This window comes from Perna viridis, chromosome 1 (assembly GCF_037379345.1).
Source record: "Perna viridis isolate PV_CMFRI_1.1 ecotype Kerala chromosome 1, ASM3737934v1, whole genome shotgun sequence".
In the NCBI taxonomy this organism is placed as follows: domain Eukaryota; kingdom Metazoa; phylum Mollusca; class Bivalvia; order Mytilida; family Mytilidae; genus Perna; species Perna viridis.
Window position 1 is genome coordinate 62,897,349 of NC_142445.1, and position 72,089 is coordinate 62,969,437.

Genomic DNA, 72,089 nt, shown 5'->3' on the forward strand with positions numbered 1-72,089 from the left:
AATTATGCAAATCATATGCAAATATGAAGTACTGATGTTACGAGTGCAAGAAGTCGCTAACAATATTAGGGACTTAAAAAGATGTTTTTAACAAACCGTGTACTTGTGAGGTGTAAACAATTTTAAATCTATAGGGAAAGTGTTTCATTAACTCGATGTGTGTGCAATTTGGTTTGGTTTGGAAGGGAATACAAGATCTATACTTACTTTGAAGTCTTTTTTGCTAGACATGGAAAATAGTAGAAATAGATACTTTTCTGTCCATACCAATTAATAAATACAATAACTCTAGGATTTAGACAATTGTTAAACATCAGTATCCGTCGTCATAACAGTAACAATAACATTCTTTGATATGTAGTGTTATGTAGTATTAGTACAATTGTATGTACAGACTTCATGGAATTTCTACATCATGTACCGGGTACTTCTTTTATTCTAATACGGAACTTATTATATAAGATCGCCAAAATATAAAACGCAGAATTTGAAGAAAAAAAAAAAACAAAAACAAACAAACAAACAAACAAACAACAACAAAAACAAAAACACATATTTTCATAACATGTTTCTTTAATAAATAGATATATCAAAACAATAATATGTGAAGATATTCAACGAGACGTCAGTAGATTGGTACTAGAAACACTGGTAAGACGCAAAAGAACCTTCCTTGATCCTGTTTTTTGTTTCACCGTAAACTCATATTTTTGGTTATTATTGGTCATCTTGAAAAAGCAAAAATCTTCACCGTTTTCTTCACAAAATCATGAACATGATAACAATGTGCAATAAAACAAGTGCTTTTTCGTTCATTTTGTGTCCAGTAGCACTACATAAGAAACACCTTCAAATTACAATTCTATAATTCTATTTACACAAAATGCACTTTGGTATGCTGATATCATTTCGATATGGCACAAAAGTAAATATCACACACAAATAATACAAAAACAAGTCATCAACATTTAACATCATTTCAAAGGCTCGATTTCACTTCTTCGTGTTTTAAAAAAGTCTTGTTTCTAAAAAACAAGGATTAAAGAATGTCACATCATATCTATTTCAGTCAAAGAAAAAATGCATATCTTGATAAGCACCATAATTTGCGTAGAACCCTAAATTGTTTTTATCTTTCTTTCTAAACACGATTTTGCAGGAAGTTGATCTTTCAGGCAATAAACCTGAAAATAACCTGGTTTAGACTTTACAGATAAATCGTCCACTTTTGGTTGCTTGAAATCTTTAGAAGATGGGTTAGCATTTGTTCATGTAAACCGATAGCCACATAAATATACACCAAAAAACATATAAAAAATAAACTAAAAGTATGAATGTTGTACTATTCCATTAAGGAGTGTGTCAAAAAAACCTTGGAAGTAAATTACAAAAAAATACCACTCGGGTTTGCTTTTCTTAATACGAAAGACATTGATGTTAAAAGTACAGTATTTTCTACTTCAGTCCAGGAGGGGAGCCATTTCTAGGGGCTGGTGTGTCTTCCAGTAAACCGGGTAATCTAAAAGAACAATTATGAGTATTTAATGCAGAGGTATTTATACCATTTCATCTAATGGATACAACTAACTGCAAGTCCTTTTCCTTAACTCCTTGAATACTCAACATGTATTTATTTAAGAGAAAAAAACCATAACCAGAAACATATTTCTATTTTTGTCATCCACTAAAACAGATAAATTCTAAAACATTTGAAATTGATATTATTTGAGAAGTATAGAAAATCTTAACATTCTTTTTTTGTTTATGAGAAATATACAGAGCTAAAATTCAAGTTACATTTGAGTGAAATGTATGTCATGTGCATTTTTGAGAAGACTATTGGATAAAAAAAACAGTTCTTTCCTACATACTTGTTGTACTTGTTAAGCAACTCTACTTGTTCCTTCTTTAGATCTTCTTTACTAATTCTGCCTTCAACCAGATCCTTTGCTCGTTGTTTCAGCATGTAATTAGAAGTTCTTTTCAGTGGCTGACCTAACGGGTTAATATCTCTCTGTCTCAAAGCTCCAGATGGCTTCCTCATCATTGCATCATATTTGTTATCAGACATATCAAGTGGATTTTCACATATATTATCGTGCATTGACAAGAACAAAGGAACGTAGACTAGATAATCTAGAAACGAAACCTGAAAAAGTAACAGACCATGAAAAAACGTAACATTTAATTTGCATGTGTTATGTAGTTTATACACAAATTTGATTCGGAGACTTTAACACAGAAAGTTTTCACCTAGTAGTGACATATATCATTCTCGGACAAAATTATTTCAAATTACTAATTTTTTATCTGATTCCGTACAGTACAACAACAATACAAATAATACGTGTCAACAATATCCTTTGGTGTAAAGCTGATGACCTTAATGGTCGTTAGGGTTATTTCAAGAGGGGGAATCCGGGTACAAATTATTTTCCTTCAAAAAGTAAATCATTCAAAATATTGAACGAAATAAATATGATACATAGTTGGCAATTTCTAGCTTAGAATTTGAAACGGTAATCATATGTATGATAAATGAGAAATTCCAAGATAAAATATCTACAAGAGGACTGTAACGAAGTTAATATCCATTTTTATAGTACGTAGGGGTGGAATTCACGACTCTGTTTTTAAAATGCACAGATGACATTAACAATTACTTAATTTGATTTGCTATTTCTTCCTTTTTTTTTTTAAACATGTGGCCTGTTTTCCACAATTTCTTACTTTTGCAGAAATTACTAAAGACTAATTTTATTCGCTACTATTTTAATGCTCAACTCAAATTATTAATTGCTAGGATAATTGGATATTTTTTAAAGCCACTACACGTGCTACTCTTACACTACATGTAAGTTCATCAAAGAAAATAATGATAGAAAAAAAGTACAGACCATATATAAACGTACAAGAATTGAAGATGCTCAAATCATAAAGAGTCAGAAATAGTCGAATCTAGCTATTACTGTGGTGTTCGCAAACTATCAAAGTTGCTTTAAATATATTTCCTCTCTTCTGAATTTATATGTTCCTAATTTAAATTGTTATTATAATTCAAATAATTACTTTTGTGAAAACATTGGTTAGGACAAGACTTTACTTTGGGCAAACAAAAAGAAGTGTATGTATGTATGGATTCTTTTTTTAAGGATTTGTTTTTTTTTAACCAGTACCATGATCTCCAATGAAGGTATAGATTTAGATTATAAAAACCATTTATTGTAATATAGGTTCCACTATTAAACATATTTTCAGAGCATATAAACTATTTTTAGTTTTCAAAGACTGAAAAAAAAAATCAAATTAGCATGCATATCAACTTAAAAAAGACCACGTTTTTGTATCTGAAAGTTACGGACATCTTTTGTCGAATTTAACAGTTATCCTTTGAAAAAGACGATTCTTCTTTACGGACATCTCATCGATATTTATATCTTTCAATTTCACATTAATCATACATTTTGCACCAATACTTTCCACTTAAAATACTAAGCCACTTTTTGTTACACTTATTTTGTTAAATATCTTGAATAAACAACTTTACGAAAGAAAAAAATATTCTTACTCAAACTTTACTCCACCATCTTGAGATGATCGTAACACTTATTACGATAATCAGCAAATTAAGGAGTGTTTATAAATAAAGTTATCAGGCAACAAATATACTCTCCTTAAGGTAGGAGTGGTTTTAAATATTTCTCTGCTCGAAAAGTATTTTTTAATGTTTAAAACGAAGACATGGCTGCAGGAAAATCACAAAAAAGCCAGGCAGACAACAAGTATTAAAATTGTTAAAAATGTAGAGTACCTCAAAAAATGCATTTGGTTGTAATCTTTCCATTATGAATTCTTGCTGTTTCCAGTTCAGGCCTCCAGCTATGAGTTCAATTCGAAGCGAGTCTGCTTTAATAAAGTTATTGTCTCTTTCAGATTCCACATTGCAATAAAACATTGCTTTGTAAAGGTCCATTTTTCGTTCTATATCCATTAGATTGACTATCTCCAATAAGTGTTTACTTAGCGGACTGAAATTTAAATAAATGCATAAAAAATATATGCAGTTTAATTATTGAAAGAAACGAATTAAAATCATAATAATAAAATTATGAAATGAGACATCTTGGAGTCTTTTGAAAAATATCAGTACGGAAAAGAAATGCAGAATTACATATTTTATTATGTAGAACAAAGACTTATAATTTAGGTATATACATGGTGAATAATTCAGGAGAAAAAAGACTTAAAGAAATGATATATCATATATCCAATGATGTGGTATTTTAATCAACTACAATAAAGGAAATGAGACAATTGCCCAAAAATCAAACAACTGAAAATTAACAGAAGTATTTCTTCCTCCGACGAACGCAAGGAGCAAGTATATACTTGAATTTAACTTTCAATTCTTACAGTATTGCCTCTATTCTATACAAATCGTAAGAAAAGAACGCTAAAATCCTTTCTTATTAATGGACAAATCAATTTTGATTTCATTATAACCAAATACCTACTCCATCATGGTGACTCTCTCACATAGAGCTGATATCACAGCAAACATGCGGAACGTTACTCTGGACGCGTCGTTCAAATTCAAAACCTGAAATCAAGATAACTTATGTGAAATAGGGCCATCAAGAACGACCTTAAGTCAAGTTAGTTACAGAAGTTTGGTTTGCACTTTGAAACAATATACGTTACATGTAGAAGTTATTCAATTCTAAATATATTATTACAAATATAGAATTCACAACTTCGCATTTCTGAAAAGCCTGGTTGCTATTGACTACTCCAAGAGGCAAAATATCTCACATTGTGCAAAATAATAAAATATTTTATCCTTTTGGATTAACATATTCTTGTTTTTTTTCCTTTATACATTAATCAATAGGGGTCGGTTAAAATGGGTACACTGTTCTTGTAGTTAAAAGCCGACAAATTATCACGATAGTATTGTTAAAACACCTACACTAAGAACATAATCAAGTTGTTTATTTGTCATTTGTTGTACACTGGGCACGCCATCAAGAGCGACGTTAGTTTCCTGCAAAAAAAACAAGCTTGAAATTATTATACAAAATAAACTCATTTTTCCCTTCATGATCAATTTAGTTTTCGATTTAAAAAAAACCCACTTTAAATAAATGTTTGATGTCTTTCCAATCACTCACGGATTAAATATATCAACTATGTTATGAAAAGAGAACAGATACTCGTTTTAATTTGTTTTATTCAAACAAACCTTAAAAGAAAGAACAGTATCTAAATCGTCGTCTTCTACAACAAATGCTTTGGCATACGATTCTAATTTGTTAGGATCCACTAGGCGATAATGTGTCACGAAATCTATATCTCCTGAAACAGAATTAATGTATGTCGCATTAGGAAGTAACAATAACTGTATTAATCACAGTAATTATGAGTCAATACCTAGCTATAGTTTACTTTCAACTTTATCATATTTCGGTTTTTTTTTTTACAGAAGAACACAATACACATTTAATAATTATTATTCCATACCTCTCTCGTCCAAATTTTTATTAATTTCTTCTCGTAAACTAGACTGGGTTATGATTTTTTTCATCTGGTCTATCAATGCCTGTCCACCACGTTTTAGTTTCACGTTAACCCTTTTATTCCCCACCACTGAAATGGATATTTGTAAAACATTATAGAGCTTACTTCTTTTTGAATAATCGAAACAAAAATACTAAGAGAATAACAGCCTTCTATAAAAGATTTATAAAACTGAAGATAATTGGTTATTCTTGTATCTCAAGTATTTTGAAGAAAGTTTGAAAAAAAGATTTATTCATATATATTGTGTACAAAAGTTATCAATGGAACCAGGAGGGAAAAAGACATGACATGGAAAACAGACACGCACAACAAAGAACATAAAACCAAAATAATACAAAGAAACAAAAGAAAGCAATTTCGAATACGAGATTATGTTTCATATGTCATTGACAATCATACAAAAAATAACACGAAACTTCAGTTACTTACATGTTGAAACATCCAAGTCGCTGTCATTTGCTAAGTCATCTGTATTGGCATCACTTCCATAGTCATCAGCGTGTTTTGTTCCAATTTTCTTCTTACCAGCGGTGATATCGATGTCATCCCCGAACTTTTCCTAGCAAAGTAAGAGAAGTGCATTAAAAACCTGCCAGAAACAAGAAAGTTGGACGAAGAATGAGATTTAAGCAAAACAAATTGACCAAAAAATGTAATTATATGTATTATGTATTTTGTTACATCTTTATCGCTAACGCCATGCAATCCTTTCGTTATATATAGTTTTTTTTCTATTTGTGAAACATTTTTTCTTTGTCGACATTTTTCGACAACCTTAAGTTATTTTTGGGTTGATTGCTTTAGACTATTTTTATATTGAAAACATAAAATAACCTAGGACAACTATTGAAAAACCACGTCTTTTTGCAATATATATTAGTCGTTTAAATTTAACTAGATAAATTTTAATATACTTTCTTTTAAAAGAAAAGACACAAAAATTTAATTGTTGAAAACAGTACAATTTGTATTTACCTTCAATCGTCTAGCTATCTCAGCCTTAGAGAGAGTAGGATCAATTCCAAGTCTCCTCAAGTCATCATCTGTGAGTTTATCCAGATCAATCTTCTTTTTTCCAGGTTTGAGTCTAATCTTACCATCCGCACCAACTTCAAATTGTGAGTCATCAGAATCATCACCTGCAAGATGTAAAGTATTCAATGTTTTAAGTACTCTTTCACGTATTTTGAATAATATTTCATTTTTTCATTTCGATTCTGAAATCTTCCCCTTCTACAAAATAGAGAGGGTTTTATCAGCTTCTTGACTGCAGTCTCTTTTCAACAGTTAGCTTTCGTCCACCAAAAAAATGTAATAGTATTATTTAAAAAACGTATTTAAACAAGGTGCCTGAATTGCTCACCTGGTTGATTTTTTTCCTTTCAAGGGCGGTAAATTTAACAAGAAGTTGTCCGACAATTTTGACTCAAGAAGACTTTGGTAGCACTTATCATTTCACTAATTGAAAGTTTCTTTCTATCATACTTTCCAAAATTTTAGCTGAAAACTGTAAAAAAAAAAAGGTCATTCTTCCCCTTTCAAGGGCAATAACTCTTCCAATGAGTCGTCTGACAACTTTTATCCTTTTATCATATTCTAGGCTTTATAATAAGGATCAATTCAGCAATTGAAAGAATTTCACTGAACATAACTCTTTTGGAGATGTATGCGAAGAACTACTCCTATGTTCTATTTTAATAACGGCGGTCATGTTTTTGGATGAATAAAAAATCCCCACATCAGTTCTATGCAGAATACCCCAAGGAACATTCATACCTAGTTTTTTACCACTTGATCAAGTAGTGTCAGAGAACACGTTTTGTAAAGAAATAACATTAAAAACAGCAAAAAATAAATGTCAAAAAGGCAATAACTCCAACATGGCTTAATGAATTAAAATGAAAATTGGACCACAGATAGATCTTATCATGCTAAACGCTTCTACTGGTGGTCCGAAATTGGCTGAACCTAACGCTTTTGGAGATATATGCGAAGAACTACTGTCTGACTCCTATGTTCTATTTTTAGTAACGGCGGTCATGTTTTTGGATCGATCAAAAATCCCCACATCTGTTCTATGCAGAATACCCTAAGAAATATTCATACTAAGTTTGGTTCCAATTGGTTAAGTAGTGTCAGAGGAGAAGAGTTTTGAAAAATTGTTAACGAAGGACGACGACGGACGCCAAGTAATGGCAATAGCTCACATGGCCTTTGGCCAGATGATCTAAAACTTGATAAAATATCAATATTTTTCATACTTTAAGAGTAATCAAGGGAACCAAGGTTATAGCGGTAATCAAAAGAATGTAATCCAGGGACAAAGACCAGACATGGAAAACAGACATACACAACAAAGAACATAAAGTAACTAAAATCATACATACAAAGTAACAAAAGTAAATGAGCAACTCGGACTCCACTAAAAACTGGGAGCATGGACCATGTGCACCGGTAGGGTAAGCGTCATCTGCTTTTCTAGAAACACCCGCCGAGTTGCTCATAAAAAGTCAAGTCCGGGGTAGATAAACGAGGAAAGGAAAACTATGACCCGTTGAATAAATCAGTTTTCATGGTGCTGATGTATACACCATAACGATCCATGAGTTCATGATGACGACCATAAAACTTCTGTAGTGATGACTTCAATCTTGTAGCAACATAACCCTGTTCCAGAAGCCTATTTGTTAGAGTTCTAACGCGATACAAAAAGTCTGCGTCGTTTCGGCAAGCTCTGAAATGACCAATCTTCATTATTACACACCTTTTTCTCTCTTTTTTTCAACGAATTCGAAATTGTAATACATGTAGATATAAATTAATGTTTATTTACCTTTCTTTCCTCCTTTTGTTTTTTTCACCTTCACGTTGCCATCTTCATCTAAAATGTTAAAATATTACATATTTAGAATTAAACCCCACCTATACATTTTGACCTAGTATTACCAATCTAAAGCATCTAAGTCATTGACTCGAATTATATCTCATTTGTCTAATTAACAACTCGCATAGATACTACTTTCCTTGATTTTTTTTTAGATAAAGAAACCAAGGTTAGAGAAATATCTGTAAGACTAAACATTTATTAACTATTGATGATATATTACTATCAAATAGTACCTACCGTAGTCATATTCATATTCCGAGCCTTCTTCACCTGGCTAAAAATGGAAATAAAAATTGCCGAGTCTATCTACATACTTTGACAATGTCTGTTTAAAGAATAAAACTTAAGCGTTAAGTAACAAATAAAAATAGTTAACAAACTTTTAAGTATCTTTGATTTACAATGTTTTCACTATCACCAATACAAAGGGAAATTTTAAGTGCCGACATTAGTTCATTTTATGATGCATTTTGAAAGATGTAGTAATTTAAACGATATACACATTCTTTCATGAAAAAAATATACAATTTTCAAGTTGTTTTTATCCCAATGCTTAACAGAATGAGACATTACTATGATCAAGTCAGTAATGAATTTTTATCAAGATGTAAAAGAAAAGAAAGTGGAAATCTATTTTACAGCCGAACACAATCGTCTGTATGGAGAAAAGTCACAAACAATTTTATTCTTGACAATTTACGACTTCGCAGGAAAATCTATTCCTGTCACTGGTATAAAATAAACGTCGTTTTATTTAATTTACATATAAATATATATAAAACAATCATAAGTTTTGACTAAATTAAACTGTATTTTTTGTTGAAATAGTTGTTTTATAGAAGGTATTGGCTGTAAGAAGTTAGACATACAACCAAGAACTGCTTCACTCTGCTGACAAGTAATTCAAAATGTCGATTTAAACAGTTTGTTTAGTTCAAAGGTATTCACATTAAAAACTACTTTACATGAAGGTAGCAAAAAAAAAAGGTGCTGATCACAACAATTTATAAAAAGTACTACCTTTGCATTAATTCTTGTTTTCCGTATAATTCTTCCTTGTTCATCATATTCCTACGAAAATTTAAAATAAAAATCTTCAATCTAAATTAATGAAAAACAAACATGAATACAAATCACACAATAAAAATACTAACTGAATGGTTAAAATTGTCGAGCCTCCTGAGAAAATTATTCATAGATAACGTTTCGTTCTTAACTACTAAAACAAATTTGAACTGTAAGTTTGGTTTAGGGATCATTGTTGTTTTTCTTTCAATATGGAAAGATTCGCTTACGTATTTATATTTTGGTTCTTCATCCTTATCTTTCTGTTTTGGTCTTCGTTTTATTTCTCCAGTAACAGGGTCAACATATTCTGAAAATGAAAATTACAGAAAAAATAGTTTTATTTCTACCGAATTGATTTAACTTGACAAATTATAATTAAAAAGGACAAATACAAAACGAAACGAAACGAAACAAAAAACGAAACGAGTCCTTACAAAATCCAGAGTTCTTTATAACTTGTTTATTCAACTTAGTCAAGTTTTTTTTAAAGCGAATTTAAAGAGAATCATAAAAAATATTCTTTTGATTAAACCAATGAATGAAAATTTATTATATATATTTATCATTTATGTGTGATAAAGTAATACATTCTGGGAGAAAAATCGTGCTTTCAAGCCAATCGTGTGATTAAATAAAGTACCTTTGTCTGTGGGTGCTATTTTCGGTGAGTTGGTCTTTGGACAAATTATCAACAAATTTAAATTCCCAAATTATTTCATATTTTCAGTTGAAAACATGAATGTTCAAAAGACATCGTAAAATTAGAATTTTACCAAAGCACAAAGGCTGATACCCACGACTTAAGTACTTATGCTTTAATCATATACTTCAACATGATATAGGTGTGAGGTTTCAAGATACAATGCATATCAAATATGTGCTCAATTAAACATGTAACTTTTTCTAAAGTTCTTTTCTGAAGATATGGAATGATCCAAACATGTTTGAAACAACGTGTAGTTTATACGGTAAGAATCAGATATTTGTCATATAAAAACAAACTCAAAAAATTGTTAATAGGTTAATAAACTGAGTAGAAAGCGGTTAGTAAAACAATCTTAATCAGAGGGTGGTATCAAACTCAACGCTAGTGATAAATAGGATTGAATTCAATTACCTTTTCAAATTGATTTTACTCTTTTGAAGATAAAATTCCAACAATCCAATCCAAAAATATACGAATCACAGGCAATAAAATGCAAAACAAGCGAAAAATCCTTGTACCGAAAATAACATATTTTTATCTGGTTTGTTGTTAATAATTAAGTTACCGACGCCGAGGAAAATTTGTGTTTTAAGAGTGTATACCTGATGAACCTACGGCCAAGCTATAAAGTGGTCCGCTAAGAATGCAAAACAGTATTTATGCGAACGTAATTTTATCTCATAATGTCCCATCCAGTATCATTCCACATGAATAAAATATAGTACCAAGATTAATCAAATAAGATAACTTTACAAGCCACAATACAATGGTTATATTGATGGACAATAACAATAAAATTAACGACCAGAATCATAAACTGGAAATACATTATTAATTGTCAGAATTATAGAGAAACAACACAATAACTGAATGTTCAAAGATGGGCTGTTTAATATTGTACAAATAACCTACCAGAAATGAAGTGTGATTGATGAATTGATAATGGTAAATTAAGTAAACAGAGTTTTTTAATGAATGTATATATGTCTTGCCATTTTTTCTTTTGAGTAGCATATAAAGTTATGTGTTGAAACATAATGGTCTATATTCCAGTTTATTTGATAAATTTAACATAATTATCCTTTTTTCCTGCAAACAATAAACCAAACACTAAAATGTCACCATTGGTAGCTGCATGTAAGTAAATGCGTTATAAGCACATAAAATACAATATAGTGAGAGACAAAGCAATTTCCCTTTAAAAATAACACCAACCTTCTTCACTTTCATCATCAGCTTCGTTGCCATCTTTACCCTTGCCCTTGCCTTTACCGCCTTTGCCCCCTTTTCCGGCGTCAGGAGGACGCTTGCCTTGCCTAAAAGAAAACATTATTTTTACCCTCATTTTCAAACCAGAGATTAATATGGCTACATTTACTTATAGCTATGTCACAATCAAATTATTTATGTAAGTTTACAATGCATTGTTATGAATTCTGTAATCAACAGGGTAGTATACAGTGATGCGGATGTCAACTTACTATTTCGACTTTTAATCTGTGTGAATTTCATAAGCGTAACATGGTCTAAGACATTCTCTCAGAGATGTTGAAAGCGGTACAAATTCTTTACACACCACTTGTTTAATTATAACTAAAACATAGATTAAGCCAACTGTGTACGGTTTCTATTTTTATTTTTATCCAAATGACGTTGTGTTTTCCTTAAACTTTGCTTTGACTTTGCCATTGTTTTATATGAGGTCCCTGTCCTGTATCTGAGAGTAATTTATCATTCAAGTCATGTTCTTGCGATAATCATACAAATATTGTGATAAAATATGCTTTAAAAAGAGTTTATATTTTAATTTCTGGACTAAATTTATTTAGAAAGTACTAGTATTTGTAGATGCATGACAATGAAAATAACCTTCTTTGAAGTGGGGTTATAGTTATTATAGTTAATTCACTAAACTTAATCGAGTCACTGTTTTTGTTGGTTTTGAATTGTTTGAAGCAATCTTACTTGATAAGATCCGAACGTCTGGCTGGCTCCCCGTCAGAATCTAAGGTCCAGTCTGATGAAGGACTGATTAATCCTCTATCTCGTAACTCTTGCAGTTTGGCTTTCTTCTTCTTCTCTTTTATCTCTGCTCTATAAGAAAGTTGTAATATGGGAAAAACATTGCCAGGCCTGGCTTCAACGAACCCTTCTCCCCCAAGGAGCAGAAAAGCGTTAAAGCTATTAAAAACGAGCTTAAAATTTGTAATGCATTTTTAAAGTCAGGAAATTATGTGCGAATAACCCCTCTCTAAAGTCTGACTATGGGCCTGTGAATATTACTGTAATAAAACTATGGAAAGTTAATACATACCGTATAGCGAGTTATTTTCGTGGGGTGCTAATTTTGGCGTATTTTAGTTGCCCAGCTAAAAACGCAAACATAAATTCCGCAAAATATTTACCCATGACTTAGAACTAAGTGCATGTCTTTTCATCCGCCAAAAGGGGTCATTCACCAACACTAGTTTCAGGCCTACTATTTTGCCGGTTTCAACTTACTATTTGAAATTTTCAAATTGTCTATAAAGCTAAAATACTATTGAATACTAATATACAGAAAATACAAGTAGTTGTGTCATAATTTAGTCACAATGAGGGCACAAAACTCTACTTCTACACAGTTTTCAAAGAATTTTCACAAAAATGAGAAGATTAGGTTTTGTTTTTCAGTCCAAAAATATAGAGCGCAAGCTATGAACAAGTTATTTTTTGTCAAAAGTTGTGATGGTACAAAAGGCTGTTTTTTGTATAAACATCAAAAGTTCAACAAATGTGCTCTTTATTTTCTACATAAAAATGCCTCATAAAATAAGCTATTTTAAGACAATTCGGCAATATTTTTTTCAATTTTGCTTTATTTGTATCTATAATAACTTGAATGTAACACTCGCATTAACATCAATGAAACTTTGCTTTTACCGGAGGCACATATTCAACTAGTGAATTACGCAGTTTTCAAATTTATTTTAAACACTTTAGTTTCAGGGCTGATTTTGAACATTCTCCCTAGAAACGCAAAAAATATACTCAAACGTATAATTTTTGGCACAAATTCGCCGAATTTTACACCTGCCAAAATAAACCGCTTTACAGTAAATGTTAAACAACTTTCTTAACAATATCTTTTCTCATAAAGTTGTAGGTTCTATTTCTATTTAATTTAGTTTGCAATTATGTATGTGACCTTACATAATTGGAAGTCAAATAACAAACATAAGCAAAAGAAAGAATATATACTTTTGTGCCTTTCTAAGAGGTTCCCCTGTGTCTGAATCGATAGTCCAATCAGAAGACGGACTGATTAAACCTTTCTCTCTGAGCTCTTGTAACTTAGCCTTTTTGAATTCCTCTTTGGCTTTTTTCTTTGCTTCTTTCTCTTTTTGTAACTTTTCTTTTTTCTTTTCCTCGGCTTTTTGTTCTTTATACCTGTAATTATATTTTCATTTGACAATATCTTACAAAGAGTAACTCGATTACGCATTTAATTGAATAATACATATCAAAGCGACTCTACTCATATATTATTAATATAACAATTTATGCATGTACCTGTGAAATAAATTTATCGTGTCTTCAGAGATCAACATTTTGAACTTTATTAAACATGTTCTTGTCAATCTCCGAAATAATATTCAGTAATCTTACTCTGATTAAAATGTTATATGAAGTAAAAATATTATTTGAAACGTGTGCTATACAAGTCTTTTCTATTACCGTATTTTAAAATCCTTTGTATTTTTTACTGAAATTATCTTTTAGATTTATAAAATTGAATTGGATAAAGTATACCAAAATTTAGATACTATTTTTGTTTTCTATTATGAACCATTTGCGTATTATAAAAAAGTGACAAGTCTAGTTTGAAGTAGAAATCTTGTTTAGTAATTCAGTCCAATAACCAAGCAAGAAAGAAAGCAACAATTCTTTTTAATGACCTTGCAGAATATCGGGCAATTCCTTCTATCAGACTGAATATTTAATGCAACCTTATAAAATTTAGTTGAACAAAATTGAGTCATTGAATTTATTGAAAAAAAAATAACAAACGAAAAAATATGTATGAATCCACTGAAAAAAGCTGTTGCTAAAATTGAGTTAAACACAAGACTTTGAAAATTGTTGCAAAAACTATTACGTCAGTGAATTATTCCAAACGTGAAAAAAAATACTAGAATTTTCTGAAAGCTAGGTATTATATGGTTCTTCATTATACCGTGCAATCCAGTAACAACACCAGATATTCAAGCTACAATAATAAGCAGATGTAAAAAAAATGCCATTAAATAAGCAGTCTCTGATGAGAATTCAGTGTTAAAGAAGCATGCATATTCTTTAAATTAGTACATGCTAGTATTCCAAAAAAGACGTCTCTAGTGATGTTAGTCAATAGCAATCCTAAAAGCATCATACTCTTTATGCTTAGCCATCATCTCATCATATTTATCGCCATATTTTTCTCGACGGCGTGCTTCACGTGCTGCCGCACGTGCAGCTTTGCCCTCAAAATAAGCCTTTCTTTCCTCCTCCGTCATATTTTCAAGATCGACGTCATCAGAATCGGTTGTACAATCACTGTCACTGAAAACGGCATTTGGATCTTTTGTCTTTTTCTTCTTACCACCAATGGCATCTTTTGCTGTTTTTCCGCCAGCTTTTTTAACTCTGATTTTGCCACCTTTACCGTCTGATACTTCAGTGTAAACACTTTGGGGAATATACCAAGTTGTTAGTTACTATTTCTGTTTATCACATTTATTATATAGCTTATAATTACATTTTTGTTAAAAGTTACCTGATTGTTTCATCTAATAGCGATTGAAATACATTTCTTTTCAATCGTTTGAATAAATACGTACAGGCTGGTCTTTTGAACAGAATACATCATGCAAATTTTCAGCTAATTATGCAGATTAATTGCATTATAAATTATCAAAGACATGTATAATTTCTTGATGAAGATTTAGTTGATAATGGCGACTTCTCCTTTCTTTCAAATTGAAACTCTGTGATATCATCTAGCCAAACTAAACCCATCATTTCTGATTGAATTATATTTCTTTTCATTCGTTAGAATAAATACGTACAGGCTGGTCTTTTGAACAGAATACATCATGCAAATTTTCAGCTAATTATGCAGATTAATTGCATTATAAATTATCAAAAACATGTATAATTTCTTGATGACGTTTTAGTTGATAATGGCGACTTGTCCTTTCTTTCAAATTGAAACTGTGATATCATCTAGCCGAACTAAACCCATGAGTTCTGACCTGAAGGACGGCATTTAAACTCTCGATGCACAAAATAAGGGTTTGGATGCTATCTGGGATATTTAATATAAAACCTGTTCGTTCCGCTCAATGCATACGAATTTATTGACTCATTTATCTACATGTAATATTCTAAACCCTGTGACACAGAATGTAAAAAAAAATGCTACCGAAGTTCTTAATTATTGTATATTCATTATATTTTCCTTTCAATTATGCTAAGTCACGGCTGCGTTGTTTCCTCCAGCACAGCCATATACATTTTAGATTACTATCGGGAGATACCGAATTACTAACTATTGATAGTGATGAATAATTATGAAACTTACCTTTCATTGTCTAAAAAAAGAAGAGATAGAAAGTTATATATCATTTGAAAAATAAAATTCATTGTCAAGAAGAAATGTCTAAAATTGACTGCAACGTATTTCATACTTTAAAAGAGATGCTCACTTCCATTATTAATCACAATATAGCTGCATTACTCATTTATCTGCATAAAGAACAAAGAACGATGTTTTATAGAAATGGAAATAAAATGGAAGAGAGAACAATTATAAAAAAAAAATAATTTAAAAAAAACAAAGTTAAATGTTCCAAACAAATTATTGTAAAGTTATTTTAACATTTGAAATAATTCAGCCATACCTGAATGATAACTCTCTGCATTACCATAGCCTATTACATTTCCATGCGCATCTTTGATCTTCTTTTTACGTTTGACATGACGAGTTCCACCTTCGCTGACTTCACTGAAGTAACTATGTTCGCTATCACTGCCATGCCTTTCTTTCCTGGCCTTTCTTCTCTTTTCAGCTTCCTCTCTCTCTTTTTTCTCCTTCTTCTTCTTCTCTCTTTCAGCTAAACGACCACCTTCCTTGTAACTATCTTCACTGTGATACGATTCGGAATCTCCATATGTTCCATCAGGGTTTTTCTTTTTACGCCTGACATGTCTAGTTCCACCTTCACTGACAACACTGTAGTAACTATGAGCGCTGTTTTGATGTTCCCTTTCACGACGTCGCCTTCGACGTCTTGCCTTGCCATCCTCGTCCTGGTCACTGTGGTACGACTCGCTGTCGCTGTACGTTCCATCGCCGTGTTTACGTCGTCGTCGTACGTGACGGGTACCACCAGCACTAATGACGCTTCTATAACTATATTCGCTGTCGCTACCAGCATTTCGCCCACCTTCCTTTCGTCTCTTTCTTTCCTGGGCAGTTTCCTCTCCTTTCTTGCCCTTTTGCATAGAGGCAAATCCACTGTCAATGTCCGATTCTTTTCCACCAACTTTCCTGTGAATTTCAACCATAGACTATTTAGTATTCAATCTGAAATATTTTAGATCGTGCAACAGTATTATATTATAAAGACAGACGAAAGATGACATGATTCACAGGGGAAGATCCTGAACATTTAAAAGAAGGGTCCGATCACTTTTTATGAACTTACTGTGAACTCATTCAAGACAGTTATACAGAGGACTAAAGATGATCAAGGTACTAGCATCTGTCTTGTTCTCAACCTTACACAACTATGTGAAAGGATGATTTTAAACAGAACTGTCACTTTATATACCTTTTGTATTTCTTGCCAGTAATTGGATCAACGACAACTTCGTAAATCTGCCCATCCTTCCCGACAATACGTTCTCCTTCTTTGGCTAAAAATGTTGAAATTTATGCATGAGTATTAACCTAATAAAAAAATACGGCTGATTTTTTTAACGCCGAAATTCCCATTTCTTAGTTTTAAGTTCCAGCAATGTGTTTTAATACAAAGTTACATAATAAGAAAATACCAACAGATCACTTATATACTTCTTATGAAACATGAATATAGATAGCATAGCTATAAAGGGTGAGTTTTTTGTTTTGTTTTGTTTTTGTTTTGTTTTTGTTTTTGTTTTTGCTGAAATTATTACAGCATTACCATTTTTAACGTCAGATCCTGCTGAATACACAGTAGAGGCTTTCTCCCAATCTTCTATAACTTCCCCCTTCTCTAACTTTATAAACTGTTTTAGAAATTCCGGGTCACCACCAGACTCCTGAAATTTTCTGTATTCCTCTTCAGTCAGTAAAATTTGTTTTTCAATTAGTCTACCACTTTTTGTTCTGATGTATGTTTTCACAACTTTCATTGGGTTTGAGGGAGCCTTTTCCCAACCCTCAACTTTGCCATCTTCCTCATTAAGATATTTCCCGAGAATTTCATTCATATCGCCGCCACCGGCTACTAACTTATCGTAATCTTCAGCAGACACATATATCGTCTTTTCGATAAGTCGCCCGCTTTTTGTACGAACCATTGTTTTAATAGCTTTCATTGGCTCGGCACTAGTCCACGATTCAAACTTTTCTCCATCTTCCAAAGTCAAATATTTCTTGAGTATTTCATCCGGGTTCTTTCCTGCCTTTATCATTGCGTCATAGTCCTCCTGTGAAATCATGATAGTTTTCTCAATCAGACGACCGCTCTTTGTCCTGACGTAAGTTTTGATCGTTTTCATTTTTGCCTCCTCCCAACCTTCAATTGTTTCTCCCTCAGCAGCATATTTCTTAAGAAGGTCTTTCGCGTCAGCCTGTCCGCTTGTGATTGCGTCATAGTCTGATTTAGAAACATACACAACCTTTTCTATCAGTCTTCCGCTCTTTGTTCTGACATATGTTTTAATTGCTTTAACTTCCTCTTTATCCCAGGATTCCAACCCAGCCGCTTCCTCCTTTGATAAATATTTTGACAAAATGTCCTGAACATTTTTACCTTCCTTAAATGCAAGATAGTCTTCCTCAGACAAGAATATGATTTTCTCGATAAGACGACCACTTTTTGTTCTAATGTAGGTTTTGATGGCTTTTACCTCTGAAATGGAGTAAAATGAAGCTTAGTAAGTGCAATCTTCTCTTAGAATTGGTAAATATTTGTATATGAAAATACTGAGCTTCTAGTATCATACAATAACTGGTACTAAATGTGTGCGCTTCAGGCCTACTTTTTTGTTATATTCTAAGATATTAACAGTATATTTTCAAACCTCGTGACGTTCGAAGCCCATGATTATTCTTGTCTCTGATGGCGTTGACTACTTGATCATACCAAAGATAGATGCTGCCTTAATTTTTGAAGGTAGATTACTTACGTTTTTCTTTAATAGCCTCTAGCCTCTGTTGTCGAATCAGTTCTCTCTGTCTCTGGTGGATAGATACAAAGATTAATATTATGGACAGATTGACGACTATATCAAGGTAGGAATATGAAAACCAGACATAACAACAGTATCAATAATAAATACTAAACCATACAACTGTCAAATAAATTTGGATATCAACTGAAGTATCAGTACTAGTTTATGAAATAAGTATTACCTGTAGTTCAAGTTCCTCAAGCAGACATTTGACATACCAATAACCATGGCGATAACCACCACCAACTCGGATATATTTGTGCTGAAATTGTGAAAAATCAGTTGTTTAATTCAAGTGTTTGTAAATTTCAAAATCTTGATGTTCAAAGATGTCCGTATGTCCCTAAGACGTTTTCTTACATTTGATATCCGTATGCCCCTAACACGTTTTCTTACATTTGATATCCGTATGCCTCTAACACATTTTCTTAGATGTCAAATGGTTAGAATTTAATGGAACCTTTGAAGTCAAAAGTGGGAAGAGAACTAAGTGTGGTAGTACAAATTGAAAACTACTTTTTTCTATAATCATAATAGAACGTTGTTTGAGGCCTAATGCGTCATACAGTACAAAGGTTGTGAGAAAAGCTTCGGTTTATTTAGTGTTACACGTAACTGTCGGGGAGTGTCAATACGAGAGTGGAAGTTACCGTTAAAATTCAAATGAAAAAGATACAGCACTTAGTTTTCATCAAAATGTTTGATCTTCGGGTGGCTTTTCATATTAGAATCAGTAATATGCCCCCATTACATGAGAGTAAACACGAAGATGTTCACATAACGATGTTATGATGTATCAAATAAATATTGTAGACATGAGCCCAGATTATATGTTCTTCTATTATTTTGTCCAATCATGCAGTTCTTTAAACCAATTACGTGTTTTATTTGGTTAGCAGACGATATTACAGAACTTTCAGCGGAACGATCAACTACACGATTATCAGGATTAATGGAGAACTATTTATTTGTATTATGCACGAAATTGATACAACCTTGATAGCTTTGGTTTTTTAAGACGCACACTTGACAGTTGTAATGCATACCTATATTCAGCTAATAATTACTCCCCTATCAACTCAATGGAGAGGTTAAACAGTTAAAGTTAAAAGAAGGCAATTTACATTGGATTCTTTCATATAATGTAAATAGACTTTAGACAGTCTGGTCTTTTTTCAAACACAAGAGAACCTTGAAGTGTAAATAATATAAATGGCCTTTATCTCGGAATAGGTTCTTAATTTCAGTGTGATATAATGTATGACTTTTTCAACAAAGTTGGCAACCAAGACGCATAAATATCATTTCAGAGAAACTTTTAATACTATGGCCTCTTATACCAAGCCAATATCACCTCTCTAATATAGTTCTAATGGAAACCTTTGACCAAGAACCCTCTTTATTAGATATATGGTTATTTCGTAGAGAATTCGTGTAGCCAAAAAAAAAAAAAAAAACAAAAAAAAAAACAACAACATATTTTAGTTCCCTGTTTCACAAATGAATTTTCAACATTGTAGATTTGAGAAACATATATAAAAATGTCAAATCCAACAAAAATAACGAGAATAATTCAAAATACGATAAGGTGAAAACACACTTACACTGATTGATAATATTAGCAATTATAGAAATATTTGATCATTTTCAAAGTATACTTACAGATTCACATCGTTTATGAGGCACTTTAAGTAGACATTTCAGACATTCCTCTGTTTCCGACTGCAAAATAAAATTATAGGAAATGCTTAAGTCTATATCAATGATATAATCAATGTTAGAAAATAATGAAGAAGTTCAATACTACATACTAACATACATGTCCTGTATTTAATGTATGTGTTTTAAAATGTATACAATACTAGTATATTAACTTTAAGTGTATACAGGTCCTGACTATACTTAAGACCGAAATTAATTTTGGTTTGTTTTTGAATTTACAAAATATGTACTAGGAAGATTTTTCCACTAAAATATATTTTAGGTAATCAATCTTGCAATAAATACAACAATACCTATCACTAAAGTATTTTAGTATTGCAAATTTCTATATACTGTAGAGTAACATCTTATCAACCTCGACATTACAATCAAATATAGAAAAAGATTTAAATTTAATTAAATACAAAAAATACTCTGGAAAGAGTAAGCCAAATCTATCACCAACAGGTTCTACCATGTACAATAAAAGGAATGAAGAGTGCTGTATTATTTATAACATTGCGATTTATTAGTCAATGTAAGATATTTTTTTTAATATATTTCAATGGAAACATCTACAACAGTTATAGCGTATAAATTTCATCTGCGATCACCAAGGAAGGACATCAGCTAGGTTCATAGCTCATGGTTAGCCAAGATAAAATTTCTTAACCTTTATTTCATTGAAATGATTTTAATCCCGATCTTCGGGGAAGTTTCCAATTTCCTAAATTAGTTTGACATTATAGATAGAGATTACGCTTAATTGTCATTCAGAACCCATTTTAGATATTTTAATAAAGCAAATAATTTAATACAAAACCAATCCAGTTGGATCAAAATATTAAATAATTTAATTCATTATTCAAGTTGAAAGATCAACACTAAACACGCTTCTATAGTGCCAAAATTCCAAATATTGCGACCGAAGTCTTTTTACTACTGCCAATTTACAGAATTTAACCAATCAATGATGAAGATTATTTTTAAGATCCTACAAAAAAACAAAATCAAATAATTCGTGGTGATAATAGTGATTATCACTAAACATTAAGTTTCCAAATATTCCAGCTATATTCTCATTTACGGTTAATTGTATGAAGGTGAAAATGAAGTATATCATGTCTCCAAATACAAAGTAATGTTTTCTGGGTAATCTTAGGCAAAGGGAATGTCAGTGTCCCTGTATAATATTTATATGCCTTGTACATATACACTCGAGGTCGAGGGATCACATGTTTGTTCTGAAAGTGTAAACAAGGGAACCAAGACCATAGCGGGAATCAAAAGAACGCAATCCGGGGACAAAGAGCAGACATGGAAACAGACACAAACAACAAGAATATAAAATAATGAAAATTATTCAAACTAAGAAACAAAAAGAAATGAGCAACTAAGACTCCACGAAAAGTGGGAGCATGGACCAGGTGCATCGGTAGGGTGGCGTCTGCTTTTCTAGAAACACCAGCCGAGTTGAAACACGATTTAGATACAATAATACATATGTTTAATTGCTATTCCTGCAATACATCGAAATCCCCTTATAGCATAGGGTAGCCGTACAAGGGGTTCTGATTTAGAAAACAGCTTGTCATTTAGGATTTATACATTAACATATATAAAGATAAACGAATAGTAATTGAAAGGATTCCCCCCCTTTTCCTAAGTTTCTACATTTCTTTCATGAAAATAACACATGGCACGCAATGTCAAATTTTCGATTATTTTTTCAAACGCTATTTCGAATTTTCGATACTGTTTTTTCGAACGCCACTAAGTTAGCAGCATTTGGTCAATCGGGAAACATAATTGCGATTAGATGATATGCGTCTCCATAGAAGAGCGTCCTTAAGGTCAAAGGGTAAAAAGCGAAACTACACCGACTGCGTCGAAAAAAAACACCCTGAGAATAAATTGAAACTACATTTGATCAAACACTAAAAAAGTGAACCACGCAAAAGTGACGGACTATACTTGTTTCTGCGATTTGTAAGAAAGGTACGATCAATGTCTATTTTCATGTATAACATGAATAATTTCACATCGCGTTCAACCTTGGATAAAATCATTCGCTTTAAATACAACCCCTCCCCTCTGCTTACATTACATTGTTAAACTAACAAATACAGTATTACCCTTTTTGTTGAGGATTTCTTTTTAACGTATCTGGAGTAAATATGCTCATCATTGATACTAAAAGAAACATTTTATATGAAACCAACATATTCTCACACTTCGTTTGGGAAAGTATCATTTATTTACCTTGGGCAAGAATGGCGAGCTGGCAACTTTGGCTTGGCTGAGATCTGACGAACTTCGATATTTCGCGGAGTATCGTGCACTGACCTCTGAATTCAGACTTCCCGGTCCCTTCTGAAATAAGACAATTGTTTATTCAGTAAATCTTCCAAGGCATATAACTATTACATATGTTAGAATGTTAATTTAGTAGTTACACGAATTAATGTAATGCTTACTGTTAATCCCGAAAGTGACAATGTAATACTTACTGTTAATCCCGAAAGTGACAATGTAATGCTTACTGTTAATCCCGAAAGTGACAATGTAATGCTTACTGTTAATCCTGAAAGTGACAATGTAATACTTACTGTTAATCCCGTTAGTGACAATACTGTATATGGACTGGATTCCGAGTATGAAGAGGATGAATGCGCTCTCCCCACTTTTTTAAAAAGAGGAGGCAACGGTGTTGAGTTTGCTGACCTCAACCTCTCAGATGACACGGTGGACATATTTTATCATTTTAAAACTGACATTAAAGACAAATGGATGAGTTATATAATTCCAAACTATGTCCTGTTTGTAAACTTCTATTGACTTCTAATTCAAAGAGACAAAAAAAAACACTGTCGATACAATTCTACCAACTCCTCGATTTTTAAAAAAGATAAATTCACAATATCATTTTTCCATTTATCTTGTCGGAAATCACAAAAAGCATTGAAAGAGATTCTCAATCTTTCACTACGTTAATCTATTGTGAAGTCAAGGGGTTGGTACTTGTAATATATTTGATATTATAATTTGTGTCCGAGTCATATTTATTTTTCAATAATATTTGAATAATACTGGTGCATTGAATAAAGATTTTAAATAATATTTTTACGGTGATTTCTAAAGCGTTTCCCTTTAACATGACCTTGTAGTGCAGTTCATAATATGAGGCACTTTGGCCCAAATTCTGACATCATTCTGGGAAGGATAACATGTCTTTTGAAGACAAAAATGATGAATTATGTCATTCATATGAAATACATGTTATTTTTCCGGATAACAAATGATTAATATGTTTTTCTCATGATTTAATTGTGTATTAGATGGTTTAATAAAGTCTGGTATGCTTTGATATCTTTTGAGTGCAATATACCAGAGGTCGTTCTTTTATCTCACGCGAGGTGTGAATTCAAAAATGCAAAATTCAAATTAATTATTTTACAAGTATTAAACATCCATTGACCATCATATCAAATGTTTTAAATGCAATCATGAACCAAATTAACGACATGCATCATTAATGATGACCGGTCGTGTCAGTCAAATGGATTTAATTTACTGATGTATGATGTTTTTTTAACGTTTTGTCTAGCCTGCATTTGAACTATTTATACAGCTTCAACTGAAGCGATGTTTTGCTTTGACGGTAGTTTCTCATGTGGTTTTTTAGAATTTAGTTTTGCTCGCTTATTAAAGAAGATTAATTAACGAGAATTCCGGTAATGAAAATATATATAAATGAAAAAAATAAAGATTTCTATCAAAAATGTTAACGGTTAGATTAGCATAACTTCATTTTGATATGAGAAGTTCTGCATGCCACTTCTTCCTCAAAGTCCAATATTTTAAATTTTTAAACGTTATTCTAGACGCATAATATTGAGGAAAACTAATCAATTATAATGACACATGACTTTTTACATGATCTTACATCTTTAATATCTATAACATGAAATCGACTTAATTATATGAAGTTCAACATTTCAACAGTTTTAAATGCAACAGGTTCTTTAAGATAAGATCATAATATTTTATGGTTTTCAATTTCTCATTTAAAATTTGAAAGCAATTTATAAAATTGAATAGCAAATTCTAAATACGTGTAGGTTGATTATTACAAATAAACAACTTGAGAACTTGTGGGATAAAATTTTATTACCTTGTCAGAAACTAAGAATAATGCAAGAGACTACATTTTGGTTATTTTGGGGTATCAAGTCACGAGTTTACAATATTACAGTTATTTAAGATTATCATAACGAAGCATGTCTCAACGAAATATTTGATAAAGTAAACTTGAATATCATAAGAACACAAATAACACTATTTTTTTAATTTGGAAAGTACAAAATTCGTTTTAAATATCAGCTTTTTGCAGACATTTTGCTGCAGTTGAACCGAGCTTACTCTTATTGTGCAGATTTTGAGAATGATCGGTACGCAGTTTAGCAATCAAAATAATAAAAGTATTCCCCAAACTTGGTCAAAACTAAGCCAGTCCAGAAAAAGGGAGGGATGGGTAGGGTCGGGCAATTTAGCATCCTGTGGCGGAGTGCAAAATTTCCTACTCCTATCGAATACCACAGAAGGGTTCTTTAACGTGCGAGGAACGTGGCATCTTTCCCAACACGGTGCATCACTATGGTTTGCGGTCAGGTTTTCCGTATTATAGCCTGACAACCCAAGCATGTAACACGCCAGGGGTACCCCATACCACCACCAGGGGCACACATTCCAGTTGCTCTGTGGGCAGAGCGCCTAGCCCCCGGCTAGGTTTCTGAGCACTATTTAGTCGCCTTTTATGACAAGCTTAGCACTGCTGCAGGCCTATTCTTTTAACACCCGGACCTGCACGGGGCTATATGTAGAACAAAGGATAATCACTGATGATATATTAATTTTTTTTATTTTAAGCTCGGCAACCCTTAAAGGGGATAAAGATATATATTCTGACAGCTTATAACATCCAAGACTTATACACGCTAACCGCTGGATGGCCTAATGGTGTTTAGTTTGCCCTATTTTAAATGATTAAACGATGAAACTTTTTCTGTTTTATCTCAGTTTTTATTTAAAGAAATGTATTTGAATATTGTCCAGAATCTAATATTTAACTGACATTAACAAATAGTATTGATACCTAGGTTTTGAAATGCGTTTTTAAGCGTCCCAATTTCCAGATTGATTAGTTACAAATAAGACCGCATTAACCGCCAAAATAAACAAATACTATGCTATTTAAAATCAATCAATCAAGAAAACTACATAAAAGTTACCAAATTTTGCAACTTATGAAACAATTGTAATGTTTGTCCAGATCTAAGTTTCAATTGAAATACAAACTTTATGTTTACATTGTTGAGGGTTATTTGAATAAGTGCTTTTTATCAAATAGTTTTAACTATCAAAACTACAAATCATTCACATCGATCTTGTTTTTTTTTCTACGTTTAGCATAGTACCCACTGTCACTCTCCCGAGCGAGAGAAATTATCAATCTTCAATAAAATCAAAACATCTCATCTAATATAGCATCTTGTCAATATGTCGAATTTTGTGATTTTAGACATCTTTGTTTGTAAAATCACTGTTTTGCTAAAATTGTCGAAAAAGAAGTACAAATTTTGTTCACAATCATGAACGTGTTACGTGTACTACCAAGCTGCAATACTTGACTTATTTCATTGATGTATTCGTGAGTTTTTCTATCGCTTGTCAGTGTAACGTGGTGAATAGGTGCGAGATAAATTTGTCGGCGATTTCGTATTAAGGCATTGTAGTATTGATACTAGAAGCCTTCATAGAAAAAAAATTAAAACAATACATATATATGGTTACTTTCATGGCTATAAGTTTTTTTGGCATAAAAAATAAATTTCATATTTTTTTGTTAGAACCTTCATTATGATAGATACCAACACCAAACCTAATGACAAAGAATTGAACAAGTTCCCGATACCTTATGGTGTCTCAATGAAGGAAGCCGTGCATATGAACGTCCTGTAGATCCACCTGGTCCACGAAAGCTGCACAGATCTGCAAAATATAGAAGGGTTCTTCATAATTATATTTACAAACGAAACCATAACAGCAATAGCCCCCCCCTAAGAAATATACTAATCTATTTTTCGAAGGATTGCATTCTCGACTCAATAACATAATAGATTTTAGCTGCAGTTCTGAAAATCAGAATGACAAGTACATTTTTTAGCGTTTCTGTAATATTGTATAGCAATGTACAGTCATTTATCAGGAAAACAGTCAAGAATTCATGCCAAGAAGACGATATCAGAACTACTTGGAGTTAGACGTCAAAATGCACATGATCTAATCTTTTTTAATAGAATTGAATACCTTTAAGTATATCAAATGCAGAAAGATACTTTTTTGAATGCAGTAAATATTCTTGATTACAGTTAAATACCCCCTTCAAGAATGTGGACACTAACAGTCATGAAACGATTTGGTAATCAGTCCTTGAATTAATTGAGATTTTAAAGGTAATAAATAAACATCTACTTAATTTATGTTAATAAATTTAAAATTGAATAAACAACTATTTACATCAAAAAGCAATTTGTCAAAGTCTATTTACGACGAGTTGATGGTGGAATGATAATATACGCCTTATATTTTGAAGTTCATGGATGATTTTCCCTACATATCTACGCATTAAAAATTTGCACACATAATATGCATCCATATTGAAATAAATGTGATTCAATTTATATTGAGTACTTTGGAACTAGGATACAAATACCATTTGCTGCTTAGTGGGTGTTCATATCAACTCATCCGTCACACTAAAAGCTAACATAGTAGCAAAAAGTATTCCGAACATGTGCTAACTTTGAAATAAAGCTAAAGGTTTCCATTTTCTAATATCATATCTGGAATAGATTAATCGCTTTACCTTTCCTATTGCACAATTACATTGAAGAAGCACATTACATGTTTAACGCTGCGTAAGTGAAACGATGGAGAAAGAGGTTTGGCGCAAGTCACAAAAAACCACCTGTTTTTCTACCTATATCACGAAAAATCTATATTTGACTCATAGTTCCTAATAACTTAAAATCTTTGGATAAATTGAAATAGTCTTTAATATGCACTAGTAAAATAACAGATTCCTTCTTGGGACGTAATAAAATTGTCAAAGATGATACCACTGGTAGAAACAGAGGAGGGTTCCTAGGACGGACCATTTTAATGGATTTTTTGATTTTATGTAAAAATGATTATGAGAAATAATAGCTAGGAATAAAATTTTATAAATTTCTGGATCCGACCCGAGCTAAAAACTAAATAAATTGAAAACAATTCAATCTTTCTTCAATATTCGTCGAGTTGTTTGAAATAACAACTCGAGGTCAAGGTTCTATGACTATATTAATTTATTACAGGAAACACTGTCGCACAAAATTTGAGTAACACGAATCTTGTTTTATCCGACTTATAATTGCATATTATTTTTAAATATATATATTCCGACACACTGTTTCGATCCGATCGAAAGAATGTAAGACATGCCAGGCTCTACTGTTTTAACAATTACTATACCCATTTATTGTCTTTCCTCGTTTTGCTTTCATAATCATGACTTCAACATTTTTGTTAATATCATTTTACGACGCCCGATCGCCTTGTTTCAGTGACCCAAGTACAAGACATGCACTTCAACATGTCTAACTTTAAGGTTCGTGTTCGGAAAAGAACTCCGGAAAGGGATTAAAATCAAATCCTTGTGACAATTATACGTGGTTATGTTTAGTAAAAAAGGATTTCATTTCAATGATAACCGCAATACATACACTACGGATCGATAGGGGCTGACAACCCAGCACGTACTTGAGAATGTCATGTTTATTTGATCTGATACGACATTAGAACACTTGAAATTCAATTGATTCCGAGTTCATTCCAGCTTGTTTTTCCCTATTGAGATTGACTCCATTACATTTGTTAGATGTCGATATAGACCAAATTCTATCAATATAAGCAACTGAAATATTTGTATAACTCCTCAATCTGTAGTATTATTGAGAATTGTACAAACAATTGATAAATTTTGTCACTGTTGAATTCGAATAATATCACAAATAGACAAATACTAAATAAACAATTCGCAATTAGAAATTTTTTTTTTTTTTAAATAAGCAAATATTCACTTTAATCTTCACTTGTAACAATCAAAATTTAAGATCGGAAATGATGCCCATCACGGTGACAACCTTTTCGGTTTTAGTTTAAAATTCTTCCCCAACCAGCGCACCAACCCCCACCTCCTCCCCAGAAATGATTTATTGTTATTTCATAGTCTTACAATGAACGACTTATTTTTGGGAAACAAAACAGCAACATTGTATATCGCGAATATTTATTACTTTTTTTAGGTAGACACCGTATTCTATTTACGCAAGAATCTGCGATTGGTAAACTGTAATAAAAACAAAACAAAACACACAACACAACACAACACAACACAAAACACACACACAAAGCAAAATATTTTGTGTCAAATACCTGCTATATTAGTTCAGTATTTTTTTAGTTTTCATACTGTCTACAGCCAAAGTTTGTGTCCGTTTAATTGTTTAAAAAAGTTTCCATATCCAATAAAAAAACATGTATGCTGACTTACCATGTGACCCATAATAAACGTGAGGAACCACTGTATATCCACTAGCATTGCTGTTAGAACTCGAGGGACGGGAACCCAATCCCGTCGGTAGGGACCGAGTGTACGATGGTAAGGCACCCGGAATTTGCGGAAGAACAACTCCACTCATAATTTTCTAATTTCCCAAAGCTATAGAAAAGACTATTTTGTCCCTAACTTCCAGGGTCTAACTGTCACTTTTATATTTTATAAAGATTTTTTTCTTGGTCTTTCAAGACATTTCTTTCTTTCCGTGCCTGTACACTGGCGCTAATCCATAAACTACATTTTATTATATTATGTGTGGTACTGATATCAGTTTACTAAGTTGACTTCAAATACATTGATTTTTCTACACACAAACAAATACGATAGCCTTTTGTCCTTTGACGAGTTTTGTCAATTTTTTAAATTAAGGCCTGCTTGATAAAGAATTGTCTTGTTACTAAGCCCAGCACAACTTGAATCCTAACGTAAAATATACTTATCGGATGTAAAACGTCTTTCTTTGGAATGACATGCCTTTGTACGCTCATGTATTGGGTCCTTTGTATGCTTATGATTTAAATCCCTGATACAGTGTAAATTTAAACCGTTCGGCTGGAATGGATACAAAATTGCAAATGAGACTTTATCTTTTATGTGTTTCAAAACTAAAGCTGGATTTAAACGCTTGAATTGCAAATCGAATAAATTCTTAAGACGAAGAATATCATTACTAAATTATTGTATGTACGTCTCTTCACGTTTTAAGTCCGGTTAATTCTCTCGTAAACAATACAGTATTAAATAATATAATATAATCTGAAAAATATGTTTAAATTAAACAGTTTTATTGCGCTAATTCTATTTAGATTATGCTAGAATTTACATATTATTTGTTAGGTATTTATAAGGGCAGGCAAAGTTAATTAGAAACGCAGACCGAATCACCAAAACTAAGCCATAAATAGAAAAAAAACTTGTTATTGTGAATGCGACAGGTGCGAGTTTTGTTTCAGGCATTTACATCGTTCTATTAAGTTACAAATTCGAAATAAAATTGGAAGAAAGACAAATGCAGTTAACTAAATTTACTATTACGTAAAGCAATTAAAGTTAAATACATTTTCCTGAACCACTTCATAGGGTCAATGCAACAATGTTTTAATGTTTTAGAGACGATGTTGACACATTTGTCGAAGAAACCTGTTTACTCTAGTATTGGTAATTAAGATGTAGAATCAGGGCGTACATCCCGTCGGTAGGGAGCAATTGAGTGGTAGTAAAACACCATTACGTTACGAAAGAACACTGTGCATGTAATGTATTTTGACATACCAAGCTATGTTAGACTAGGATAGGTAAATGATTTACCTATTTGGTACCACATGATGAGGTATCACTATAGAAGCTATCTTTGATGGAATATTAAATCATATCTTCAACTATAAAACTAACCTGGTATCATTTTTTGATAAATAAACGTATTTCAAAAAAGACAGTTCGAGGACTATTGAAAGTATCTAGTACCTTTGGTGAAGAGTAAACACTTCTCTAAAACTATCTGGTACTCTTTGGTGAAGTTTTAAGTACTAACCCATATAAAATTCAGGCACTGCCAATACCATAGGTGATTAATGGTGCCTAAAAACCCCACTGAACTAATGATGACTTTACGAATCCGAAATTTTGCCTAATTAGTCCAAAAATTATGTGAAATGCAGAAATAAATGCCTGGTAACAACATGTAATTTAGATTACAGAATAACTCTTAAGAGAGGACTCTCTGACACTGCTTAGACCACAGAATAACCCTACAGAGAAGGCTTACTGGCACTGCTTAAGAATATGTCACATGATGGGGGGATTAAAACGCTTTATGCTATCTAAAATTACAGCCTTACCAAAACCCAATTTAAACCAATCACAAAAAAGTTAAACTTTTTAAAAATATTTAAAGAATGTGTAACTTGATATATACATAAACCAACATAATACTATTCAACTTGTATGTAAACAACGTTCGGTTTGGACAGGTTTGACAGCATTAATCCTGAAGCCAGTTAGGTGATAATAACATCTGACGCACGACGAACACTGTACTAATAGCCGTTGTGTTGGTTCTGACTAACTTGTACTGATTTGTGCAACATGTAGCAATCGAAGAACATTGAAGTATATACTATCATCATTAGTAAAAAAGAGGTTACCATAATGTGTGCATAATGGGTATAGGTCTTTTTATGTGTATAAACATTATATGATTTAAAGTACTATAAAAATAATCCGGACTAAGAAATTAAGCACGTCCACTCTTCTCGAAGAGACATCAAATACACCCAAATATTCATGATTGTTTATAAGCTGTACACGTTACAACGGATCACAAATTATTCCAGGCTATACCCTGTTTTTCCTGTTTATTTTTAAATGTTCAGTTTTGGTTCGTGTTTTTAGGGAACATTGCCATTTGATTCAATTAAAAATTCATTAGAAAAGCATGTTTGTCGAAGCTCTGTTTATAAAGAATAAATTAAGTAAACCCGCATTTTTTCTCAAATTGAAATAAAAATAGCGAATACTTTTAAAATATTTATAACTATTTAAATAGAATCATTCAACGATATGGTTTATAAGTTGTTAAAATCAATTATTTGTTAGTGAGAATGGAATTGTATGAGTTCGACATACAGAGGTTCGATTATTTTTATCTTAGTTACCGATATTCTGAATTGTTTGCCGGTAAACTAGGGATTAGGCAAGATTAACGATAAAACAATCTGTTGTATCAAGGTCGGTTTTATCTCAAATTATATCCCATCAGAGGTGTTGTAAAGTGCACTTCTATGATACTAGGCTTTTTCATGGTCACTCAGCATATCTTGACTTTAGTATCTAGTTGGTGATGGCGATTTTATTACTCTAGAAAAATGTGCTTTGTTGATATAGTTAGTCTTCTGGACCATTCCCTCATGATAGAGAAAACCCTTCCTGTGTACAATATCAATGTTTAAAAAAAAACGCAACCGAAAAGAATAAAATTGGATTAATAAATGATACTGTTTTTCTTTATAACCAGTTTGTAAGCTTTCGAAGTAAAATAAAGTGAAATATTGTAGGATTATCCTATCCCAAATTTGAACATTGTACAGTCGTATGTTTGTGTTGTCTCGAATTTTATCATCGCGTAAGGTGTAAGCGTAATTCGTTGCTGTGCTGCAAAACAGCAGAGTGAGTACCCAGACGATGTAAATTGATAAGTACTTCATGATTTTTATTTGTTGTTGTTGTTGTGTTCACATCAATATCGTTAAAACGGCAAAGAGTTGGAGGGGTGACTCTTTCCGTTCCAGATTTAGCACCTGTTTTAGCTTCAAACAGAACGTTTATTTGTGCTTTTGATTCCAAATATAAATAAATGTAACGTTGAGCTCATTCGAATTTTTATCACGTGTACCATTCTCACAGTGTTAAAAAACGCGTTGTTTTTTAATGTTGTAAACGTACAGTTACTTTTTGAATGCTTTAAGTACCAGTAAATATAAAATTCAGACACTGCCAATGATAGTGATTCATGGTTTAGAGAAACCCATCAAACAAACAATGCTTTTTCAGTTTATTTATGCTATACTTTCACATGATGATAATCATTTCCGTATTCCGATCTGCACTTTTCAGAAAATCGTACATTTATTTACCACTAAAATCATCCAAATGAAACCAAATCAAGAACGATAGTGCTTGCAAAGTGCCAATTTCCTGTAAAATCTACGTAATTTTTATACAAAAGCGCAAAAAACGAAAAACTAAGATTGGTTATGTGATCAGTAACTCTTTCGGAGCGAGAAATAAAACTGAATTCGGTATAAGACTGCAACTTAAATGTACAGACACTTTGAAATGCTCGTGTGTAGCGTTAGTTTCTAGATATCCGAGTTAAAAAACTAATATTACTAGTCTAAAGCGGACGAAGCAAATTCTAGAAATTCTTATATTTTTATACGATTTAAGTTTGTGGAATGGAACATGAAAATGAGATAGCATGCACAGTCTTGCACAATACTGTTTTAAAGTACATTATGATATGGATCTCCCCCTGTCTCTCTCTCTCTCCCTCCCCCTCTCTCTCTCATATGCACTGTCTTGGGAGCACAATGCAGTTTTAAAGAACATTATGATATGGATCTCCCACTCCTCTCTCTCTATCTCTCTCTCTGTCTCTCTCTCTCTCTTACACAAAAACACTCGCGCGCGCATTTCGTAATATAAAACACTTGATATGTCAAAGCTGAAATATGATTCCCTTTTGAAATGTCTAAATGTTCCTTTCAAGAAGATCAGATATTGTTCTCAAGAGAACAGGCGTCTCTCGCACTCCCTGCATGTCTCAATTGTCACTTGATTAGTTACGGTAAAATGTATTTTTTTTTGGTTACTTTTACAAGACCCCTTTTTCATCAAAACCGAATTTCAAATTGGTCTCACAAAAATGTATCATTCCTTAAGTTTAAGCTTCCTTAAATTTCATTTTACATTTAACAGACTCGTTATTAAAAAGAAAAGTGAAATGTTGAACTTACGTCCAACGAAATCTGGATTAACTCTTTATAACCGTTTAGCCCAGTCATTCACTTGACACTAATGCAATAAAAACCTCTTTTGAATATTGTGATGGATATTGATTAAAAGGCGGATTATGCTGTCATTGACCTACAAATCTAGAAAATATGGCAAAAAACAAAAACGATAATATGAACGAATAAATGCCATGGACTTTAACGGGGGTAGCTACAACAGAACGCAGATTAACAATTGGAACAGTACTACATTCTCATAAAACCTTTGTGTATTCAATAATTATAAGTAAGAACCAAAATTTAGTTGCCTGCGGAACAAGATTTATAAATAATAACGCAGTCAATTGATCTTAGAATCCTTCATCACAACAGGTACGTATGTGTACCCAATATAACCCAAGACATGAATATAGACAAAAGGGTACCTACGTGTACCCAATATAACTCGGGACAAGAGTATAGACAAAAGAGTATGTACGTGTACCCAATATAATCCGGGACATAAGTATAGACAAATGGGTACGTAAGTGTACCCAACATAATCCGGGATATGAGTATAGACAAAAGGGTACGTTAGGTACGTACATGTACCCAATATAAGCCAGGACAAGAGTACAGACAAAAGGGTACGTGTGAGTACCCAATATATCCCTGGACATGAATATAGACAAAAGGGTACGTACGTGTACCCAATATAACCCGGGACATGCGAGTATAGACAAATGGGTACGTACGTATACCAAATGTAAACCGGGACATGAGCATAGACGTGTGACGAACAGGCACTCGAGGACAGGATATTTTTTTTATCTTTTTAATCTTTTTTTTATTTATTGTGAAAATAGAATTAGTATAGTTTTTTTATATAAAAAAAATGCCTTACTACGTATATCTGACCCGTTTAAAGTAATTTTAGCATTTATGGACACATACCCGTACCAAAAATGCTAAAATTACTAAAATTACAAAAAAGCTATATCGTGCCCTTGAATGCCTTTATCTAACAATGATTTACCTTGTTTTCAAAAATTGATTTTAAGTTCTTTTAGCAACAAAATTATACTTCCGTGCTATTTACCGAGAGAGCTTACCTAAAACTTACCAATCAACAAACGGTCGGCATTCCGATGGGAACAAATTGTGCTCCTCTACTTGCTGACCTATTCCTTTACTCCTATGAGGCTGGCTCTATAGCTGATCTGATCCGAAAGAAAGAACATTGTTTAGCTAGATCCTTTAATCGCAGTTTCCGCTATATAGATGACGTATTATGGCTAAACAGTCCTAGTTTCGGGGATTTGGCACATCGCATCGAACTTGAGATAAAGGATATTATAGACACTGTGAAGTTAGCCTCATATCTTGACCTACACTTAGAGATCGATGGTAAAGGGAAAATATCGACCAAATCTTACGACAAATGGATGACTTTTCTTCCATCTGTGGTAACATCCCTTCAGCATCTGCGCATTGAGTTTTCACAACTCATACATTATGCCAGAGCTTGCCGTAACTACGCAGACGTTTTGTATCGTGCTAGACTTCTTACAATTAGGCTTATGGAACAGGGTTATGTTGCAAGATTGAAGTCATCGCTACAGATTTTTTATGGTCGTCATCACGGTGTATCCATCTGCACCATGAAAACTGAATTGTTTAACGTGTCATAGTTTTCCTTTCCTCTTTCGTCTACTCCGGACTTGACTCGGCGGGTGTTTCTAGAAAAGCAGAGTACGCTTACCCTACCGGTGCACCTGGTCCATGCTCCCGGTTTTTAGTAGAGTCCGAGTCGCACATTTACTTTTGATAATTTGTATGTATTATTTTAGTTACTTCATGTTCTTTGTTGTGTTTGTCTGTTTTCATGGATTACATTCTTTTGATTTCCGCTAGAATCTTGGTTCCCTTGATTACTCTTTAACCCACCCCCAATCTGTTTAAGTAGTATAAGTAAGAAGTGGTATGAATAGTGTACGATTTCATGTTGTCCGGCATGGTATTAATCTAAGACCTGTCTGTTTAGATAAGATTACACTACAGAAAAGTAGAGGCCGAATAAACGGCAGTTAAATTGTATATGTTACTGTATATAATTAATTTACATAAAAATATATTGGCATTTATATGTAGGACATGTCTATATTTGCAATCGATATATCTTTATTTGTCCGCCTGTCCAATAATACAGCATGCAATCCTTGCGCCAGCGTTACCAGTTAATACACTTCCGGGATTACTGCCTATGCCAAGGTCATCTGAATTCTGGTGGATCTGAATTGTAGATATAAAGATCCTTTTGTCACTATGGATGTTCTTTGTATATGATGTAGGACATGCAGGTTTTTGGTATACATAAATTTTCTACATGTTAATATACTGTACGGAAGTATAGACTTAAAAAGAGGTAATTATACAAAGTTTACAATCATAAAAATGGAATTATAAGCTAATGACTTTTTAATTCAGTTCATTCAGTAATTAATGTTAAAAGAATGTCCCACGAACGGATTACTCAGTCCCCTTTGAGAGCACCATTTAAGTCTTCAAATAAGAAAACATTTTTTTAACAAGCAAGGGGCGTACGAACCGATGAAAGGGGCTCTAGCATGTTTTGCCTTTCAAACATTTTGAAGTGTAACATTTGTTTTGCTTATCTCATATGAGTGTTTTACCCAAACCGTTTGTTAAATAATCACAATCTAAGTTCCACCCGTTATGATAAAGACAGCTTGTCTGTCTCTTTAGCTCACTGAGAGTTTCAGTTTGTGTCTATACTTACCACAATACTTCGTCCCATTAGAGAGTAAGGTCCGTACAGTTTGACCTTGTCATCAATCATCTGTTGGTTGATATTACCATTGTCGTCTCGTTTGATGTTACCAAAATCACCAATGTGTCTGGCAAATGAAAATTAAAATTGGATTCATCACTTTGTTCATTGTACATTGTATAACGATATATATATTGGTGATAACTGCACATTCAAAGGCTAGGCAAGCCATATACTTAGTTATAGCTCAATAAAACAGAGCATGACTTGCGTTGAATAATAAATCAGGTTCGACACAGTAAGGAAAACAAAATATCAACCATCAATGTTGATTTGTATAGACCAGTCTTTAGACCAGTATATTTTTTTTCATTAACATTTAAGTAGCTGTCTTTATAAGAATCATGCAAAACCTGAAAAATGTGATACACCCCAAAAAGCAAATTATCTTTATTTTTGTAAAGTTGTTTTATGGGTATATACTATAAAAATGTGTAATTATTCATTTAAATCTGCCTGCTCTTTGGAGAAAATCAAATAGATTCTATTGTATTTGAGTGTCATTTACAGAGTTATCTCCCTTAATTTTGAAATCTACAGTGCATTCTATATAATTTTTAATTTATAAGAACAAGGGTTATATGTAATGCTGAATGTTAATTTCTGTTTACTATAGCAGTTAAAACAAAATATCAAAAATAAAACTGTAGGATTTTTACCCATGAATCACAATTTGCATGATTCTTAGATGAAGTACTACTTAAATACTTATCTAAAAGCCCATTGAGCTTATTTCCGCAGACTTAAAAAAATATCGCGAAGCTAACGAGTAATAACGCGAAACTTACGCGTGATAACGCAAAACCTTCGCAAAATAACTCTAAACTGCGCATAATAACGCGAAATTTATGCGTAATAACGCAAAACGTACGCGAATTAATGCGAAACGTTTGTCTTGTTTGCATATATAGAGAAAGAAAAAACTTATTTAAATACTTATCTAAAAGCCCATTGAGTTAATTTTCGTAGACTAAAAAAATATCGCGAGTAATAACGTGAAACTTTCGTGAAATATCGCGAAACTGACTTGTGATAACGCGAAACTGACGTGTTATAATGCGAAACTTTCGCGGAATAACGCGAAACTTACGCAAATTAACGCAAAACGTTTGTCTTGTTTGTATATAAAAGGGAAAAAGAAAACATTTGATTTATCCGCCTGTTCTTTCTATTGTTTTCCCTATAATTTTCAATTTTCCTTTTTTTTTTGTGTTGGAGGTCTGTTTTGTTCTTCATATAAAGTAGTACTATGTTTTGTTTGGTCAGACGAAGTCATTTATGAAACTTTTATACCAAGAATGAAAATGGGACGAAAAGAAACCAAAAACATCAAAACAAAAATAAGCAAAACAAAAACAAAACAAAACAAAACAAAAACAAAATATAGGAGTAAAATCATCTTTGGTGTAAAAGGTCATGACCCATAAATTATTAACGACAATAGAAAAGTATTTCATTTGTTTTATCGATGCCGATAAGTGCAAGCTACCAAATATTTTTTTATGCAGGGGCATACAAATTACCAAGCTGCCCCCATTATTATATAGCAATCACCATGAAGCTTTGATATAAAAAAAATGGCGACTGCTAAATAGATTTGCTAGTCATCGATTCAAAATGCCTTCACTTTCAAGGAGAAGTTTATTTATGACCATCATGACAGCGAGGGAACTCACTGCTACGTATATGTTAACTAAATGATAGACAATTGATAAAAATATAAAATATCGGTCTCCATATTACGTGTTGTCATAACACATTTGTATATATAGGATATTTCGTGTTATTATGGGTAAGTTTCGTATTATAACGCGAAAAAAAATTAGTCTACGAAAATTAGCTCATTGGGTTTTCGTAGTTCAATTATCTATATGCATTGCTATGAATAATGCGCTATTGAGTTTTCTCAATTATAGCTCAGTATCGTTTGGGAGAGTAATAGAAAAAAAAGTAAATGAAAAACCCAGACTCAAATTTGAAGCATGGATCAGCTGTACCGGTATGGTAAGCGTCTTTTGAAGTTTCTTAAAAGGTCTTCGCCCGATTTGAATATGATGTGACGAATTATACACAAACCACTAAATTATAGTTCCAAATATTGCATACAACATTTAACTGACGACTCCAACATCAAGTCATTAGTATGAGAGAATGGGGGTACTTGGCTCGACTAACCTAATATTGTCGACTTTGGCACCATGCGGCATTCCATAAGGATTGAAGTGAGATCCCAAAGAATCACATGAGTTTGACAAGTCACCTAACTCGTGGATGTGAAAACCATGGTCCTTGAATTCAGTTGTCACTGCAAATCCTTTTAGCTTCATATTGATAAGAATGGGACCGTCCCCCTAAAAATCGGAAAATTTCAGAAGCATTTATAAGAAACAAAGTTTTGACTGCAATTACTAGTAAATAGCCTTACGCTTTAGTTTCTTACGTTGAATTGATGAATTCTGTCACGAGTTAGCAATTTCTCGGATTTTTTTCTCATTTTTAAACAAAAAAGGTTTTGCAGAAATCCAGTCTTTTTCCGAAAAAAAAATTCCTGTGTCAAAATTCCAAAGTCAGAAGTTCTTTTACAATCTACACTTTTATGAAGATATAAAATAAGAATGACCCAATGATCGATCAACAATAACAATTACACGTTTTCACGATACCTTTTGCATTAAGTGGATATGGCCAGTTACATTATTGCTTCCCTTGTAGTTTGAGTTAGGGAACACTTCACAATGTGCATGAAGCTCTAAAATATAATAAGAAATGTATAAATGGTTGATCAGAAAAATGACTTGTGCGTTTCATCCTAATTTTATGCTTTGGAAACACAGCTGTCACTGCAGTTAAATTCATAAGTTATGATATGTGTAATCAAATCTTTCCCTTCTGTCACGAGTTTTGGGTAAAAAGAGATTTTAAGGTAACTGCGAAGTCGTTAGGTACGCGATACAATAGAACAAATCTCACCTTGTTTTGAGCATGGTGTCTTTTCACTAATTTGCCTCCTGTTAAGGCGAAAGTTCAAATTGATGTGTTTTCGTTTATCCTCGTTGCGATTGTCGATTTCATCGCTAATATCTAGAACATCATCTACATCATTCCTATCATCATCAAGGTCGTCCAGTTTGTTCAAGTGTAAATGTATCATTCCCTTTCCAACCATTGAAGTCATCTTTTCCTTCAACGAGAGGATTTCTTCCGTAAGACCTTTTACCTTACCTCTGACATCATAATCGTCGTCGAAAAGGTCATCTTTTTCGTCGACTGAAATTCGAATAACGGCTTTTAAAATATCGGACAACTCCTGATTAAAAATGAAATACAATCAACCACAGGGGTTTGCTTCCACTATTAAAAAAGCAGCTCCGACTAGAATACAAACACATGTTTATAATCGAGTGAGCTTCGCTCACTTGAGAAACTTTGTCAAAGCAAAACGCTACTTCTCTATCTATCGAAGCTTTGAAAAGTAGTCAAAACACCTGATGTGCAAAACGTTCCAAAGATCTACATGTTATTTGACCGGAACTCCTCGGACATTAACGTAAAACTTACCTTCTTACGAGGCGTTCTTCGCCGAACCCGGAACTGTTTTAATGATAAAATTAAAAATATTTAGAATATCTTTATAATCCATTTTATTTAAAAGGTTACTTAAATGCTCCGCTCGCACTTCAGGCAAATGCCTTCCTCGTATCATGCTATATAGTCGTGCTACATATTTGATAGAGTAATCAAGGGTACAAAGATTCTAGAGTTAATCAAAAGAATGTAATCCTGGGACATAGACCAGACACGGAAAACAGACAAACACAACAAAGAACATTAAGTAAATACAATAATACATACAAAGTAACAAAAGTAAATGAGCAACCCGGACTTCACTAAAACTGGGAGCATGGACCAGGTGCACCGGTAGGGTAAGCGTCCTCTGCTTTTCTAGAAACACCCACTGAGTTGCCCATAAAAAGCCAAGTCCGGGGTAGACAAGAGAGGAAAGGAAAACTATGACACGTTGGTGCAGATAGATACACTGTAATGATCCAAGAGTTCATGATGACGACCATAAAACTTCTATAGTGACGACTTCTATTTTGTAGCAACATAACCGTGTTCAAGAAGCCTAATTGTAAGAAGTCTAGCGCGATACAAAACGTTTGCGTAGTTACGGCAAGCTCTGGCATAACGTATGAGTTGTGATATAAAAACTCCATAAGCAGGTGCTGAAGACATGTTGCCACAGATGAAAGGAAAGTTGACAATTCTGAATGAAAAGTCATCACGTTTGTCGTAAAGTCTGGTCAATGGTTTTCCTTTACCATCGATCTCTAAGCGTATGTCAAGATATAAGGAACAAGCCTCTGTGAAGCAAAAACAACTGAACTTGTTTAAACAATCATAACACTTTGTAAAGCCAACAAAAATAGACAAAAGAAATGTTTTCCAGGGATAGACATGATAAAAAAATTTTAACACCGCAAGAGGGGACATTTCACGTGTCAAAGGGCATATGATTAAAAAATATCCATAAAATCACATGAAGTTAAGAAAAAAACAAACCCGCATTGAAAGGATTTATATTCAAATGGCAACAAATTGTGAAGTAATTTATTAATTTCTATGCATATTTAACATCCTTAAAAGTATTAATTTTACTAACTTATCTCCAGCGAGTTTTCATCGGAAGTAAACACTCCATCCACGCTAACAGTAAACACTCTTTCGACTGACCCAAATCTGTTTCGTGCTTGGCATTTATATATACCAGCATCGTCTGTGCTAACTCCTCTAATTAAAAGTTGGTTCTTGTATACTCCAACTCTAAAAGTAAAAAAAATCGTGATTGTGTAAAAATGTTTGCCACAAATTCACTGACATATAATTGTATAAGACGTGTATTCTTAAAAGGCCGAAGTATAAAAAGCCTTATCTTTACTCCCTGACTAGAAAGTCTCTCATTCCAGGTTCTAATTTTGTTTATGTGACTGTCATATGTGCGTCATTGCAGACCTATTATTATTTATTTCTAATGAAAGACAAATATTTAAAAAAAAAAAATCATTAGAATTACCTCCCTTTACTTCTTGGAATAATATCACCATCTTTTGTCCAGGTCGTTATTACTTTGGGTTTCGCTTTGATTTTACACCCAAGTTTCACTGTTTCTCCGTTAGAAGCATCTAAAACAACATTTGTTCCTAGACGGTCACCAAACCTTGGTTTTGCTACAACGAAATATCGCACGTATTCACATGGCTTTTTAAGCATGATTAAGCATAGCAATTTCATTAAAGCTACTTTTACTGAAGTATTTATATAAAAGATTTGTTCCTAAACATATCAAATTATGTTCCATAATAGTTTGATAGAAAAATAATAACAGCAACATTGATCTTCATTGGTATGCATGTTCAATGTTTTATTTGTCAAAAGAATTATTAACTTACGTGATTTCCCGTCTACAACAACAAAAATCACCACAAAAAGAACTGCCACATGCTTCATGTTAAATCTTCTGTTTAGTTATGTTCAAGTGTTTCTATCCAAGACATAATGACCGGAAAGTCCTCCATCTGATCCAGATATAATTGGATACTTAAAGCATGTGAGTATATTGGTTTATTAGAAAGTATTATTACGTGTTTATTTTACTTCTACATTTTAGTACACGTTTATTTTATTAACCCTTTTTTCAAAATGTGAATGACATCAGATTCAATGTCTTTTAATTGTTTAGTTGGCTGGTATCAGTTAAACTGTCGGCGTGTTTTAATTAAGAGCAATACATCAGGAACGGAGAACGCGGGTTTGGTAGTCGCACGACCCCGTTCGTCCGAGCGCCTAGGGGTACATACTTTGTGCAATTTGTATTATACCAAACTGTACTAAACCAACATTTTGAAGCCTTACATAGACCAAGTGTTCATTCATTAGAAAATCGGCACTGCATGTTTTGAGCAAATTAGACTCATTTTTACTGTGAACTTTTGCATGTTGAACTTGGTCACTTTCAGCGACACATATAACTATAAACACTTTGTATAATCTGTGACCCCGACAGTATTAAATCGATATTTTTCGTACTTAATCGTACATGTATGTTAATATACATATTGATGATATGCTCGTACTATTTTATGCAAATTTAACACGTTTTTACATTATAATTTGCACAGTGAACATTAGAAAAAGGAACAGATCTGGTGAAACGCAACAGAACCTGTATAAAAATAGTTAAAATACTTATAGTCGTATTAGAATAATTCTATACACATAAATGAAGGTCAAGGCCTCGGCCTGTCATCTTAACAGAGTTATTATGTGTGTTATTATCTCCATTATTTTCAGAACAGTGAACATAAACAAATCCATCACAGTGAAATAATAAAACTGACTTGCTGTCTATCCACAATTTGTTCACACTATGTATATTATGTGCCGTCATGTCAGTTTCGTGTAGATATTTCTGAGAAAACAAACAAAACTGAAGTTTATTCAGGATTCATGTATGCTTACAAATACGAATGCTATTACAAAACATAATTTATCTGCATGAAGTGAACAACAACAACTTAGAAATGCAACCATTCATATTTGATTCTGAGATGCAAATCCAAAGATAAAAAAAACCAAATAATATAACGCACCCTTAAGCTGTATGTTTTGACTGCTGTATGGTGTGTTTTTACACGCCTTTAAGCTGTATGTCTTGACTTCTGTATGTTGTATTAACACACCCTTAAGCTGTATGTATTGACTGTCGTATGGTGTATATTAACACGCCTTTAAGCTGTATATGTTGACTGCCGTATGGTGTGTATTAACACGCCTTGACTGCCGTATGGTGTGTATTAACACGCCCTTGAGCTGTACGTTTTGACTGGCGTATGGTGTGTATCAACACGCCCGTAAGCTGTATGTCTTAACTGCTGTATGCTGTATTAACACGCCCTTAAGCTGTATGTTATGACTGCCATAAGCCGTATTTTACCACGCCCTTAAGCTGTATGTTTTGACTGCTGTATGCTGCATATTAACAACACGCTCTCGTTAAGCTGTGTGTCTTGACTGCTGTATGCTGTATAATAACACGCCCTTAAGCTGTGTGTCTTGACTGCCGTATGGTGTATATTGACAACACGCCCTTAAGCTTTATGTTTTGACTGCCGTGTGGTATATATTAACACGCCCTTAAGCTTTATGTTTTGACTGCCGTGTGGTGTATATTAACACGCCCTTAAGCTGTATGTTATGACTGCCATAAGCCGTATTTTACCACGCCCTTAAGCTGTATGTTTTGACTGCTGTATGCTGCATATTAACAACACGCTCTCGTTAAGCTGTGTGTCTTGACTGCTGTATGCTGTATAATAACACGCCCTTAAGCTGTGTGTCTTGACTGCCGTATGGTGTATATTGACAACACGCCCTTAAGCTTTATGTTTTGACTGCCGTGTGGTATATATTAACACGCCCTTAAGCTTTATGTTTTGACTGCCGTGTGGTGTATATTAACACGCCCTTAAGCTGTATATTTTGACTGCCGTATGGTGTGTATTAACAAGCCCTTGAGCTTTATGTTTTGACTGCCGTGTGGTGTATATTAACACGCCCTTAAGCTGTATATTTTGACTGCCGTATGCTGTGTATTGACACGCCCTTAAGCTGTGTGTCTTGACTGCCGTATGGTGTATATTAACAACACGCCCTTAAGCTTTATGTTTTGACTGCCGTGTGGTGTATATTAACACGCCCTTAACCTTTATGTTTTGACTGCCGTTTGGTGTGTTTTAACACGCCTTTAAGCTGTATATTTTGACTGCCGTATGCTGTGTATTGACACGCCCTTAAGCTGTATGTATTGACTGCCGTATGGTGTGTATTAACAAGCACTTGAGCTGTACGTTTTGACTGGCGTATGGTGTGTATCAACACGCCCGTAAGCTGTATGTCTTGACTGCTGTGTGCTGTATTAACACGCCCTTAAGCTGTATGTTTTGACTGCCATAAGCTGTATTTTACCACGCCCTTAAGCTGTATGTTTTGACTGCTGTAAGCTGCATATTAACAACACGCTCTCGTTAAACTGTGTGTCTTGACTGCTGTATGCTGTATATTAACACGTCCTTAAGCTGTATGTCTTGATCCAATATACTAGTACAGGGAATTTGTATTACAATATATTCGTATTTTATAGTCCCTGACTTGAGAGAACTGTTAACTTCGTCTTAATATAATTAATCTTGAACAGTACGAAATCTGTCTAGTTTCCATTCTAAAAATAAACACAGAAGGAGATATACATGTATATATATTCTCCTTCAGTCTCGAGGGGAATTACAAGATTTCTCCACTCAAGATAGTTAAATCAAAAATTTAATCATTGAGAGTGCAGAAATCTTGTAATCCCCGAGAGTATTGGAGGAGAATATGAAATCTGTGGAAAACTCGGAAATGTAAAATGGCGGCAAACTCTAGCAGAAATTTAATCACCGTACAGGTACATTTTTAATCACCGCCTTAGATTGGGAGAAAACTCTACATCCATTCAGGCGCGTAGCTGAGGCCAAATTGAAGTATAGGCAAAATTACGGCAGGGGGTCCAAGGGGGCGAAGCCCCCCCTCGAAGCTCCGCAGGGATAGCGTTTTAGAGCATCATTTATGCCTCTCCTGGATGTATTTTATCTAAAAAAAATGGCAAAATTAAGTGCAGGTAAAAGCTTTTTTGCCTAACGACAGCTACGCGCCTGCCATTATTTACCAAGTATAAGGACACAATAATTTAATTGTTATTGCACTGGCGTATAATCTAAATACTTTGGAAGATCACCAAACGATCTCCAATGAGTGTAAACAACACAACGATATTAATTCGTCAAATTCGAACTAAAAGTATTAAAACGACACCAAGGCATATTAATGACCCGTCTGTGGACATAAAATCTAATGTGGGTTAAACTTGTTTTATATCGCCCAAATGGACGTTCAAAATACTAATACCATCTTTTCATTATCTAAATCTTTATTGAAAAATACAAATTAATTGTGTACAAATATTCAATTATATTAGTGCGTATAACAATCTGTTTTTGAACTAAAAAATTATATGTATGTATTGAAGATGGTCGGAAATGGATTCAGGGATTTGAATCTTTCCCGGTCTCACCGACCTTTATTTCAACCTCTTCCATAGGTTTGCTAGTATTTCCTTCCACTTTATGATGGTGATGACCATGCTGACCATGTACATGCCCATGTTGCTGTTCATGTTTCGATTGGTGATCAGTATGATGTTGATGTTCTGCTGGATTAGCCAATGCGATAACGCAGCAGGCTATTCTTCCGCCAGCATTTCCATGTTTATGGCTTCCTGGGTTTTCCCCTGATCCCAAATCATCTGGTCCGGCATGAATCTAAAATGTGAATGAATGTTACAATACTTTAACTGAATCAATAGCACCGTAATTCTGCTATGGTACACAAAGAATAGTCTTTTTAAAAAAAAAAAAAAAAAATTTCCATGCAGATTCATATTGTTTTCTGGCTTTTCAATATCAAAGCAAGTGGGTTCTTCCAGAAATGTCATATTCGTTCGCAAAACAAAAGTTAAAAAAAGGACGAATTAGTATCTTTGACTATCTAATACTCTTCCAATATGGTTCGTTTTCGCCTTTTATATCTCTTTGGCATCTGAGTGAACTGAGTTCCTTATAATAGCTCCACAAGCATTTCCTTATGGCACCGTCCCATGGTTTTAATTGTATTAAAGCTACTAAATATGTTAGCTTTTTTGCTTTAGACGCGAGAATGATACTCCAAATGCATGTAAATTTTCATAGATCTATTTTTTTTTCTGCTCATGGACAAACACCCATTTTTGCTAGTATTTTTGTTGCACGTATATTCTCTTATTATAAGAGTTAAACATCACACAACATGTACTTACAACGATACTTCGGCCAATCAATGAGCTCTCCCCTCTCAGGGATATTTTATCAACAGTCATATGAGTGTCTATTTCTCCGTTCATGTCACATTCAATGTTACCAAGATCCCCAACGTGGCTATAAACATCAACAAAATTTGTGCATTATATTTAATTTGAAATTACAGTACCATTGTTTTTGCTTCAATATCACTACAACTGTATTGTGCAAAACAATAGCAGCTTTTGTCACTTTATATACTTTAAATGTTGCGCACTTTATTGCTAAAAACTCTACAAAATGCCTTTAATCGCGTCTAAAATATGTCTAGAAACTGTCCTCTTTTACAAAATAGACTGCCTGGATGTTAAATAAAAGCGCGAACTCAATTCAAAAAGTGAATAAATTATTATTACAATTTTGCTTTTAAATGATTAATTTTTCGACAGAAATTGAGTGAAAAAAAAACCCACTGAAAATACGATGTCTAACGTTACGGAATCCACTTCTATTCTATGTTCAAATTGCTGGAAAATGATAAAAATCTGTCTTAAAAGGACCGAAATTATGTGGGATTCATGCTCACACCATACCATGTAATCAGTTCTAGCGTCAGTTAGTGTTTAAGCCACATTTTTTAGAGTTCCAGGACAGTAAAATTAATTTCCATGTCGATTTATTTTTTTTTCATTTAAAAAACATTTAATTGACCAAAAGAAAAAAGAGAAACAGCCAGATATGGTAAATACATATAGAAAAATATGCATATTAACTTAGATTACACATTGGCTTTTCCATAAAGGTTTTTGGTAGAAAATTTTGATACACATTAATTTTATTGAGAAATCCGCAAGTCTAACCATTTTGTCCCACGCTTAGGAGTTTGCATTTAAAGCTGTATTGTCTCAAATAGGTGGCCGTAGGAAAACATTTTACATTGCCGAAAGTATAAATAACCAATATGCTTTTTTAGTACACAAAGTAAGCATCGTTCATCACTTAGATGTTGTCTCTGTTGTTTATTGAATACGACATAACAAAAGCCTAGTCGTTTTGTCCTAAACCGCAAAAACGACATTTTGTTCGCTTATGTCGCAAAATGGACACTGGAACATTTTTTTTATTGGGGGGGTGGGGGGTGGGGGGAGATAAAAATATATAAAAGGTAGCGACTATTATTTGATAATGTTGTTTTCAAAACATGAATTAACTATAGCTAAATCATTATATAACAAACTGTTATCTAAAGTATGTTGGATGTCATAGGCGGATCTGGTAATAGGGAGAGGGGGTTTATCCCCAAATACTAATTGGTTGATAATATTAAAATCAACGGCATAACAGATATATATACAAGTATATACACTAGTATTTTTTCTTCTATTTAGAAACCTCTGGGTTGATGCCACTCCGAGAATATTCACCAGCCTAGTAGTTTGATGAACTATACCATAGATTATTTCCCCGAAATTTGCAGTATTACAAAATTCAAAACCCCTATAAATTACCCGAAATAACATTCCTTATATTGCGCATAGTAGACCGTCTATAGGTGCTAGATTTGGCTTCCTATTTCTGAAATTGCAATTTTTATAATGAATGGCATTTTTGTGTATTTTGGTATCAGTGTGTTTCTTAAATATATGAAATATTTCTACTTTGATATTACATTGTAAGTTATATAGTATATCGCAAGATAGTACCAAACGTCATACTGCAATCTATTCCAGTATTTACTGTCCAGAATGGTGTTACAACCACCGTCGTTAACAAGGAAGTTTTGAGGAGTCATATGGGAAGATATGAATATCCCAAATAACACAATATATATTGCATTTAGTATAAAGTGGAAACATAGCTTCATATTCAAGACGTCGCTGACAATCAAAAAGACATTTAAAACGAACTACATTGTATTAATCATTTGTATTCAATAAAAAGGTTAATTCTAAAACTAGTATAATTGCTTGGTACAATATTTCTCAGTATGCATGCAATGATCTTGACAATTCTCTATCGCTGTTAATTTTTTTTTACAAATTTTTATGCATGTATGGTACCTATGTTTTGATTTCCTTGATCCATGGTTGACCCCAACAGGATTGAAATGACCTCCTAGAGAGTCGCACGATTTACTCAAATCCCCATAATGGTGAATATGGAATCCATGAGTATGCACCATAGGCTCTTTTGTCATATCAAAGCCACTCAAATCAATATAAACATCTACTGGATTATCACCCTGTGAATAAAATAAAAGTTTTTTTATTAGTTGTTAGTGTTCTTTTTTTCTCAAAAAAAAAAGGATTAATCAATGTATGAAATCTACTACGTGTGTTTTCACCGCAAGAAATCTACTACGTGTGTTTTCACTGCCAGAAATCTACTACGTATGTTCTCATCACCAGAAAACACTCGTCACTTATTTATGAAATTTCTGGAATAAACATTTTCAATAAATTAAATTGACGACACGTTTAAGGTAAACATTTGACAAAGAACGACTTTACTGAATAAAATAAGTGACAATAATGAACACCTTTGAAAGATCTGAAATAGTTTATTTTCATTAGTTATACATACTACATTTAAGTTTATAATTATTTCAGTTATATAAAATATCAATTTATTTCATCGTATAATATAGAACAGTTACCATGCTACCTTTTGAATGAAATGTATTGCTCCGGTGATGTCATCTCCATCTGCTAGAATCTCATTTGGTTCTACTTCACAATGAGCATGGATTTCTGTCAAATATTTAAAAGCTAATATAATATCAACACTTTTATTTATTAAAAGTTTTCTTATTGTATTATCTAATAGTGTATCTATACAAAAGACTGGGTCCAGAAATATTTAAAAGGGACTGCGACCAAGACATTAAGAAAGGGAGGTCCAGCATACCATATGCTCATTTTTGTCATAATTTTGAACATAATTAACAAAATTTTCTAAAACTAAGGGGACTAACACCCAGAACATCACCTGTACCCGCCATTTGTAGCAAAAAAAAAAGAAGTCCGCATTGAATCTTGTGATGTCAGTACTTTGAGATTTTCCGATGCTGACGTAAGTACAGAGTGTTGTTAACCATACTTGTTTATATCATTCAATTTTGATTGTGATTTTACTCGTCAATGCAGATATTCATGCATTCAGGACGAGAAAGTCTGCTTAATCTAACAGACCCTGCTTTACAATAGTCAACACAGGCTGATACGGCGTTTAATTTTAGTCTCAATATCTTATTTTATGAAACGTGTGACGGAGAATCGGTGACTTGCGCTCATGAATAAAAACGACCTCCCGCACTCGAAGGAATAAACACTAGTGTCATGAATCTGCGATCTTTGAGTGGGTCACTTTCCCCTAATTTGAAATATGTAAAAACAAACAAGGAAAGGGTAAGAATATACTACCAGAAAACTGATTCATTTTGAAGATTTTACGAGAAAAAAAAACACTAATCGCGAAAACAAGGGTAAAAACCTTCGTCGTCCTTTGCACATTTTTCACTATATTCAACAAGCTGCATGTGAACATGTATATTGGCATCACTTCTTATTTCATCATCTTTAGATTTCTTGTCTCCCAGTGTTGAGTTGGTGATTTCGATTGCCTCTTCAACGTTTTCGTTTTGCAACTCGCTTCCAGTGCCATGCATGTGAAGATTAACAACATTTTTCGGCAACGCTTCTATTTGTTCACGCAGTTCTTTGATGTCCTCTTCGAGACTTTTCAGAGTTGCTTTTTTTCCTTTCAAAGAAATGTAAATTGTGATATTAGTATGGAGAAAAATACTAGTGACGGACAAAAATCTTATTTTCAAAATCATTCAAAAAACACCAAAAGGAAGACAACCGGATTTTAACATTCCGCACACGTGCAAGAAATATGTTGTAGGCTGCGCACCTTTTTAGGGTACAGAAATAATGGCCCGGGATAACGGTTGCTGCAGTACAATTAAAATTTAAATTAAGTGACTAGATGTAAACTTCGATTACAAAACATCTACCATGCACAGGACCTTGGGACCAGGATTTTTTTATCACAAAAAATATCATTTTGTTTCCATATTTGAGTTATTATGTGTGTTCTCAGAATGTCGGCTTGCTATTTAATGCCGTTTATACTATACCCAGTAGTTTATACTATACCCAGTAGTTTATACTATACCCTAGTAGTTTATACTATATCCAGTAGTTTATACTATACCCAGTAGTTTATACTATACCCCAGTAGTTTATACTATACCCAGTAGTTTATACTATACCCCAGTAGTTTATACTATACCCAGTAGTTTATAATATACCCAGTAGTTTATACTATACCCCAGTAGTTTATACTATACCCAGTAGTTTAAACTATACCCCAGTAGTTTATACTATACCCAGTAGTTTATACTATACCCTGTAGTTTATACTATACCCTGTAGTTTATACTATACCCCAGTAGTTTATACTATACCCAGTAGTTTATACTATACCCCAGTAGTTTATACTATATCCAGTAGTTTATACTATACCCTGTAGTTTATACTATACCCCAGTAGTTTATACTATACCCAGTAGTTTATACTATACCCTGTAGTTTATACTATACCCCAGTAGTGTATACTATACCCAGTAGTTTATACTATACCCAGTAGTTTATACTATACCCCAGTAGTTTATACTATACCCAGTAGTTTATACTATACCCCAGTAGTTTATACTATACCCCAGTAGTTTATACTATATCCCAGTAGTTTATACTATACCCAGTAGTTTATACTATACCCAGTAGTTTATACTATACCCCAGTAGTTTATACTATACCCAGTAGTTTTTCGCCTGTCTCCTTCTCTCATAGATAACTTATATGTGGAAACAAAATGATTTAAGGATATTTTCGTGATAAAAAAATCCTGGTCCCAAGGGCCCGTGCTACCATGACTAGGGTTCAGCGTTTTGTGAAAAAAAATCAATGGATAAAAGTGCATATCTATTATTAACAAATAATTCAAAAGCCTTCAAATATCATAGGCGTAGTGCCTCTTAAAAACATTGGCATAGTTGAAATTCATTTCAGCAACAATTACATCGTACAATATTTTCCAAATAAGACACCATTCAAGGAGAGTGGTACTGTGTAATTTCGTCCTTCGTGGTGCTACGCCAGTGAATATACCGTCAGTGAATCAGATGTACCACAGGATGTACAAGTATTTGGTAACTACATTAATTATCTCCTCTTAAACTATGGTTTAAATAAAGTAAATATCATTTAGAATAACAATAATGTCAAGTGCATTTGTTTTAAGTAAATATTCTATAAATAGAGCACTTGGGTCAATCAACAACAAGGGCGATGCCATTAAGTACTTGAAAAAGAAATTTTCGCTGAGATAAAACGAAGAAATAAAAAATGAAAGGCTAAAATAAAAAAGACAAATGAAGCCGAACAAAAATGGTTAATCAAAAAGATAAATAACAAACTATTTTGTTTCAAATGTGGACAGAGAATTGTCCGGAAACCATTTTTGAAATAAAATTTTTAAGTAGCACTCCACATAAGAATCATGCAAATGTGTGTCATGGTTGGAACGCCTACATATTTTTATTTTTTGATATTTTGTGTAAAATGGCATAGTAAACAGAAAGTAACATATGGTTTTTCATAAAACCCTTGTTCATAGAAGATAAAAATTATATAAAATGTACAGTAGAATTCAGAATTAAGGGAAATAATTCTGTAAATGACATTAAACTACAATAGAAACTATTGCATTTTCAAATTTGGATTATCTCCTAAGATCAAGCAAGTTGGAATGAATAATTATACATTTCATCATATAGACCAATAAAGCAACTTAATAACAAAAATAAAAATATGTAGCCTTTTAAGGCGTGTCATATTTTACAGAATTTGCATGACTCTTAAAAAGACTGCTAATTAAGTCGTTACAAAGTCGTAGTTTAAAACTAGCCATAATGATTTTGTCTTTTTTTTTTATTTTAGCCTTTCATTTTTAGTGTTTTATTCTGAAAGTAGCTCATACCTATTACACGAAGCATCTTTTTCTGTCACTCGATAAAATGAGTTATCTTGTTAAAACGACCCCGGTAACTCATTCTATCGAGTTAGCTAGGTCGTGACACCATGAAACCAAAGAGTTCGTCATAACTACTACGTTTATTCGTTATATATCGAACCAGGAATCCGTTACGATGCTAAGAAGATCACAAACGGAATGAGACAGTCACGAATGATAAATAAGGCAACTTCTTTATTTAGATTTTATTTAAATTAATTTTAAAGAAATTTGTTTAATAATTTCAAGTCATTTACGACATTCTACAGTAAATTGTTACCGTATTAATTAAATGTTTATTTTTATTATTTTAATAAACTACTCACCTTTCTTGGACCTTCCTTGTATATACGAACCACGCCCTATTCCCCGTCTGGTTTTCCCTAATTCAAGGATAGAACATATGATGACAATAACAAAAAGAACAAATAGCGGTTTTGCTTCCATATTAGAGATAAATTCTTATACCAAGTGTACAATTTTCAGTGCGGTATTATAACATATATAATTGCCACTTGGAAAACACTTAAAACATGTTTGTAACAAGAGCTTCTCTGGCAAACACCAATTTTTTGTTGGTCTAACTGGATCAGGGGAGTTCTGGTTTGTAAGAGGGATCTCCACTTCGGCAGTTAAAGTTGTTTTAGAAAACATCAACATTATTAATACTTAAGTGGTTCTTTGCGTGGTTAGGCCACACTATCTTGAGTAATGGTACCATAATTATACGTTGTCCTTATACATTACATGACCATCAAAAATTTTAGTTTCCCCTGACTATAAAAGCTATAGTTACACGTTTTTATCAATTTAGACAGTGACGTCTTTGTGGGCGTTCCCGCGTAAAGTAGTGTGACGTCATATTGACGTCATTTGTCAGACGGAAAGCTGATAGCACTTGCAATACATTGTCTCATAATGCACCGCCGTGTGAAAAGAAGTACCATTGGCATACCTGGTTTAGCTTCAAATGCAAATATTTAGGTCGACTATAGAAGTAGTTCTAAGATATGTAGGAAACTCCATACTTTACTCGTAAAAGATGAAATAATACATTCGGCGTAACTTTATCATATCTAGGAGTAATCAAGGGAACCAAGATAATAGCGGTAATCAAAAGAATGTAATCCAGGGACAAAGACCAGACATGGAAAACAGAAATACACAACAAAGAACATAAAGTCACTAAAATAATATACATGTACATTTGTGATATTGTGGAAAATTTATCATCAAACATTAACCTATCATAAGAATGGAAAATAGGACTTGTTTTCCGACCTACACAGAAGGCGATAATCTTGAGGCAAACTTCAACAGACAGTTACAGACCAGTTATTTTGTTGTTATAGAAATAATTCTGTTTGATACGTATTTATTAACAATCAGTTCCCGGCAGCAGGGTTTTCGATGATTGATGATTGATTGTTGGGGTTCAACGCCCGAGCAGCAATTTTTTCAGCTATATTCTGGCGATGAACATGAAAAGGATGATAAAATGAAAATGAAATGATGATAATGCAATGAAAAAAGGGAAGGGACACAAGGATAATAGGGTCGACGAATTTTGAATGCCACTAGGTAAAGGGGGTGGGTAAGGTCGGGCATTTAGCCTCCTGTAGTGGAGCGCAAAGGTTCCTACTCCTATCGAATACCACAGCAGGGTTCAACACGGAATCTTGTATGCCTTACTGACCCAGTTATCTTACATTACATTAATTTTCCTGACTCCCTCCATCACACAAAGGTCACGAACAAAATTCTACCGTATTTCAAAGACAAATAAATGTATTTATTTGCAGTTCGCACAGTAACTTCTAAAATAGATAGAACCGATTTTGGTAGATTGGGTATATAAAGGAACTGCGCAAGATTTTATATTTGTCGAAGTTAGGGGGTGACCACTCGACTACTTCACACACGTTTGTAGACAAATTTATGGCTATGTCCGACTCGGAGATTGAGAATGAAATAGAATTAGTTCTGGAAAGGCAGTGCCCTATTTCAGAATTGTTGGTAGAAAATTCCTTGAACGAAACAAGAAAGAGAAAAAGCACGGAAGAAGCAAGAAAAAGTGCGGATGAAAAGAAAGGTAAATTGGAGCACGAGGTGTCCAACGCTGATCTCTTTTCCTCTTTTCTTTGTTAACTTCCTCTATGAATAATAAGTTGTCCTGGATAGAGAAAAACTTTTCCGATTCCACTGATAATCTTGTGAAACGTGTTAAAAAATCAGAAAATACTTGTAAATTAAAGGGATAATATCGGCACGGCTATCAAGTACTAGTACATAGAAAAGAACAGACCGAAGAAAGCAGTTTGCGTTTTGGAGGATTCGAACATTCTTCTGAAGCGCAGAAACAAGTTGATTAGAATAGCTGGTAAGTCTGAAAGCGGGTGGAAGATCGTAAACGAGTATTTGTCAGATGAAGTTGCCAGTGACTCAGAAGACGAAAAGAGTATTAGGGTCACAGAAAACCGCGCAGTTAAGAAGATTAAGGCGGAAAGGGCAGACAAGAAGGAAACGCTCAGCTGAAGCAGTCGGTTCAGCGGTGCAGCTCTCTCATAATGGAGGAGATGCTGATGGTGCTTTCCGTTTGCAGCCATTTCGTGTGGGCGCACCTGGTTCCGGACAGGGTCAACAAAACCGGGCAAAACCTACCGACATCTGCTACAACTGCGGGATGTTCGGTCACTGGTCCAGGGATTGTAAGAAACCAAAGAATAGAAATAGAGTTACCAGAGAATCTGTTGCTTAAGTCATCTTATGAAGATACATTATAGGTATTACATTCTGACAATTTTGACTCATTTTATGAATTTGAAAATAACAGTTCCGATATAAATGTTAAAGGTCGTTTAAAGCAATCTTTTGATTTTTTTAAAGAAATTGAAAGTTCTGATTTTATACTTGATATAATTGCAGAAGGCTATAAAATTCCTTTGTTACATGAACTTAAGTGCGTATTTTTGAGAAACAATAGGTCAGCTTCAGAACACAAGGATTTTGTTGACCAGTCTATTTCAGAATTATTGAGAAATAAATTAGTGCGGGAGGTGTCGAGCAGACCAAAAGTGGTAAGTCCTTTAACTGTTTCAATTAACGCAAAAGGTAAAGATTGATATTAGATCTGAGACACGTGAACGAACAGGTGGTCCAAACTAAAATTAAATTTGAAGATTACAAGACAGCTAGGCAGTATGTTTCTTTATATTCTTATGGTTTTATTTTTGATCTTAAGAGCGGATATCATCATTTTTTTTATAACCACCAGACTTATGAAGGGTTTTCCTGGATGTTGGACGGTGAGGAGAGATTTTTTTGTTTTTACGGTGCTACTGTTTGGTTTATCTTCAAGTGGCTGTATTTTTACTAAAGCAGTTAGACCTTTAGTTAAGCACTGGCGTCAAAAGGGTGTTAAAGTGGTGGTATATCATGACGACGGATTTGGTATTAACGTGGTGGTATATCATGACGACGGATTTGGTGTTAACGTGGTGGTATATCATGACGACGGATTTGGTGTTAACGTGGTGGTATATCATGACGACGGATTTGGTGTTAACGTGGTGGTATATCATGACGACGGATTTGGTGTTAACGTGGTGGTATATCATGACGACGGATTTGGTGTTAACGTGGTGGTATATCATGACGACGGATTTGGTGTTAAAGTGGTGGTATATCATGACGACGGATTTGGTGTTAAAGTGGTGGTATATCATGACGACGGATTTGGTGTTAACGTGGTGGTATATCATGACGACGGATTTGGTGTTAACGTGGTGGTATATCATGACGACGGATTTGGTGTTAACGTGGTGGTATATCATGACGACGGATTTGGTGTTAAAGTGGTGGTATATGATGACGACGGATTTGGTATTAACGTGGTGGTATATCATGACGACGGATTTGGTATAGCAGAAAATTTTGATAAAAGTAAATCTATTGCTGATGTAGTTCAGGCTAATTTAGTTAGTTCGGGTTTCGTGCCTAGCAGAGATAAATGTATTTGGAAGCCTATTCAAGTAGTTGAATGGCTTAGTTTTATTTGAGATTTGCGCAAGTGTGTAATTTAAATACCAGATAGAAAAATTGCTGACTTAATTAAGTCAATTGAACATATTTTATTCAGTTCGACCACGGTGAAAGTCAGATTGCTAGCTAAGGTAACAGGTAAAGTCATTTCTCTCTTTCCTGCAATAGGTGACATCACACAGATAATGACAAGAGGTTTGTTTACTGTTACCAACAGCAGAGATCACTGGGATCAAGTGGTTAATATTAATGATCACAGTATTTGCATTAGAGATTTATTATTTTGGAGAGACAACGTAGCTAGTATAGAGCCAATTCCTTTGTTAGGAAAAGCTTCTGAGAACATTGTTTTTTTCTGGTGCAAGTGATGTAGCAGCTGCAGGCTACATTGAGCATTTAGGTTGTGTTATGCATAAGTGCTGGTCAGTAGATGAAAAATTAAAAAAGTTCCACTTGGATGGAAGTAAAAGCGACTTAATTGTCTTTATACAGTTTTTATACGTTTACTTAAAGATAGTACAGTTTCTTTTTTAAACTGACAATAAAAAATGCCGTTAGTGTAGTTCATAAGGGGAGTAAGAATCACGAGTTACTGATGTTAGCTTTATCAATTTTTGAATGTTGTAAATTTAGCAATATTACTATTTTCGTTAGATGGATTCCCAGGGAATTCAACGATCAAGCTGACATGCTTAGTAGAATAGTTGATGTAGACGACTGGCGTATTTCAGATGAATTTTTCTACTTTTTACAAGGAATTTGGGGTCAATATACAATAGATAGGTTTGCAAATATGGTCAACACTAAATTACCCAGATTTAATTCTTTGTATTGGAATCGGGGTTCTGAGTGCATTGACGCATTTACTTGCAACTTGACACAGAAGAACAACTGGTTAGTCCCACCGGTTGCTATGGTTAGTAAATCAGTAAATCGTGTAGTGAAATGCAAAGCCTCGGGCAGGTTGATTGTACCTAATTGTACCCTCTTCGCTGTTTTGTCCTTTGTTATTTGACGCAGGTTACGAGTATAGAGAATACGTAATGGACGTTTTAGAATTTCACGAAACTGATGGAATTTTCTCTACGGGAAATAATACAAATTCCTTGTTTGCGAAAGGAAATTTCACTGGAAAAGTACTGCCTGTTAAACTTGACGCTTCAAGACATTAATTGTTTTTATTTGATTTCAGACTTGTGTTTGTTGTACGCTGTCACTGGGCTTTTCTGAGAATAGTCACTGGACATTTTGTACATACTGGTCACAGGACGGATGTTATGTTATTCATATATATATATCGAAAAATTTGAGTGCGACTATTTTGGACGCACGAGCCAAGAATACGGTAACAAAATACATCGGAGGTTTCAAAAGATTTGGTAAATGGACCATCAGTTACCCTGAGATAACTTCAGTGCTTCCTTGGAGTGTCATTTACGTCAGTTTATATTACAAGCTGCATTTTATAGTATTAACTGGGCGCACAATACAGCAGGCGTATGTGATCCATGCAATTCGGAGTTGGTTAAAAGCGTGGCGGAAGCTCCAAAGAGAATTTTAGCTAGACAGATTGCGAAAAAAGTTCCAGTCGATTCATTTATTATGACAGACTTGTTTAAAAATCATATAGATTCTAGTTCATTGAAGGACGTTAGATTATTAGCTATGTGTGCTCTTATGTATACAGGTTTTCTTAGATATGAAGAATTATGTAACATTAAAGCTAAGCATATCACTTTTTATGAAACTTCTGTAGATATATTTATTCACAAGAGCAAAACGGACTGTTACAAAAATGGTAGAAACCATTCTCAAGAAATCTAATTCTTTTACTTTGAGAAGAAGTAATGAAAAGCTTTTTTACACACGTGCTAGCGAATTAAGATTGCGCTATCAGAGTTAGATTTAGATGCTAAGAAGTTCGGTTTGCATAGTTTTAGGTCAGGGGGAGCCCCGACATCGCTAAGCATGTTTCGGACAGGTTATTTAAAGCTCATGGTAGATGGCGATCTGAGTCTGCAAAGGACGGTTACGTGCAAGAAAATTTAGACAAAAGATTATCTGTCTCTAGGAAGTTAGGCTTGTAATCTAACGCTTTCTTCTTTGTACGTTGAACGTGTCACCGTGCCTGGTAGTATCAGTACTTTGTCTTTGTGTTTTATTTTCATAGAAAATTATGGCAAGTTTCGCAAATAAATGCTTTATGTTCGTCTGAACGAAGTGAACTTGGGACATAAATACCGGTTACTTCATATTTATATACACCACCTATTGCATCTAAAATTTTCAAGTATAAAAGGCTATTACAGAACCTCGAGATTGAGGACTTAAAGGCTAAACCACCTTACAATTCTTGCAAAAATTCTCCATTCAAATATGGTCCATGCTGAAGATTTAAACATCATAGAAAACGAATCTCTCCGTAAGGTCCTTTCTAAAGTTCCCAAGTACCGTGAACCACGCTCCATAATTTGGAATTTTAACTTTAAAATTCTTATGGATGCCGTAGAGGACTGCAAGAAAATACTTAAAACGACAAGAAGAAGACATTTATTCATTGTCAGAGTGGGTAAAGGCTGTGAAGTCTTAAATTTGGAAACATATGAAATTTAAGTAGGCCATGAATGTCACTGCTACACCAGTTTTCAAAGACCAAGATGAAGCAACAACATTGTCCACTATTCAAGACAAATATGTTGTCCCAAAACAACATTGTTTTATCTGCAAAACGCATTACATCCAATGATTATTATCAGATGTAGACGTAGAAAATAATAGAAGCAACAAGACCTATACTGCTACCACACTTTCCGAAAAGAGATAGTGGAAAACCATAAATCTTGGTCTCTCTACCACAGACGATGATTGTGATCTATCGTCTAAATACTAGATTCCTTACACTCCACAAGAATCCATACAAACAACGCTATATAACCGGATCTGCAAAATGTACCACCAAACCTTTTTCAAAACTTTTAAACTTCTATACTCACAGCTGTAAAAAAGCGTCTCAAGTCGGACCGCGACACTTGTTACTCCCGTAATGGTATTAATTCAATGTGGATGCTGAAAAATTCGAAAGATCTTCTGGAAACCCTCGATTCAAGATTACTATCAGAATACAAAAGCTTCAAAACCTATGATTTTCCAACTCTTTATACTTCTATTTCCCATACTCAGTTAAAATCCCGAGTCAAAAACATTATACACCGTTGTTTATCTAAAAAGACGGTACACCCAGATACAAATATGTAGTACTTGGTAGAGATTCCTCATACTTTATAAAAAAATTCCAAATCATCTTCCAAATATACCGAAGAAGCTGTTCTCAAAATGCTTGAATTTTCGATCGACAATATATCTGTTCAGTGTGGTGGACGCTTTTTTTCAATAAACAATCGGCATTCCAATGGGAACAAATTGTGCTCCTCTACTCGCAGACATTCCTTCACTCGTATTAAGATACATTATGATCTGATCCAAAGGAAGGAACATCATTTAGCCAGATCATTTGATCTCAATTTCCGCCATATAGATTTTTCGTTAAACAATCCTAGTTCCGGTGATTTTATACATCGCATCTACGCCTTAAGTTAAAGAATCCTACAGACACCTACTCTGAAGTCAGTCTCATTTCTTGACCTACACTTAGAGGGCATTTGTAAATGAAAATTATTGACCTAACTATACGACAAACGTGATGAATTTTCATTCCGTATTGTCCACTTTCCTCGTTCCGAAGTCCGTCCAAGCTAAAACAATCCCTCAGCGAAGATTGAGGACAATACAATCTGAGTTGAATGTGTACTGTTGAGAAATATTGAATACATGAATCATCAATAAATGATTTATAGAAATATACTTCTTGTTCAGTTATGTATGTAAATGAAAAATAGAACGGTTACGGTCAATATCAAAACGGTAGAAAGATGGTTATGCCACAATAGAGCGGAGGATAGTACTCCTACCACTCTATGTATTATATGGCGAGAGTATATACTGAAAGATATACTTGTCCGTCAGTTAGTCCATCCTTCTAATTGTTGTAAACTACGATTTCATCTGTGGCAACATCCCTTCAGCGCCTTTGTCAGGAGTTTTCATATCACACACATGTACGTTATGCCAGAGCTTGCCGTAACTACGCAGACGTTTTGTACCGCGCTAGATATCTTACAGTTTGGCTCCAACAGGAATACGTTGCTTTAAGATTGTAGTCATCACTACAGAATTTTTATTTTCGTCATCATGAACTCATGGATCGTTACGGTGTATCCATCTGTCATAGTTTTCCTTTCCTCTTTCGTCTACCCCGGATTGACTTTTTATTAGCAACTCTGTGGATGTCTCTAGAAAAGCAGAGGACGCTTACCCTACCGCTGCACCTGGTTCATGCTCCCAGTTTTTAATGGAGTTGCTCATTTACTTTTGTTGCTTTCTATGTATTATTTTGGTTATTTTATGTTCTATGTTGTTTGTTGTTTGTGTCTGTTTACCCTGTCTGGTCATAGTCCCTCGATTACATTCTTTAGATTTCCGCTAGAATCTTGGTTCCCTTGATTACTCTTTGATGCATAAATTGTTTAAAATTCGTGTGACACGTAAACTTTTGTCAATTATAAATGATTGTCAAGCAGACACTGGAAATGCTGTGATTGCATGGAACCTCTATGGTCATTTTCAGAGCGGGACAAGAATGTATGTAAACAAAGCTCGCTTCGGTGCAATGTAAGGTAAGGCAAATGTTTATTTATAATGCTTGTATGTTAAAAGAACATCTAGTGTATATTCATTTGTTCATGCGATGCATTCTTTAGATAAAAGCATAATGAAAAACAAAGCAGTTTTTAGGCTTACTCGTTCCAACTAAGGAAGAGTTAGAGAAATTCTGTGCAGCATACGACAAAGTCACTTTATAAAACAAATTCACTTTATTTGTGGTCATGTTTTTGTATTATATTTTCACAAAATACCTTACACTCATTAAACATTAAAAGATGTTGCATCAACCGTCAGATGGCATACGTCAGATTCTGAGTGGATGATACTGTTATTTAAGCCGATTTAGAGCGGAGGAAAGCAATCGAATGTCACGCCATCGTTTTTTATTTTTGATATTTTTAGTTGGATTACATTTTACAGACTTTGCATGATTCTTACAAAGACTTCTACTTAATAGTTTTGGAAAAAGTATTTAAATTAGGGACGGCCCAATTTTATTTGCAAACCTTACAATGATAGGACTTATCTTATGAAAGGAGAATGTATCAAAAAGTTTACTTGGTTAAACACTTGAATTAAAATTGTATTTGTATATTTTTTCTTAGGTTTACTTTCGAGTATAATCTTGGAAATAATGAATTTTGAAATATAAAATTGGTCAAATATACATTTTCCCACTTTTTTTATTTTTTTTTATCATTTTAGATCGAAGATCAGACACTAGAACCTATGTAGAATTGTAAAGCCTGTTGACATTTGCAACTACATTGTATCTCTAACACCGCCGTCGGAAAATAGTTCCACTGACATAACCCATTAAGGTTCAAATGCAAACGATTTTGTCCCTTTTACAGTTTCTAAAATGCAAATTTAATGTCATGTTCTTTATGCAAAAAAACCCAAACTTTATCTTAGAATTAAACGTGCTGATTTTTTTGGTTTGAACTAACAATGATCCAGTTAAAAAAAATGTTTACATCTATCTTCTTATCATTACCTGTTGTTCATTTCTATGCATTTACCCGAATAAACCAATCGTTAAAAAACAAACCAGAACAAAACACACACACACACACACACACACACACACACAAAACAACGACAAAAGGGCGAATCAAATGAACTAAAAACTGGCTGCTAGCTATAGGTAGAAAAGAAATTATGTACTGGACTTAATCTTAACAGATTTTAGTGTGGTTATCGTCTCGTGACATCGAAAAGAGAAATATAAATTTGCTTAGACGGTGGCATAGTAATTTTGATCATGCAATTTTCCCATGAACGTTGTCAGTCTGTGGTCAACTGTTTATTCTACTGTTTTGTTGAGGCATAATAATACAAAGTATCGATATAAGTTGATTCATTACATGAGTACTTTGATTTTTTCAATGGGAAGGTCCCAAATAGTGGCTTACTCTTCATTTTATGAATGTTCAACCTATTCAAGTCAAATGCTATCTTCAAGTTGTCTTGTCAGACACCTTATGTTATAGCTTAATGCCAGTGGGACTATTTCCTTGCGGTAGTATAAGATAATTACAGATGCTATCAGGCTTTACAAATCTAAAGGCTCTGGCGACTGCTATATCAATCTGATCTTCGATTTAAATTAATAAAAAGTATACAAAATGTTTACAATAATACAAATTATTCAAAAATAAATTTTAGATTTTACAGTTTCTGAGATGCTTTTGTAAAGATGACCTCAATGTGAAAGATCTTCTACAAAGTTCACATTGGTGTTTTGAACTTCTGTGTGTATGTGTCTGTTGATGTTGATTCAAACACTAAAGTCTTTCCTCTACCAAATTCTTTGTTACAGATTGGGCATTCTACATGTTTCTTTTGTGTTACATCTTGCTTACAAGAATGATACTCCATTGAAAACCTGGGAACATAAGTTTTTCCTGCTTCAAACTTTCCTTCTCGTTATATTTATCCTTCTTACGTTTTTGCTTGTTTGTCATTTGTACTTTAATCTTTGTTTCTGGAAGACAAATATACAAATTTTATAAACATGCATGTTTATCTATATACCAATATTTCTACATATGTTTAGCAGAACAAGTATATATAAAGTATATATTAGTATTCATAGGTCATACATGTAAGAAAAAAAAACAAAAGACGAAAAAGTCCCTAAAGTTTCTTTATTAAGTACCAATGTTTTAGAACTAATGAAATTTTGAACAGTTTCTATTTGCTGAACGTTATATCAACAAATCAAACGCATTCTTGTGTTCTTGTGAAACTTTATAAATCTGTAGTTTCCGTCTGTTCTCTATGTTTATAAAATGTGATGCACTTAAAAAAAAAGAACACATCACATACTTTTACTTAATCGTTTCCAACGCTTTGTTAAGCGTAACCTTTATTTAAAGACCTTAGTAATATGTCAAAGCGTTCTAAAACTCCACCCTATTGCGTCTTATGTGGAAAAAAAGAAAAGTGTATTTTCACAACAAAAAAAAAAAACAAAAAAAAAAAATAAATAAAAAACAAAAACAAAAAAACCCAGAACATTGCAATATCTTAAAAATATTCCTAATTAGATTTATTAAAAATAAACGCAAATACTCTGGATTTATACCAGACATTATTGACAATTTATTATATAGATAGCAGTGATTTACCAAATATTCCCACTTTAAATTTTTTCGATAATTCACACTGTGAAATTAATTCGGTTATTTCACTCTCGCTCTTTCTCCCGCCAAAACACGAATGTCAATCCGCCGTTCACAAAATTTAAAATTTATGTTGAAAATAGCAACAAATAATGGAGAAAACCTATATAATAAATTTTATAATCAATTGCAAAATATGATCACTTGTGCCAAGAACGCATTAAGATTTAACTCGGTGCGAGGAAAAAGCTCGGCACACTCGTTAAATTATCTAGGCGTTATTCGGCACTGGTGATCATATCTTTCCAATTGATTATCCTATTATTATTTAATCATAATCGGCATGCATACCTGTTAGACTAATACTCGAGTATAATTCTTGAAAACATCGACGCTTTGAAAAGTTATTGTTTTAAAACTCTGCTGATAGTGTCATTGTGGTCAACTGAATGGAAGTGACAGATTTATCAATATTCATAAGTCATCGTTGTAAGGTTTTGGACATTATCTAACTTGCACAGAGGCATAAAAAATTGTATTTCATAATGAAACTTCCTAACAGCAACGTAGGCATCTGTCAAGTTTCTAATGGAACATTCGAGGATTTTTGTCAAAGAAGTCTATTTATAGACTGAACTTGACTTAGAGATCGTCGGCAACCAAATTACGTAACCAAGGTAAACATTTCATTATATATCTACCAAAATAACACTCCGCGGGTTATTCTCCTTGCAAAGTTTGCATTATGATATCGCTTCGCCGCCGATCATACTCCACGTCAAATATATGGCAAGCCAAAGTGGACAAAAATCAAATATTTTGTAATATTGGAAAATGAATTTTTAATATTACAAAATCATTTTTTTAATGTTTTTTTTTAATTTTGTAATATTAAAAATTCATTGATTACAAATTCCTGATTAAGAAATATTATAAAATATCACACATTTTGTAATATTACAAATTGAATTTGTAATATTAGAAAATGAATTTGTAATATTAGAAAATCAGTCACATTTTTAATATTACAAAATGATTTTCTAATATTAAAAAATACGACAAATCCGTTTTGTAATATAGAAAATCAATTCTTTATATTAAGAAATCGTTTTTTTAATATTAGAAATTCAATTGAATTTTTAATATTAAAAAAGTGTTTTGTGATAATAAAAATCTAATTTGTAATATCAGATAATGAATTAGTAATATTAAAAATCATTTTTTAATATTAGAGAACACTTATCTTCTAATATTACAAATTCATTTTCTGTTATTACAAATTTATTTTCTAATATTATAAATTTATTTTCTAATATTATAAATTCAGTTTCTAATATTACAAATGCCTGATTTAGTTATATTATAAAATATCACACATTTTGTTATATTACACATTGAATTTGTAATATTAGAAAATCAGTCACATTTTTTAATATTACAAAATGATTTTCTAATATTAAAAAATCGTCATTGAATACGACAAATCCATTTTCTAATATTAGAAAATCAATTTCTACTATTCAAAAACAGTTTTTATAATATTAGAAATTCAACTGAATTTTTAATATTAAAAAGGTGTTTTGTGATATTTGAAATCTAATTTATAATATTAGAAAATGAATTTGCAAAATGCAAATTTAGAAAATGCTCATTTTTGTCCACTTTGGCTTGCCATACAAATATGTGATGTTTACTTGACGTACGACATGAGCGTGTAACGATATTAAGGCTATTTAATATGTGTAGAACTGCAAGATTTTAATGAATATATGATATTAACTTTTTAAATTTTGACACAGAAAGCTAGATATTCGCAGGGAGGAAAGCTCGATATAATATCAGAAAATGCTCATTTTTGTCCACCTCGGCTTGCCGTACATATACTTTGTATGTACACAGTTATTTAAAATTTTCAAAACTAGTGATAGGTATACTGTTTTTATTGCTAGTGCAGAACATTGTAGTCATATTTCTTAGCAAAATTTGCATTTTATATTTATATGTCTGCGAACAAGAAATTTACACCGAAAACTACAAAAATACATGTGCATGTACTCTAACTATGGTTACTGGCATATGCAGCACAGTATCAAAGATTTCATTCATGAGGGTTGCTCATAGATAAATCGATATTCAGGGACTGATCCAGAGATTTTGAAATGGGGGTCCAAACATCATTATAAATCAGCAGGTAGCTAAAATCATACATGGAAGAAGCCCTAAAGCAATATCCTTAGCAAGCTTTCCATTTTCTGTATTTAGGTTTTTATCTGATAAATGGCATTATTGAACATTTTCTATTGAAACTATTTAACTAACTGTTTCAATAATAAGGGTAACAACAAAATTACGACGAGGAACACTCATATCAATTTATGTCGAAGCGAGGGACACTTTCCTCAGTTTATGTCACCTACTTGCGATCCATTGTGTCACCATTACATGTATAGCAGGTGAATCCGGTCCTTCCATGAACGATATCTGTGGTCCTGATACATTAATTATGTTTGGTTCTTCTTCGTCTGATTACCCTTTCTGTGTATATATGTATTCATGCATTTATAACATGCTAAGTATATGTTTCTTAAAATTGTTTGATTGATGTTTATATGCAGCACCGCCTGCACAAAGTCCAGCGCCCTAGACCACACGTAAGCATTGGTGGGTCTGAAATATTCCCAACAATGTTAGAACTGTCAAATTTGCAAAGCTCCCACCAGGAGGAATGACCCAGCCAGCGAAAGCTATATTTATAGCTTAGCTGGCCGAGTGGACTAGAGCGCTGAACTTTGTGCATGTTTGCGGTCAGGTTTTCCGTATTATAGCCTGACATTCCCGGCATGTAAAACGCCAAGGGTACCCCATTCCACCATCTGGGGCATACATCCCAGTTGCTATGTGGGCAGAGCGCCTAGCCCCCGGCTAGGTTTCTGAGCACTATCTAGTTGCCTTTTACGGCAAGCTAAGCGCTGCTACAGGCCTATTCTTTTAACATCCGGACCTGCACGGGGCTCGTTAATTTGATCCTCTATCCCAGAAAATAACACCTAGATGAGCTGTCCAGTACTACCATCGTGAACTAAGTTACAGCCCTAGATTAATCTTACGAGGAGGAATGACCCGGCCAGCGAAAGTTATATCTATAGCCTAGCTATATTTGCAAAGCAAATTCTTTTATCTTTCCCTCCGCGGGATTGGAACTCGTACCGCTGTGACATATACAATTATATTTGGTACAGAGATACAAATAACAGCACACAGAGAATGATAATAAAACACATGTATAAGAAGTGAACAAGATGCACTAGAAATTTTCATTTAACGTTATCATCAGAGAGTCAAATTTTTTATTAATGATTCAAATAAATTTGCACAATTATTAGGTTCAGCAGTGATAAGACCTACACTGCTACCACTCTGTCCAAAGAAGAGATTGTGAAAAACCATAAATCTGTGCTATCCTCTTTTGGTCTCTCTACCAAGGACGATGATTGTGATTTACCGTCTATGTACTAGATTCCTAAACTTCACAAGAATCCATACAAACAACGTTTCATAGCTGGATCTGCAAAATGTACCACCAAACCTCTTTCAAAACTTTTAACTTCTATACTCACAACTGGAAAAGAGGGTCTACAGTCCTACCACAACACTTGTTTCTCCCGTAGTGGTATTAATTCAATGTGGATCCTGAAAAATTCGAAAGATCTTTTGGAGACAACCAGTTCAAGACTATTATCTGAATATAATAGCATTAAAACCTATGATTTTTTACCACTGTATACTTCTATTCCCCATACTCAGTTACAAACCCGACTTAAAAACATTATACATCGTTGTTTTTCCAAAAAAGATGGTGCACCTAGATACAAATATATGGTTCTTGGTAGAGATTCCTCATACTTAATAATTCAAAATCATCTTCCAAATATACAGAGAAAGATGTTTACAAAATGCTGGAATTTTTAATCGACAACATATTTGTCCAATGTGGTGGACGTGTTTTTCAACAAACGGTCGGCATTCCAATGGGAACAAATTGTGCTCCTTTACTTGCTGACCTATTCCTCCACTCTTATGAGGCTGACTTTATAGCTGATCTGATCAGAAAGAAAGAATGTCGTTTGGCTAGATCCTTCAATCTCAGTATCCGCTATATAGATGACGTATTATCTTTAAACAATCCTAATTTCGGGGATTTGATACATCGCATATACCCAAATGAACTTGAGATAAAGGATACTACAGACACTGTGAAGTCAGCCTCATATCTTGACCTACACTTAGAAATCGATGGTAAAGGAAAACTATTGACCAAACTTTACGACAAACGTGATGACTTTTCATTCAGAATTGTCAACTTTCCTTTAATCTGTGGCAACATCCCTTCGGCTCCTGCGTATGGAGTGTTCATATCACAACTCATACGTTATGCCAGAGCTTGCCGAAACTACGCAGACTTTTTGTATCGCTCTAGAACTCTAACAAATAGGCTTCTGGAACAGGGTTATGTTGCTACAAGAATGAAGTCATCACTACAGAAGTTTTATGGTCGTCATCATAAACTCGTGGATCGTTATGGTGTATCCATCAGCACCATGAAAATTGATTTATTCAACGGGTCATAGTTTTCCTTTCGTCGTTTGTCTACCCCGGACTTGACTTTTTATGAGCAACTCGGTGAGTGTTTCTAGAAAAGCAGAGGACGCTTACACTACCGGTGCACCTGGTCCAAGCTCCCAGTTTTTAGTGGAGTCTGAGTTGCTCATTTACTTTTGTTACTTTGTATGAATGATTTTAGTTACTTTATGTTCTTTGTTGTGTGTGTCTGTTTTCCATGTCTGGTCTTTGTCCCTGGATTACATTCTTTTGATTACCGCTATAACCTTGGTTCCCTTGATTACTCTTTCAGGAAGATGTTGACTGTTCATTAAATTACAAAATTTCATGACACTTCGTCTATTTCTATTTTTTTGTATCAAGGAATCAATTTCTCTTACCTACAAAAGCCGAACATGTAAATAAATAGTGATATTCATCCCCTAAATCATTATCTGCACATAAAATACAGTTTATATTTCCTGGGTATGTTTTGTCATCTTCCAGTCTCTATGGGCAGTTTGTGATTCATGGTCCTAATCAAATATTTTTTTTTTATATTTCTAACATCTAACTCATTGAAATAATGTTCTAGTTCATGTTTTTCTTGATAGATTCTGTAATTTTGAGATTTTGGAATTGGTCTATGAGTTTCTGTTTGACTGAATTTAATTGTATATCCATTCAACAATATTAATATTCAGAGTAAGAAATACATATGAATAAACGAATTCATTCAGAATGTTTTTGACAAAGTTTAACCACGTAGTGTTACCAGTGTATTACATTAAAGCAAAGTTGTACAGAATTGCAGGTATCTTGTCTTGCTTGCTGGTGATTAAATTTACCCAATATTTCATAACTCTCAACCACTATCGCAGATGAAATAAAAACATGAATGAATGAACGACAGTCTAATTAATTAGCCTTTTGACGCCTCGTTAATCAATCTATGAAAAAGGCTCAGTCTACCATGAGTAGTTCTAATTCAACACATTTTCACAAATGAGTAAAAATCATCATCTAATTTACATAATTTGTAACTATATAATCTGTTACCGTACAAATTTTGAGAGAAGGAAATTTAAAAGCATCCACACACCCAACACAGAAGATGCACATTCTACAACTTTTATCGTCGATTGTGTTATTACATCAAGTTTATGGAACGACGCCTGGCAAAGATCACTGTGAGTTTTTATATGTTAATGAAATTGTCACAATCGAACCCCTTTTAACTGAAGTGTAGGTCCATTTATTTTTAGAATTTTTGAAATAGGCATCAGTAAATTCCTTCGTAAACAATAAAAAAAAACACAAAAAAAACTTCGGTTTGTGATTTCGTTGCTTTCCGTTTTTGCATTTAATGATGTTAAAAACATATAGATGTAGTATATAGGAAGCCAGATCATAGGTAAAAACATAGGCGTAGTATATAGGAAGGCAGATAATAGGTTTAGCATTGACATGTCAAAAATTAACGAAATATTTGTGGAAAAAAGAAAGCATATTATGTATATCTGACCTCAGTATAACTTTATACGTTATATTAGTTCATACTGTATATCCATTCCTAAGCAGTTATTACATTTGTCTTCTACTTTTACTTCAGACCCCCCAAAATTTATAGATAGAATTGACCCTGAAGTTACAGTTTCGGGTCATATTGGTAAGAATGTTCGGCTGATGTGCAGAACCGAATCAAATCCACGGCCTTTCACATCTTGGTTTAAAGGAGAGGAAGTGCTGGAAAAATCTCGAAGGTACTAGAACAATCACTTCTACAAAATAGAAAATTCTTGACGCTACTCAGATCGCCAAAATAAAAATAAAATTTCGACAATTTTTTCAAATCTCTGATCAATATTTGTATCCAATATTTAAAGTTATCTTTTAATATTTTTTGTCAAGGATTTTGATAAAGTTTCGAATAGAAAGTGATGTACAGAATAGGTGCAGACTGATTCTGCATTCGTTCAGGCCCTATGCACAAGGTCTCCAAGGGATGCGAACAATTACAATACATAGTAACATAATGTAACATACACAACATATAAATTGGAAATAGTAATAACAGTAAAGGGGAGACAATACAATACACATAGACTACTCGAGTAATACGATTATTTAAAATCTAGCTAACTTGTGGATGAATGAATGAGTGTTCGAGTTAAACAAGGAATTTTTCGATATAAGTCTAATAAACATAGCTACGGGAAGTAATTTGTAATCGTTTTTATTTTTATTAGAGTATTTCTACAAGTTCACGCAGACGTTACACTGCTAAAAAATAGATTATTTCTTTGTAGCGCACACGAGATGCTTGTTGATCGATATTTTTTTTGTTTCGTTTTCTTCATAGTCCTTACAAGGTTATTTTACTACATCACAAGACATCCAATGAAGATTTGATGGTATGCTGGGAAGGAAACCTAATAAAAATGTTTGTAACAGAATTTCTCTCATTTATGATGAGAGGAACATATGTAAAATAGTCTTTTAAAATAAACATATATTTTTGGCCTTACGTTGACATTTTCATCCCGGTAGGGTTGTTGTCTCTTTGACATACTCACGTTATATTTTAGGTTTCGAATATACAAGAATTATATGCTGATTAAGAAGTTTTCACCAGTAGACGCCGGTTTATATCGATGTGAAGCCCGTAATCCCTTTGGAGGAGTCAGTAGAGAGTTCCAAGTTGAAGCAACAGAAGCACCTGAAGAGGATATAGGTACTAAATATACAATGATGTCTAAAAATCAGGCCAAATCATTTTCTAAAAATAGAATGGGAGAACATAAGTCAGAACATTACAGCTAGGAATGAACCCCATAATGTCGAATCATTTGGCACTTACGTGCAATTGGTGAAAAACAAATTGTTTACAGAAAAAAAAAAAACAACACAAACAAAAAACTAACAAACAAGCAGGCAGGCAATCAAACAAAAACATGCAACATGAAACATTAATTCCAAAATCAAACAAGAATAAAAAAAGGAAACCCCTAAATACCAAAAAAAGCAGAAAATAACAAAAAAGAAAACAAGCAAAAAAATAGATTCAATAGAGTAAAATGAGAAGCTACCAAAAGCGACAACAAACTAGATTTTCATTGAACGGTCCAAGTCCACGTTTTTGCCTCAAAAATGGCAGTAACTCGTAAACGACAAAAGCAATATTAAAAAAATGATCTTGCCCTTCATTTCATCATATTAAACAACCATAATTTGCAAAGAATCTGCGAAGTACTTTTCAAGTTATCGTACTGACTAAGTTTGGCAGCCGCCCGCCGTACATCCCTTAAAACTAGTAAATATTTCAACTCAGAAATATATTTCATGAACATGTAACCACCAGTATTTGATATAATATCACCATTATAAACTTTTCTCTTGTCTGATGCAGGGTTTATTGAGAGGCACAATGAAGACTTTACAAGCCTAAAAAGACAAATCGATAATTTGAATAAAAGAGTTGATGCATATTCGAGGAATCAGGTGCACCTACACTTTACCGGTGGAGAGAGAGGTGAAAAGGGAGATAACAATCTTGATGACGGACAACATATCTTCTTAAATATTCTGACGAACGAACAGAAACATAAGCGTGAAAATCTAGATAGA

General features: G+C 33.4%; 5 protein-coding genes and 1 pseudogene across 6 annotated transcripts in view; 2 read left to right on the forward strand and 4 right to left on the reverse strand.

The window, feature by feature from the left end:
* Window positions 1–555: 555 nt before the first annotated feature.
* On the reverse strand, window positions 556–14,784 carry LOC148629786 (uncharacterized). The gene is made up of 17 exons (XM_088557156.1): window positions 14,655–14,784; window positions 13,482–13,670; window positions 12,207–12,335; window positions 11,457–11,557; window positions 9,763–9,842; window positions 9,488–9,538; window positions 8,705–8,741; window positions 8,414–8,461; window positions 6,556–6,719; window positions 6,010–6,139; window positions 5,521–5,646; window positions 5,243–5,355; window positions 4,970–5,044; window positions 4,515–4,600; window positions 3,812–4,028; window positions 1,872–2,149; window positions 556–1,519 (listed from the first exon to the last, which is right to left on the reverse strand). The coding sequence occupies exons 1-17, from the start codon at window positions 14,774–14,776 to the stop codon at window positions 1,456–1,458; spliced, it is 2,010 nt and encodes a 669-aa protein (XP_088413282.1). The 5' UTR covers window positions 14,777–14,784; the 3' UTR covers window positions 556–1,455.
* On the reverse strand, window positions 14,651–29,700 carry LOC148629787 (uncharacterized). Of its 2 annotated transcripts, XM_088557142.1 has the most exons (10): window positions 29,062–29,700; window positions 26,380–26,456; window positions 22,668–22,778; window positions 20,367–20,426; window positions 18,886–18,966; window positions 18,660–18,711; window positions 17,450–18,382; window positions 17,096–17,180; window positions 16,163–16,812; window positions 14,651–15,853 (listed from the first exon to the last, which is right to left on the reverse strand). In XM_088557142.1, the coding sequence occupies exons 1-10, from the start codon at window positions 29,207–29,209 to the stop codon at window positions 15,840–15,842; spliced, it is 2,211 nt and encodes a 736-aa protein (XP_088413268.1). In that variant the 5' UTR covers window positions 29,210–29,700; the 3' UTR covers window positions 14,651–15,839. The 2 variants fall into 2 exon arrangements, with proteins under 2 accessions (XP_088413268.1, XP_088413276.1); XM_088557150.1 differs by lacking the exons at window positions 26,380–26,456; window positions 29,062–29,700 and adding an exon at window positions 23,015–23,899.
* Window positions 29,701–35,684: 5,984 nt separating this feature from the next.
* Window positions 35,685–42,486, reverse strand: LOC148629788 (uncharacterized). The gene is made up of 8 exons (XM_088564783.1): window positions 41,919–42,486; window positions 41,543–41,696; window positions 41,132–41,292; window positions 39,439–39,735; window positions 39,132–39,217; window positions 38,644–38,819; window positions 36,418–36,535; window positions 35,685–35,909 (listed from the first exon to the last, which is right to left on the reverse strand). Exons 1-8 carry the CDS (start codon window positions 41,974–41,976, stop codon window positions 35,799–35,801), a joined length of 1,161 nt encoding a protein of 386 aa, XP_088420909.1. The 5' UTR covers window positions 41,977–42,486; the 3' UTR covers window positions 35,685–35,798.
* Window positions 42,487–45,475: 2,989 nt separating this feature from the next.
* LOC148629789 (uncharacterized) lies at window positions 45,476–52,978 on the reverse strand. Its single transcript, XM_088557171.1, has 6 exons — window positions 52,800–52,978; window positions 49,890–50,156; window positions 49,062–49,147; window positions 48,458–48,639; window positions 46,418–46,535; window positions 45,476–45,884 (listed from the first exon to the last, which is right to left on the reverse strand). The coding sequence occupies exons 1-6, from the start codon at window positions 52,918–52,920 to the stop codon at window positions 45,609–45,611; spliced, it is 1,050 nt and encodes a 349-aa protein (XP_088413297.1). The 5' UTR covers window positions 52,921–52,978; the 3' UTR covers window positions 45,476–45,608.
* A 1,439-nt stretch (window positions 52,979–54,417) lies between these two features.
* LOC148629790 (uncharacterized) lies at window positions 54,418–55,231 on the forward strand (annotated as a pseudogene).
* A 14,849-nt stretch (window positions 55,232–70,080) lies between these two features.
* Window positions 70,081–72,089, forward strand: part of LOC148629791 (uncharacterized) — a 6,477-nt gene continuing 4,468 nt past the window's right edge. Inside the window, exons 1-3 of the mRNA XM_088557182.1 lie at window positions 70,081–70,225; window positions 71,051–71,196; window positions 71,872–72,089. The exon at window positions 71,872–72,089 is cut by the window's right edge and continues 1 nt beyond it. Coding sequence (XP_088413308.1) covers window positions 70,149–70,225; window positions 71,051–71,196; window positions 71,872–72,089 — 441 coding nt within the window. The 5' untranslated portion in view covers window positions 70,081–70,148. The remainder of the gene's footprint in view (window positions 70,226–71,050; window positions 71,197–71,871) is intronic.

Bases quoted from the DNA above. Each gene is read 5' to 3' on its own strand.
- LOC148629786 (XM_088557156.1), bottom strand. From the start codon at position 14,776: ATGACGGAGGAGGAAAGAAAGGCTTATTTTGAGGGCAAAGCTGCACGT. The intron at 12,336-13,481 runs GTATATATTCTT...ACTTTCTTATAG, and splicing joins CCTCTTAGAAAGGCACAAAA to AGCAGAGATAAAAGAGAAGA. The intron at 6,140-6,555 runs GTAAATACAAAT...TTACTTTGCTAG, and splicing joins AGATAGCTAGACGATTGAAG to GAAAAGTTCGGGGATGACAT.
- LOC148629787 (XM_088557142.1), bottom strand. From the start codon at position 29,209: ATGAGTGGAGTTGTTCTTCCGCAAATTCCGGGTGCCTTACCATCGTAC. The intron at 22,779-26,379 runs GTATCGGGAACT...GTCTTATTTCAG, and splicing joins CTTCATTGAGACACCATAAG to AAGGGACCGGGAAGTCTGAA. The intron at 16,813-17,095 runs GTATATAAAGTG...TGAAATTCACAG, and splicing joins ACTGGCAAGAAATACAAAAG to GAAAGTTGGTGGAAAAGAAT.
- LOC148629788 (XM_088564783.1), bottom strand. From the start codon at position 41,976: ATGAAGCATGTGGCAGTTCTTTTTGTGGTGATTTTTGTTGTTGTAGAC. The intron at 39,736-41,131 runs GTTAGTAAAATT...TTCGAATTTCAG, and splicing joins TGAAAACTCGCTGGAGATAA to TCGACGAAAAAGATGACCTT. The intron at 38,820-39,131 runs GTATCGTGAAAA...TCCGATTTTTAG, and splicing joins ATATCCACTTAATGCAAAAG to GGGGACGGTCCCATTCTTAT.
- LOC148629789 (XM_088557171.1), bottom strand. From the start codon at position 52,920: ATGGAAGCAAAACCGCTATTTGTTCTTTTTGTTATTGTCATCATATGT. The intron at 48,640-49,061 runs GTAGCATGGTAA...TTTTATTCACAG, and splicing joins CAATACATTTCATTCAAAAG to GGTGATAATCCAGTAGATGT. The intron at 46,536-48,457 runs GTACCATACATG...TGATGTTTATAG, and splicing joins TCAAGGAAATCAAAACATAG to CCACGTTGGGGATCTTGGTA.